General features: G+C 46.3%; 1 protein-coding gene across 1 annotated transcript; it reads left to right on the top strand.

Annotated features, from left to right (window-relative positions):
* The first annotated feature begins 5335 nt into the window (after nucleotides 1-5335).
* Nucleotides 5336-33778, top strand: LOC142183479 (peroxisomal N(1)-acetyl-spermine/spermidine oxidase-like). The gene is made up of 7 exons (XM_075258583.1): nucleotides 5336-5802; nucleotides 10210-10693; nucleotides 11380-11573; nucleotides 13720-13975; nucleotides 26891-27003; nucleotides 31411-31568; nucleotides 33523-33778. The coding sequence occupies exons 1-7, from the start codon at nucleotides 5562-5564 to the stop codon at nucleotides 33670-33672; spliced, it is 1596 nt and encodes a 531-aa protein (XP_075114684.1). The 5' UTR covers nucleotides 5336-5561; the 3' UTR covers nucleotides 33673-33778.
* The last annotated feature ends 18494 nt before the right edge of the window (nucleotides 33779-52272 follow it).

The following is a 52272-nucleotide window of genomic DNA, read 5'->3' as shown; positions in this document are numbered from 1 at the left end:
TAGACTAACTGGGATATTGGACTGACGGAATTCACAGGGTAAGCAATATGCACATCCAAAGACACACACACAAATACCTGACTAATAATAGCTAAAAGATTTCTGCCTGACGCGTTTCTGCTAAGTCTTTTTTTTAGCTCATCAGAGGCATAGTTTTTTTGAATATTGTACAGAAAGCGCAGTCACGGGCCTGGAGCACCCGGTCGGCTTTGATGGTAAGTAGCCGAGCTCGGAGTAGCCGAGCTCAGCAAATGGTCAGCTCTGCTTCATCTCCGATGTAGCAGTGCTGGCCGATGTAGCAGTCCGATGCAGCAGAGCTGAGTGTGTAGCAGGTCCAGCTCTGCTGCATCGGACTGCTACATCGGACACGGCTACATCGGCCAGCACTTAGGATTGAGCCGATCTTGACATTTCAGGATCGTTTTTAAAATCTGATTTCCGATCATTCGGACTGGTATTGTACAGATGCAGGGAACAGGCGGGGCTTGGTGTGGCTGGAGAGTGTGGGCGGGGAGACGTGAGTGCATCACTCACGTCTCCCCTCCCAGTACCCGCCCACACTCTCCTAAGCCCCGCCTTCTCTATAACACTAGTTGGGGGAGAGGGGGGCAGGGCGCTCTGAAGACCGGACAGAGGACCGGATCAAGAAGAACAGGGATCTGCAGGTAAGTAGACACCGGTGGGGGGAGGGGGTTAATCACTACACAGCGTGGGGTCCAAAAATGGAAACAATTTTTGGACTACATACTGTGTAGTGAATAGGATCGTCTTTAAAATCCCAGCTCTGCTTCATCTCCCACGTAGTAGTATCCGATACTGCACACTCAGCTCAACTACTCCGGAGTAGTTGAGCTGAGTGCACGGCCCGATGTAGGAGAGCTGGCAGATGTAGCATCCAAGCAGAGATGCAGCCAAGCAGAGTTCACACCCAGCTCTGCTTCATCTCCGATGTACAGTACTGTGTCAGCACTGCTACATCTGAGATCGGACCACAATGGAAACTGCTGTGGACGGATCTTAGACTCCGCCTCCTCCAGCAGAACCAGCGCTGATTGACCGAATGCTGCACACTGGCCAATCAACGTTCGTTATTCGTTTCGAATAGCCGCTCAATATTCGACTAACGAATATCGAACCCCATTATAGTCTATGGGAGAAAATGCTTAGTTTCAGGGGATCCCACCATTCGACTCAGGAGGGTCACCAAGTCCACTATCACACCTCAGCAAATGATGCCAACACCTCTGCAATGCAACTGGGACAGCAGGGGAAGCATGGCTGGGGGCATCTAACAAGCCCAAGAAACTGTTTTACCCCACCATCACAGCCTATCAACTACACACTTTCCACACTCAAAAAAACCTCTATCAAAGTGGGAAAATACCTCGAAACCTTCTTTACTCCCCAAATGGATGGACACAAACCCAAATTTAAGCTCAACAAACATTAACAACCACCCCTTTAAATCACGTTCCCCATGACAACCACAGATGGAATAGACAATGGGAAATCTATCAGTACCCACCCTGAACTGTCATTGTGGATGTGTGTGTGTGATGTGGTAAGACCTTCCAAAATTCACTTTTCTAGCCCTTAACAGGAGCCCTTCCAAATTAAGTTACAGGTCCTTAAGCTGAGCTACCAGCAGAGATTGAGGCCCTTCAGGTGACTTCAGCCTTCTACCTGCAGAGTTTTTGGCCCTTTAACTTAGTTCAGCCTTGCACCAGCAGAGATTTGTTGTCCCTTTGGGTGAGTTGAGCCTTTAAACAGCAGAGATTTAGTTTTTGTCCCTTAGAGTGAGCAGAGCCTTCAAAAAGCAATGTTTTTGGCCCTTGGCGTGAGTAGAGCCTTTAAAAAGCAGTGTTTTTGGCCCTTGGAGTGAGTAGAGCCTTTATAAAGCAGTGGTTTTGGCCCTTGGCGTGAGTAGAGCCTTTAAAAAGCAGTGTCTTTGGCCCTTGGAGTGAGTAGAGCCTTTATAAAGCAGTGGTTTTGGCCCTTGGCGTGAGTAGAGCCTTTATAAAGCAGTGGTTTTGGCCCTTGGCGTGAGTAGAGCCTTTAAAAAGCAGTGTTTTTGACCCTTGGAGTGAGTAGAGCCTTTAAAAAGCAGTGTTTTTGGCCCTTGGAGTGAGTAGAGCCTTTATAAAGCAGTGTTTTTGGCCCTTGGAGTGAGTAGAGCCTTTATAAAGCAGTGGTTTTGGCCCTTGGGGTGACTAGAGCCTTGTAGCAGCAGTGTTTTATTTTTTGGCCCTTGGGGTGACTAGAGCCTTGTAGCAGCAGTGTTTTCGGCCATTGGCGTGAGAAGAGCCTTTAAAAAGCAGTGTTTTTGGCCCTTGGAGTGAGTAGAGCCTTTAAAAAGCAGGATATATATATCCTCCTACTAGTGAAAGTTTGTGTGTTTGGATGTTTGTTCCTCAGTCACGCTAAAACGCCTGGACGGATTTGCGTGCAAGTTTCCACAAACATAGTTTTCCCTTGGGATTGAAACATAGGCTACTTTTGCTGCCGCTAAACAACATGGCTTCCTAGCAGGAGACTCCCAAAAGCAGGACTCCTAACCCCAGCTATAGAATCACACACACTTCCTCGCATTTCTAGCCCCAAACTGCCTGCACACTCCTTATTGTCGCTTCAACGGTAGCCCTCACCCCACTCAATGACATTTACATGTATTTGGTCATCTCATACAGTCCGGTAATATACCTCAGCAGCCTGCCAAAGGCCACGCTCCGGGACCGCCATGTTTGCTGAACACCAGCACGACACCGCTTGGGCAGTGACACGAACTACACTGCACTGAGGAGGCCACACGCACACTTCCTGCCTACACGTCACTACAGCGCACACAAAGCCTGTGCTGCGGCGCCACAAGTCTACACTGGCATTCCACAGTCATCCCCGACCCTGGAACTTACCTTCACTGGCTTGCTTTTCCCGCGATCCTCCTGCTTTCCACGCTCAGCAGTAAGTTCGTACCACACATTCTTTTACGGACAGCTGCTCCATATATCACCTGCCCTGCTCTTCCTCCTGCCCAGCGTTTCAACACAGCTGGCGTACAGCAGCACCATCGCAACCTTCCTACCGCGGCAGGAATGGAGCGATGTTGCGGCCCGGCCCTCCACGACATCCGCCGGGAATTGTAAAAGTAAAGGCGACCGCTTTGTTGCCCAGCGGTCACCATAACAACTAGCTCTCCACTACACACGGAGGCCCGTTACTGATGCCTGCAATCAAAAAAGAGCTTTGATTACAGGAATTAACACTTAACCCCCCTCACCCCCCCACACTATATAGGGCCTCAGATGACATCATTTTAGGTCCTTTAGCCCAGCCTGAACATGAATTCGGCCACTCCGGTAGCGAGGTAGATAAAAAAAAAAAAAATCCACCGAAAATAACAACAAATTGTCTATTACTACATACACAATTTAACATATCACATTTGCTATCCCACCAACATTTTTACAGAACTCTCGCAGTTTCACATGTCTGTGTCCGCCGAATTCTCAAATCAACGCAGATGAAGTCAAAGCTAGAACATACATATACACACACACACACACATACAATGTCTCTCTTGGACAGTTACGGATCCTCCCTATAGACACTCCACACTAGTCGAATTAAATCAAATAGGCTTTATTTCCACGTCCGAATAGATATTTGGCATTGCCAAAGCTAGTAAAGTGTGTGTGTGTGTGGGAGTTGGAGTCGGGGGGGGGGGGGGAGTGGTGGGTATGGGGTGGGTGGGTTGATTTGGGGTATAATAGTCCGTGGAGTCTCATCTTCCTCTTAGTTGGTGGCCGCTATATGGGTAGGTGGTTTGGGGTATAGTTGGTCCTGTAGTGAGGTGACTAGATTGGAGTTTCTGGCGGTAACTCCTGTAAGCATCTCCATTCTAGTCACCTCAGTACTGAACAGTCTACATTGGAGTTGATTCTAGCAGGTCCTCCCTCCAGCAACTCCAATCTAGTCACCTCAGTAATGAATTGTCTAGAATGGAGTTGCTCCTGGTAGATTCTCCTTTCAGCAACTCCATTCTAGCCCGTGCACTAGTGAGGTGACTAGATTGGAGTTTCTGGCGGCAGCTCCTCTAAGCATCTCCATTCTAGTCACCTTAGTACTGAACAGTCCATATTGGAGTTGATTCTAGTAGGTCCTCCCTCCAGCAACTCCAATCTAATCACCTCAGCAATGAATTGTCTAGAATGGAGTTGCTCTTGGTAGATTCTCCTTCCAGCAACTCCATTGTGTAATAGGCCCAATTTTCCTAACAAAAACCTAGCTAACTCAAAACCCTTAATGCATAAAAAAATAAATACTCCACAACGACTTTATGTGGCTAAAAATAGGCCGCGATGTTTATTTGTTAAGGGTTACATCACAATTAGTTAGAATGTAATACCAAAAACCATCAATTCATGAACCAATAAATAAATAAATAACCAATAAAACCAACTCAATCAATCAAATATATAACCAATAAGCATAAAAAGCAAATAATCTAGTCCACCCAGCATTAGCTGGGTGACCATTTCCCTCTAACCAAAACATCGCGACAAGGAACAGTTCATCCCATTAAAAGTGGAGGATGGGTGGGCGGGAGCTCAGGTTCCAATAGCTTCCCTGACAGAACTGCTTGATCACGGCGTCCGTTCCCTTATTTATGTTCAAATTTCCCGCTCTTTTTACAGCCTTGACCAATCAACAGCTGCCCTGAAGAATCTGCCCAGTGATGAAGAAACATCTGCCCGGAGATAGAAGCTTCTGGATCTTTCGGTGACGACCACTGCGACCAACTTCAGAGGGGGACCCTCTTGGTAAGTACCACTGTAATACTGAGGAGAAAAGAGGGGGAGAAAAGGGGAAAGAAAATACCAACAAAAACTCTAGATTAAAATGTATCTAACTCTCTAAAATTTAATGGGCCATTACACCATGTGTCCCCCATGCGAAGTTCCTGGGGGGCCCCTTTTCATTCTAGCCTGTGCACTAGTGAGGTGACTAGATTGGAGTTTCTGGCGGCAGCTCCTCTAAGCAACTCCATTCTAGTCACCTCAGTACTGAACAGTCCATATTGGAGTTGATTCTAGCAGGTCCTCCCTCCAGCAACTCCAATCTAGTCACCTCAGTAATGAATTGTCTAGAATGGAGTTGGTAGATTCTCCTTCCAGCAACTCCATTCTAGCCCGTGCACTAGTGAGGTGACTAGATTGGAGTCTTCTTCATTTGGAAGGACCTTCTTACAAATAAGGACACGCCTACCCTGTGAAGTGGCCTTAAGACGTCAGAAGGTCCTTACCGAGTCTAGTATTCGCCGTTACCATTTCTGTACACCACATAGCTACAGCCCACAGTGTATGAATCTTCATTGTCTAATATTAAACATGTGGCTGCAGCTGCAGAACTCTACAGGGATCTGGGGAGGTTTGCAGACACTGCAGCTGTGGAGACAGAACTGCTTCTAGAAGGCTGTACGGACTGTGAGGAGGAGAGGGGACACTACACACGGCTCGTACTTTGGTCGCCTCTTTCTAGAAGGAACTAGCCGCCTTATAAAGATGGGCATGTTGCTCCTCCTCCTTGTCCTCCTGCCACTAGCTGCATTTCCACACACCCGCGGCAGATTGGACTCTGAGCAGCAGGAAGCCATGGGTCCTCGGGCTCCAGTCATACTGATCATCGGCGCCGGGATCTCTGGCCTCGGAGCAGCAGAGAAGTTGCACAAACATGGCTTCCACAATATAAAGGTTCTAGAAGCCACTGCGAGAACCGGAGGCCGGATTCGTACGCAGAGTTTCGGTAATTGTTTGCAGATAGGGCCTCTCAGGTGCAGCAATGGCGGAGTATAAGTCCTGAGGGCCGGGGGTGAACGAGGCTTACGAGAACCTTGGCGATGAGGAAATTATTTTCCCTGTCACCTCCTGTCAAGACAGACGTGTATTACACTGGTTTGACACGAGGTGGCGCACTGTATATTGCAGCGTGGAGAGGAAGAGGTTGTCTTGTCCGTACAGCCACCACAATGAGGCCTTCAATGTGTTACATTCGCACAAGATTAGAAGTAGTTTCTGTACTTTGTATTCTTTATGATCCACATTTTATTATGGCTTGAAAAACTCATGATAAACGTGACCAAAACCTGTACATGTGAATTTTTGTTTAGAAAACTGCTTATATAATTATTACATGTAGCGGTATTTTCTTAATATTAGGGTCTATTCACATTATAAATAGCTATCATACATTTGCATTCAAGATCACCCCCCCCTTTCCCACTGGAGTTTTATAAAGGGAAGGAAGTTTTTAGAAACAATGTGATGTAAAAAATAAATTCACATTCTGCATCATTTTATTAATACGGTGCTCATTCCGAAGACCATAGGGCTAATTTATTAACACTGGTGTATAGTATGCCAGTCTTCATAAGCAACTATTTGGGCCCCTTAACACGGCTTAAGCGCACGTATACACATGTCCGAGCGCGGCGCTTCAAAACAGAGCCCATTGTTTTCAATGGGAAGTGCGCGTATATCGGCATATACGCTTACGCCGTGTGATTAAGAGGCTTACAGCCCTTATTTCAGGCACATCTCAGTTGATTTGTGCACCAGAAATTGAAATTTAGTTGTCATAGCTTTCAGCCTTTAAGGCTAAGGCCCCATATTTGCAGAAAATCAACTTTTTTTTTGTTGCATGTTTGTTTTTGTTTTTTTTTAACTAAAGCCAAGAGTGGATTGCACAGAAGGAAGAAGTATAACAACTTCCTTGTAGCCACTCCTGGTTTTGCTCATAAAACCACAGCAAAATTTGCAAGAAAAAAATGCTGCTTTTCTGCAACGCGGGGCCTTAGCCTAATGGTGTTTTCTGGCCTCAAATCAAACTCTCATTTTCTTGAGCTTTCCACAAATGCACTTCAGTTTTAAAAAAAATAAAATAAAAATAGGAGCATGGCTTCACCAAAAGTCAAAATTTATCAGAGAGGAGATAAGTGCTCTAGTGAGGAGCACACAACTTCATAATAAACCTCCTGGTACGTTATTCTGTAATATTATACCACACACAACCTAACTTTTGAACATGGGGATGTGCAGTTTTCTACCGGAGTGCTTCTTTAAGGCCTAAACTAGGCTACGTTCTTAAAGGGGTATTCCCCTTTTTAACAGGTTGTCCCATATCCATAGCTGTAGGACCCATGAATCAGGAGAATAGGGAAGGTTATTTCCCCCATTCTCCTGATTGTCGGCTGCCACATTCACACTCCTCGCTATGGATAGGGGATAACTTATGAAAATTGGAATAGTACTTTAAGTGAAGTGGTTAGAGAGCACCCATATTTAGGTTTGATGCTGCTATGTCACCAGTGCAACTTTTTATGTAGCTGAGGTTTCTAAAGATGCCCATTGCCCATGTATAAATGAGTTTTTTTTTTGATGTTATGTTGTTAAAGAAAAAAAATAAATAAAAATATATATTATAAAATCAGGTAGATGAATCTAGGAGTGGACTCCAGGAAGCTGAACCGCAGCTTTATAATGTCATACTGGTGGTTTAGTGATCCCAAACTTGGCAACAGATTCCCTCAGTATGTGAGAGCCCGGGACTGTGTGTCTGACACTGTGATCTGTAGTACGGGGGCACCACAAGGTTCAGTTCTTGCCCCATTTCTCTTCACACTGTACACTGCTGACTTTAGGCACAACTCATCCAGCTGTTACTTACAGAAGTACTCCGATGACTCTGCTATAGTAGGCCTTATCACTGATGGCGACGATAGGGAATACAGAGACTTAAACCGGGATTTTGTTGAATGGTCCCAGCAGAACCACCTCAGGATTAATGCTGGGAGGATCAAGGAGATGGTGGTGGACTTTAGTAAATGGAGAAGTGCTCCGACCCCGGTGGAGATCCAAGGGACATGCATTGAGATAGTCAGGACCTATAAGTATCTGGGTGTGCTCCTCAATAATAAACTAGACTGGGCTGATCACCTGGAGGCGCTGCACAGAAAGGGCCACAGCAGACTCTACCTGCTCAGGAGGCTGAGGGCCTTTGAAGTCCAGGGGCCACTTCTTAAGGCCTTTTTCAACTCTGTGGTTGCTTCAGCCATCTTTTTCGGTGTAGCCTGCTGGGGGAGCAGTATGTCAACCAGGGACAGAAATAGACTTGACAGGCTGATAGGAGGGCCAGCTCTGTCCTGGGGAGCCCCTTGGACCCAGTACAGGTGGTGGGTGACAGAAGGATACTGTCTGTGGTGACCACCATGCGGGAGAATAAATCCCACCCCATGTATGGGACCTTGATGGCACTTGGCAGCACTGTAAGTGACCGTCTGCTTCACCCCAAGTGTGAGAAGGAGCCATCGCAGGTCCTTCCTTCCAACCGCGATCAGGCGGTATAATCTACATCTGACCAAGAGAAGATCACTCCGCACAGAGAACTAAGTGACCCTGAAGTCTTCCTTCTTTATTCACTTAGCTGCTACAGACTCCTAATATATCTTCTTTTTCTCTGTATAAGTGGGGACCCAAAAGTTTCCAGAATGAGGCTGCTGCGCGCGCAGTTTTCGTAGTACGCGATTCTGCAGCTAGTTATTTGTTCAACCACGCCTTCTCAGTCAGTGTGCCAAGCGGAATTTTGTACAAAAAAATACCGTATTTTTCGGACTATAAGACGCACTTTTTTTCCCCCAAATTTGGGGGGAAAAGAAGGGTGCGTCTTATAGGCCGAATGTGGCGCCTGGCATCCGCTGTAATAGAGAGGCGGAAGCCGGCAAGTGATAGACGCCATTACAGGTGCCGGGGCCTGCGACATCGCTGCGCTCCTGTGCCCTGCATGAAGCCAGCAGCGGGAGGAGTGATGCTATTCTGCTCCTCCGTCCCCCCGCCGCTGGCTTCATGCAGGGCAGGGCAGCGATGTCTCAGGCCCCGGCGTCTATCCCTCCCCGGCCTCTCTAGTACAGCGGAAGCCGGGTCAGTATCAGCGGCCCCTTCTCCCCCGTCCCCACCGGCCCCGTACCTGTAAAGTTGCAGGCCGGCTCCTGCGCGGCGATATCGCAGGAGCCGACCTGTTCGGGTGACAGCCGGGAGCCTAATGAGGCTCCCAGGCCTGTCACTGCTATATATTAGTATTGCGGCTGGGTCTATGTCCAGCCGTAATACTAATACACAGAATGTCCCATAGACGGCAATACAGTTGTATTGCTGTCTATGGGACTTGCAATCAAGTGACCGCAGGTTCAAGCCCCGGGGGGGGAATAAAATAGTTTAAAAAAAAAAAAAAAAAAAAAAAAAGCTTTAAAAATATATAATAAAAATATGAAATAAATAAAAGTTCTAAATCACCTCCTGTCCCTAGAATATATATATCTAAAAGTAGAAAATCATATATCATAAACCACCGGGTTTTTTTTCAATAAAAGGTGATCTAAGCAGTAGATATTCCCCAAAATGGTATAACTAAAAAGTACTTCTGGCCCCGCAAAAAAAAAACACTCTATGCATCCCCGTACAGCTGCAGGGTCACCTGTCAATGTGGCCTTGCAGCTGTTGCAAAACTACAACTCCCATATATTAAATATTTTACCAGTTTTTGCTTCAAAATTTTTTTTTCCCTATTTTCCTCCTCTAAAACCTAGGTGCGTCTTATAGTCCAGTGCGTCTTATAGTCCGAAAAATACGGTAAATACACGCTTCAAAAACAACTTTTCTGGAAACTTTTGGGTACCCCCTGGTATATGTGTGCCTACGTCTGTAATATATTACTGTGTATTATCCTGTATCTGTATTACTATGCTACTGTAACCTACTGAAATTTCCCCACTGTGGGACTATTAAAGGATATCTTATCTTTAAAGCAGTTTGTACTGTTGGTAGAAAGTGTCAGGTGATTTGTAGACAAACCACCTGACACTTTCAACAAAAATGAATTGACCTAAAGAGTATCTGTAAAAAAAAAAAAAAAAAAAAAGCACTGGGATTTCATAGTGTCATGTCAAAGTTGTGACCTATTACTGGAATGAAGAGGCCGGAGCACTAAATTATCACTGTGGCTTACTTACTTTGCAGTGTAAAGACTTGCAGAAAGTCTATGGCCATTCCACCACTATCTGTCTCAATCTTTATCACTATGACACAGGGCAGTTACACTTGTAAAGAATTTTTGTGAAATAATAATGAGATTTAATAAACCGTGTATTTTCTCTTGCAGCAAAAGGTCTGGTTGAGATCGGTGCACAATGGATTCATGGACCATCTCCAGGCAACCCAGTTTTCCGATTGGCATCTCAATTTGCCCTTTTAAGCCCAGATGCCTTGCTTGAGGAGAACCAAAAAATTAATGTGGGTGGCCATCCCTCTGACATCCCAGTTATCTACAGTAGTTCTGGAAAAAAGATCAACCCTGAAGTATTTGCCAACATTACAGAGTTGTATAACACCTGGCTAGAGGAAACCCGGAATTTTACTGATGGTGAATGTGAACCTGGGGCCAGTGTGGGAAGTTTTTTGCGACAAAAGATTGTTGAGAACTCAAAGGGGTGGGATAAAGAATTGGTGGAAATAAACTTGGCTTTCCTGACGGGGTTGCTGAATATAGAATGCTGTATAAGTGGAACCCATAGTATGGACGATGTGGCATTGTGCCCTTTCAGAGAATACACAATGTTTCCTGGACTTGACTGCACCTTTCCTAAGTAAGTATGGTAAGGAAACAACACAATCATATGATAAAGGGGTATTTTAGTGATTTTTAGCTAGTTTGGTGAGGTTCAAATGCTGGGACTCCTACCAGTTGCCTGCAGGTCTCCTGCCTCACCTTTCAAAATTTATGGCACTGGCAAAGATAGCTGAGCATGACATATCCTTGTCACGTCCCGTAGAAATTGAATGGCACAGATCCTTTGACAACTACTCCTGGCAGCTGCTTTGGGCCTGGGGAAGAATGTGAAGTGGAGTCAAGCATGTGCCCTGCTGCTTCATTCAGTACTGTGGATGTAAGGATCCAGTACCGCCACCCCCCCCCCCTTTTGTGATCTAGCCGTTATCATCTAAACATTGGATGCTACTATAAAGATGCCTTCAAACCATCAAATATATCTAACTTAACAATAACTAAACGTCCCAAATATTATGATATATTACTAGATGTACGGAATTGCTTGTTTTACTTAATTAGATCATAGATGGTTCCTTGATGGCGACTTGTCTTATAAGGCGGAGCAGTTAAGCAGCCCGTGACTTGTAGTAATTCTGCTGCTGCTGGTCATGTGGGCACAAGATAAATCACATGAACTATCCCTTTAACCAATGACAATAAATCTGAATAATTTTGCAGCGTTTATCTTTTGTAGAGTATTTATAGTTGTCTTTCTTTTGGTAGAGGTTATGAAAGTCTTGTGAACCACATTAAGGCACCATTACCAGATGGCACAGTGATATTAAACAAACCAGTAAAGAACATTCACTGGAATGGAGCTTTTCGTGACAACAACTCTGATGTGTATCCTGTGAAGGTGCAGTGTGAAGATGGCGACAGCTTTGTGGCGGATCATGTCATTGTCACTGTTCCACTAGGTAAATAAATACAGATTTTTCTTTGAACCTTTTATATTGGTACTCAATGGAGTTATCACATGAAAGTATATGATTAAGGCCCCATGTAGTGAGCTGCAGTCAAAAAGCGCTTTGGGGAAAAAAAAACTGTTGCAACGCATCGCAGTTTTTCCCACAGCACTTTTCACAAAAAGTCCGCAGAGTTTTACTCTTTGGACTTTCTGCTTTTATATTCCTACTAGCTGGTACCCTCGACTTTGTCTGCGATGATTGTAGAAGTGGGTATATACAGGCGCGGGTAAGGTTTTCGTAGTGTGTATAAGCTATGGGATATGAAATGTAAGTTTGTATCTTGTTTTTGCTGTAATTCAGAGAATACATGAGACTTTTGTATTGAAGTTAATTTGTATTAGAGCCGCTATACGGTGTTGTGAGAAACTTTACATAGTGACTTTGGGACAGAAGTATTTGAAGTTAACCCTTTCTTGCCGATGGCCTTTTTTTGATTTTCGTTTTTCTTTTTTGACTCCCCTCCTTCTAAACCCCATTATTTTTTTTATTTCACCGCTCCCAGAGCCATATGAGGTCTTAATTTTTCCTGGGACAAATTTTTCTTCATGATGCCACCATTATTTATTCTATATAATGTACTGGGAAGCAGGGAAAAAATTCAGAATGGGGTGGATTTGAAGAAAAAATGCATTTCTGCGAGTTTCTTACGGGCTTTGGTTTTACGGCGTTCACTGTGCAACCAAAATGACATGTCCCCTGTATTCTGTGTTTCGTTACGATTCCGGGGATACCAAATTTATATGGTTTTATTTACATTTTGACCCCTTAAAAAAAATCCAAAACTGTGTAAAAAATTTTTTTTTTGAAAAGTCGCCATATTCTGACAGTCGTAACTTTTTTTTATACGTGCGTGTACGGGGATGTATAGGATGTCTTTTTTTGCGAGACCGGGTGTACTTTGTAGTTCTACCATTTTCAGGAAATGTTATTGCTTTGATCACTTTTTATTCAAATTTTTATCAGAATCAAAAGAGTGAAAAAACGGCGGTTTGACCATTTTTCCCGCTACGGCGTTTACCGAACAGGAAAAATATTTGTATGGCTTTGTAGAGCGGGCGATTTCGGACGCGGGGATACCTAACATGTATGTGTTTCACAGTTTTTAACTACTTTTATATGTGTTCTAGGGAAAGGGGGGGTGATTTGAATTTTTAATCCTTTTTATTTTTTTTAATTTTTTTAAACTTTTTTTAAACTTTATTTTTTGCATTTATTAGACCGCCTAGGGGTATTGACATGGGTGGGCGGTGTCGCGGATTGTCAGAGCGGTGGGGGTCTGCAAACATGGCTGCTCCGGAGCGTTATAGAGCGCCTCCTGGAGTATCGTTAAGGTGAGGGGCAAAGTCGTAAAGTATATGTATATGTGATTGTGTGGGGTTAGCGGCTAGGCTGTAGAGGGCAATATGAATTTTGTGGCTTGCTATGGTCCAAAGTGTGTGAGATTGCAGAGATGGTGGTGTGAGTTTGGGTTTTGTGGGGGTCCTGGCACAAACGTATGTGCGCTATTGTGACGAAAAGTAGCCTATTGCGCAATCGGGTGTATTAACTATGTTTGTGGAAACTTTCAGCCAAATCGGTCGAGCGGGTTTTGCGTGATTGAGGAACAAACATCCGAACATCCAAACACACAAACCCACAAACTCACAAACTTTAATATTAATAGGATCTAGAAAATGCAATAGTTCCCATAGGCATAATTGACATGCTGCACTCTACACAAATGTGCGTATTTTTAAAATCGCAACATTTCCACTGCAACATTTTTTTTTTTTTTTTTCTACAATGTGTGGATGGGTTTAACCAGAACTGTGGCTCCAGCCCCATTGACAATGAGGCCATATTCGCCTCAAAATCCTGACCAAAAACCTCCGTGTGAACTTACCCCTAGTGGTCAGACCCCCTGGGGTTCAAGATCCTTTTTTTTTTTTAATGATAGAATGCCTTTAAATGACTGCCATGTTATACTACATTTTTCTTATGTTTTCAGAGTATTCCACAGTACTCAGGTTTTTGCAGGAAAGGCTTCATCTCAAAAAGTGGTTGTTACAATTTTTTTTTCTGTGTATGATTTTCAGATGGTTTCATTTGTTTTCAGGGTTTCTCAAGAAACGATATCTAGATTTCTTTAACCCTCCTCTTCCACAAATCAAGATTCAGGCTATTAAAAATTTGGGATTTGGAACCAATAATAAAATTTTACTTGAATTTGAAAAACCCTTTTGGGACCCGAACACTACTTATATCCAGACTGTGTGGGAAGGTGATTCTCCTCTTACTGAACCAAACAAAGACTTGAAGCAAAACTGGGTGAGAAAATTGTCTGGTTGTGTGGTTCTGGAACCACCAGGACAGTAAGTAAGAAACATTATTTTGAAGCTTTAATCCTGTTTGTTATGGAAGGCTATCATGCTGTATCATGTATATTTATGTAATGGGGATCATATGGATGCAATTAAACTTAAAACAATTTTTTTTTTTTTATTTTATTTAGCAAAAGTAGTAAAACTTAAGAAAGCTATATATATTGCTATGTGTTAACCCTTTCCTTAATAGCATTGTGGTTGTCAGGTATTAAATTATTATTTAAATTATATATGCCACATCGGGAGCCCTTTAAAAAACGATAAGTAGAAAGCAAGATCACAAAAATTTCAAATATTTTACATATACCCCAATAGAAAAAAATAAAGCTAGTCAGCAAAGTACAGTTAATCCTGCAAAAAACAAGACCTCATACAGCTACATTGACAGAAAACTAACAAAAGTTTTGGTTTCTAGAGTAAAAACTAATCAGGTCCTTAAAGAGGACCTTTCATCAAATCGGGCACTTGCAGCTCTATATACTGCTGGAAAGCAGACAGTGTGCTGAATTCAGCGCACTGTCGGCTTTCCCGATCCGTTTCCGGTGTAAAGCGCTATTGGTCCCGGGACCGTAGCGCTTTAGTGTCAGAAGGACGTTTCTGACTGTTAGCCAGGAACGTCCTTCTGCCTCGCGGCGCCTATCGTGCTGTACTGTGGAGCGGGGAGGAACGCCCCCTTCCTCTCCTTTATAATACTCGTCTATGGACGAGCTGTGTGAGCAGAGGGAGGGGGCGCTCCTCCCCGCTCCACAGTACAGCGCGACAGGCGCCGCGAGGCAGAAGGACGTTCCTGGCTAACAGTCAAAAACGCCCTTCTGACACTAAAGCGCTACGGTCCCAGGACCGATAGCGCTTTACACCGGGCACGGATCGGGAAAGCCGACAGTGCGCTGAATTCGGCGCACTGTCAGCTTTCCAGCAGTATATAAAACTGCATGTGCCCGATTTGATGAAAGGTCCTCTTTAGGGCCAAAATAGACAGGTTCTCAAGGAATTAAAAACTCTGGTTGACATTATCTTCCGATCTGTTATTAGAGAGGTTGGAACTATCACTGAATCCTGCAGCAAAACTTCAAATTTACTTCTAAGCCACTTATATGCTTAAAGTAAATTTGAGGGCTGATTAATAGCACAATGAGTTTCTTGTATCAAAGTGCATTTTTGCTGTTTAGAAATTCAACATTATGCAATAGGGCAGGGGACAGCAATTCCGGCAGGCTTGACAAGAGTGGCTTGCAAGGCTTATTTCCCTGGCACGGGCAGCCCAAGTCCTCGCTGAATCGAAACAGCGACCCCAGAGTATAATAAGCAGAGCCCCGGGGGAGGTTATGAAACATAAAAAAATGTTACATACCACCTCTGCGCTCCAGAGCCTTTCTGTTCTCTTTGGCGCCTTTGCCCGATGTAAGAGACTGTTGATAGGGCCGCAGTGGTCACGTCAGTGTCATTATGCATATGTGACCCCTGAGACCCAATCATTGGCCGCTGACTTTAGGTAGAAGTCCCGAAGAGAATGGAGCAGCTCCGGAGCGCAGTTTTTTATGTTTTGTCACCTCTCCTAAGGCTCAGCTTATTGTACTCCACAATATAATAGCTAGTGCATGTCAAAAATTTTAATATGATTAAAGTTGGATTATTTTACCATGTGGTGGGGCCACTATGGGGCATAATAGTGTGTGCAGGGGCCATTATGGGACATAATACTGTGTGTAGGGGCCGCTGTGAGACCTAATACCGTGTGCAGGGGCTACTATGGGACATTATTCGGTACTATTCCGTTATCGGGCCAGCAGCAGCGCAGTTCAGCAGCAGCTTTCGGGACAGCAGTTCAGCAGCGGGAATTACAATGACATCCGAGGACTGCTGGCCCGATGCTTGTGCCCAGTAACCAGTACATCGATGACCCCCCTCCCCCATCCTTCTCCTCCTGCCAGTGCTGCCCCCCAGCTCTCCTTACATCTTCCCCGTACCCTCTCCCCGCCACACGACTAGGCCTCACCTCAGCGCTAGTACCGAGACCGAAAGGAAAGACACCGGGGCTCAATCCAGGCCCTGACAAGAAACACGCCGACTATAGGAACGGTGAGCTACAGCGAGCCGGAGGGACAAACTTTCTGCAGCGTCCGGCGGCTATCTAGTAGCATTCATTGCTCAAGATTTACGGTGAGGCCTATTACAGGGAGAGGGTACGGGGCAGATGTAAGAAGAGCTGGGGGGCAGCACTGGAAGGAAGAGGAGGATGAGGGCATCGATCGATGTACTGCCTACTACACACAAGCACGGCCTCTATCATCGGGCCAGCATCGGCTTAGTCATGTGGCGGGGAGAGGGTACGGGGTAGATGTAAGGAGAGCTGGGGGGCAGCACTGGAAGGAGGAGGAGATGGAGGGGGGGTCATTGATGTACTGGCTACTGGGCACAAGCATCGGGCCAGCAGTCCTCGGATGTCATTGTAATTCCCGCTGCTGAACTGAACTGCTGTCCCGAAAGCTGGTGCTGAAATGCGCTGCTGCTGGCCCGATAACGGAATAGTACCCATTATTCTGTATAAAGGTGTGTTTTTGCATGCATATATTGTTGGCCAAAAGTATTGGCACCCCTGCAATTCTGTCAGATAATACTCATTTTCTTCCAGAAAATGATTGCAATCACAAATTATTTGGTATTATTATCTTCATTTAATTTGTCTTCAATGGAAAACCACAAAAATAACTGTCAAAAAGCCAAATTGGATATAATTCCACACCAAACATAAAAAAGGTGGGTGGACAAAAGTATTGGCACTATTTGAAAAATCATGTGATGCTTCTCTAATTTGTGTAATTAACAGCACCTGTTACTTACCTGAGGCACCTAACAGATGGTGGCAATAACTAAATCACACTTGCAGCCAGTTGAAACGGATTAAAGTGGACTCAACCTCTGCCCTGTGTCCTTGTGTGTACCACATTGAGCATGGAGAAAAGAATGAAGACCAAAGAACTGTCTGAGGACTTGAGAAGCAAAATTGTGAGGAAGCATGAGCAATCTCAAGGCTACAAGTCCATCTCCAAAGACCTGAATGTTCCTGTGTCTACCGTGCGCAGTGTCATCAAGAAGTTTAGAGCCTATGGCACTGTGGCTAACCTCCCTAGATGTGGACGGAAAAGAAAAATTGACGAGAGATTTCAACGCAAGATCGTGTGGTTGGTGAATAAAGAACCTTGACTAACATCCAAACAAGTTCAAGCTGCCCTGCAGTCCGAGAGTACAACAGTGTCAACCCGTACTATCCGTCGGCGTCTGAATGAAAAGGGACTGTATGGTAGGATACCCAGGAAGACCCCACTTCTTACCCAGAGACATAAAAAAGCCAGGCTGGAGTTTGCCAAAACTTACCTGAGAAAGCCAAAAACGTTTTGGAAGAATGTTCTCTGGTCAGATGAGACAAAAGTAGAGATTTTTGGGGAAAGGCATCAACATAGAGTTTATAGGAAAAAAAACAGAGGCCTTCAAAGAAAAGAACACGGTCCCTACAGTCAAACATGGTGGAGGTTCCCTGATGTTTTGGGGTTGCTTTGCTGCCTCTGGCACTGGACTGCTTGACCGTGTGCATGGCATTATGAAGTCTGAAGACTACCAACAAATTGTGCAGCATAATGTAGGGCCCAGTGTGAGAAAGCTGGATCTCCCTCAGAGCTCATGGGTCTTCCAGCAGGACAATGACCCAAAACACACTTCAAAAAGCACTAGAAAATGGTTTGAGAGAAAGCACTGGAGACTTGTAAAGTGGCAGCAATGAGTCCAGACCTGAATCCCATAGAACACCTGTGGAGAGGTCTCAAAATGGCAGTTTGGAGAAGGCCCCCTTCAAATCTCAGGGACCTGGAGCAGTTTGCCAAAGAAGAATGGTCTAAAATTCCAGCATTGTAAGAAACTCATTGATGGTTATCGGAAGCGGTTGTTCACAGTATTTTGTCTAAAGGTTGTGCTACCAAGTATTAGGCTGAGGGTGCCAATACTTTTGTCTGGCCCATTTTTTGAGTTTTGTGTAAAATAATCAATGATTTGACTTTTTTTTTTTCATCCTCTTTTGTGTTTTTTCATTGCAAGCAAAATAAATGAAGACATTACCGTATTTTTCGGACTATAAGACGCACTTTTTCCCCGCCAAATTTAGGGGGAAAAGAAGGGTGCGTCTTATAGTCTGAATGTGGCCGCCCGGCATCCGCTGTAATAGAGAGGCAGATGCCGGCGAGGGCTAGATGCCGGCACAGGTGCCGGGGCCTGAGACATCGCTACGCTCCTCTGCCCTGCATGAAGCCAGCAGCGGGAGGAGTGATGCTATTCCGCTCCTCCGTCCCCCCACCACGCTGGGAATATCAGCATCGTTCCAGCTGGCTTCATGCAGGGCAGAGGAGCGCAGCGATGTCTCAGGCCCCGGCACCTGTACCAGCATCTATCCCTCACCGGCATCCGCCTCTCTATTACAGCGGATGCCGGGTCTTTATTGGCGGCCCCTTCTTCCCCCCGGGGCCGGTCCCCACCGGCCCCATACCTGTAAAGTTGCAGGCCGGCTCCTGCGTGGCGATATCGCAGGAGCCGACCTGTTCGGGTGACAGCCGGGAGCCTAATGAAGGCTCCCAGGCCTGTCACTGCTATATTAGTATTGCGGCTGGGTCTATGACCAGCCGTAATACTAATATACAGAATGTCCCATAGACGGCAATACAGTTGTATTGCTGTCTGTGGGACTTGCAATCAAGTGACTGCAGGTTCAAGCCCCCGGGGGGAATAAAATAGTAAAAAAAACAAACAAAAAAAAAAAACGCTTTAAAAATATATAATAAAAAAATGAAATAATTAAAAGTTCTAAATCACCTCCTTTCCCTAGAATATATATAAAAGTAGAAAATCATATGTCAAACACATACACATTAGGTATTCCTGTATCCGAAAATGCCCGGTCTACTAATAGTTTTCCTGTATGGTGAACGTCAAAATCACAAGTGCTAAACCGCCGGGTTTTTTTTTTCAATAAAAGGTGATCTAAGCAATAGACATTCCCCAAAATGGTATAACTAAAAAGTACATCTGGCCCCGCAAAAAAAAAAAACACTCTATGAGTCCCCTTACAGCTGCAGGGTCACCTGTCAATGTGGCCTTGCAGCTGTTGCAAAACTACAACTCCCATATATTTTACAGTTTTTTGCTTCAAAATTTTTTTTCCCTATTTTCCTCCTCTAAAACCTGGTGCGTCTTATAGTCCGAAAAATACGGTAATACCAAAGAGTTTGTGCTTGCAATCATTTTCTGGAAAAAAAATGAGTATTATCTGACAGAATTGCCGGGGTGCCGATACTTTTAACCAACACTGTACATAGTGTGTTTCCACAATAAGACTGCTGCCATACAGTGCTCCTGGACACATACATTTACCACTAATTTGGGGGCTGCACATGGACTTTCATTGCTTCTACTGGAAAAGTACAGATCCGTTCCAGGAAATAGAAGTAAACACATTTGTCTTGTTGCATCTGGTAGCTTTTTTAAAAATTATTATTATTTAAATTGGCATGCCGAACAAAAAAGGTTGCCTACCCCTGCTTTAGTAGATAGAAAACCCTTATTAGCTTGAGGCCCCATGTTGTGGAAATAAAGCTTTTGTGCTTATTTTAATTGGGGACATAGCACTATGTGTATAGACTTGGCCAATAAGAGTCTGACACTAGGAATAACAAAGATGTCAGCTCTGCTCTATACCCTTTGCTTAGGACTATGCTAACCAGTTTTAGCTCAGTACCATATGCGACACAACCTGATTACCCCCCCTCATTCCCCCGGAGCCCCCAGCTATTGTCTGCACCAGGTGCTCCCGGGTCTTACTCAAGCCCCCGGTTTCACTGAGGACTAGGTCACACATATAGGCCTGCCCTTTTCGCAGTCCCCTAGCGCCCCTTATTGGTCAAGGAGAGGACCTAGCTCCTCTGTCCTATTAGGGAACCACAGGAATTTCTCTGGGCGGGGTGAAGTTCTTATTTTTTTTCTCTTATCCTGTGCTCTTTTTTTTTTTTTTTTTCCTCAGCATCACCTGCTTCCTGCAGCTTCTACACGACCTTATCCAGCCTAGCCTGAGGGACACAGCACCTGGGATAACCCTCTGTGCAGCAGTCAGCGACAGGACCTCTGCCTGCAGTCTGGTTGGATAACCCCCTGGGTTACCCCCTTCTTTTTTTTTGCTTGGGCCCTATCCACCATGTCCTCCCGCGATGAGCTACTTCCTCTGCGCACTCCCCGGATAGGGCCACAGCTCACAACTTCTCTCCGACATGTGCAACCTTGTCTATTGGGTACGCCTCTGACTCCAACTCGGAGCATCAGCTAGGCACACCTATATCTGCTGCTACGCAGGAGCTCATCCGTGCATCAGAGATACTTTACAGATTTCAGAGGACCCCTTTCTACCATAGTTGCTGACCTGCTCTTGTCTTCCCCAGCCTTGGGGTGTTTGACCATACGTTTGATGATAAGGAACAATGGCTTCACCCAGACTGTCCCCTACACTTTTCCTTCTCCAAACAAGTGTGTCTCCAAGTGGTCAGAGTCTTCTGCAATGCACAACGTGATAACTAGGCTCTCCCTGGCTACTATTCTACCTTTAGATGACTCTGCTTCACTCAGGAATCCCTTGGACAAGAGGGTGGACTCTTTTGCCAAGGCCGTCTTTATAGCAGCTGGCTCCTCCCTGTGGCCTTCCTTCGCTGCTTCTTGGGTCAGCAAGGCCTGTATTTCCTGGGCCAAACCGCTTCAAAGGGGTTTCTCCAATGAATCCTCCCTATCCTACCTGTTCATCTGTCACATCCTGAACGCTTAATTACCTGTGTGATGCTTCCCTGGAAGCAGCTCACTGTTTACCAAGGTGGCTGCCAATGCAGTGGTACTCTATTGTAATGTTTAGATCTGTTTGTAGAATGCTAAATCCACTTCTAAGAACACTGTCATGGCCCTTTCCTTCTACTGGCACTGTCAGGGCTGACTTTTTGGCAGCGGCCTAGAAAAGTTCATCTCCTAAGCCACAGGGGAAGAAAAGCTCTCTCCTCCCCTAAGCATCAGCCAGCCTCTTCCAATCGTTCTAAGCATTTTCGTTCCTTTCGTGGCTCCACCTCTCACTCTGGTGTATAGTCTTCCCATGACTCTTGCTCAGAAAAGCCCTCTTTCCAGCCCAGACCTCAGGTGGGAGGATAGCTACTCTGCTTTTGGGAAATCGGACTTGCCAGCGTCAATGACATCTGGGTCCGAGAGGTGGTGTCGACCGGCTACTCTATCAAGTTCTCCCTTCCAAATGGAACATTTTTCTGTTTACTTTGCCTTCTCTCCCAGTTGAGTGGACAGTTTTGTTCTTGCTATCTACACTGTCCAGTGGCAGGAGGCCATTGTCCCTGTTCCCACTTCAGATCGTTTCTGGGGTTTTCATTCTAGCCTGTTCATCATTACCAAGGACAGCTGTCTTTGACCTATCCTGGATCTGAAGGGGCTCAACGGGGTTGTCTGCGTCCACAGGTTCTGCATGGAATACGTGCGCTCGTTGGTAGCGTCCCTGGAGACCGGCAAATTCCTGTAACCTATTGAGATCTGCGACACTTACCTCTAGAGATGAGCAAACAGCGAAATATTCGTTTCGAATAGCCCCTCAATATTCGACTATTCAAATGAATATCGAACCCCATTATAGTCTATGGGGAAAAACCGTTCGTTTCAGGGGAAACCACTATTCGACTCAGGTGGGTCACCAAGTCCACTATGACACCTCAGTAAATGATGACAACACCTCTGGAATGCAACTGGGACAGCAGGGGAAGCATGCCTCGGGGCATCTAAGAAGCCCAAGTCACAGTTTTACCCCACCATCACAGCCTATCAACTACACACTTTCCACACTCAAAAAAAACCTCTATGAAAGTGGGAAAATACCTGGAAACCTTCTTCCTCCCCAATTGGATGGACAGAATCCCAAATTTTACGCTAATGAAACCTTAACAATGACAACCACAGATGGAATAGACAATGGGAAATCCAACAGTACCCACCCTTAACTGTCATTGTGGATATGTGTGTGATGTGGTAAGACCTTCAAAAATTCATTTTTCGAGCCCTTCCAAATGAGTAGAGCCATGCACCAGCAGTGTTTTTGGCCCTTGGGGTGACTTGAACCTCTAACTAGCAGAATTTGGGAAAATCAGGGTGGATTGAGCCTAGTAGGAGCAGAATTGTGCAACGCTGAAGGTGGAGGAGGAGGAGGAATTGTAGAGGTTGAGAACACACATGAAACTTCATGTCGGGGTGCTTGACACCGGTGGACATGAAAATGATAGGTCTATCCAATGGCTGTTCATTTTGATGAAAGTCAGCTGGTCAGCACTGACAGCCGGCAGCGCTTGTCTGTGATTATGTCACCGGCTGCGCTGAAGACCCTTTCCAATAGCACGCTGGCGGCAGGGCAGGAAAGGACCTCTAATGCATACAGCGAAAGTTCAAGCCACAAATCCAACTTGGAGTCCCAATAAGTGTAGGGTGCAGAGGGATTGGAGAGGACAGGGCTGTGTACGACCAGGTACTCCCGCAACATGCGCCTATAATTCTCCCTCCTGGTGACACTAGGCCCCTCAGTGGTGGCAGTAGTGGTGCCACTAACGTCTCCCAGATCTTGGAGAATGTGCCCCTAGTGGGTGTGGACCGAATGGCAGTTGCCTGTTGGAGGAACTCTCCTCTCTGCTGCCAACGAGAGTTGATGGAAACATCTCCATCATATTCTGCACCAGTTGCTTGTGGCAATCATTAATGTGACTGGCCCTCCCCTCTACGGAATAAAAGTCAAGATATTATTTTTATACTAGGGGGTCGAAGATTGCAAAATTCCAGTACTGGTTGCTGTCCAGGATTTTGACAATGCGTTTGTCACTTGAAAAGCACTCCAACATGTATTCAGCCATGTGTGCCAGAGTGTTACTTGTCATGACTTCACTGCTCCCACTGGAATGGTCACTCTCCATTTCCTCCTCTTCCTCCTCCTCCATTTCGCCTCATCCACGCTGCAGCAATGGAATGCAATGAACTTCCCCACTAGCCTCCTGTGTGACAATGAGATCATCTGCCACTTCATCTTCCTCCTCCTCTTCCTCCGTCAATATACACTGTGAAGCGGACAGGAGTATGCACTGACTATCCTCCTGGGATGGTTCTGCTCCTATGCCCGACTCCTCAGAGTACAATGCGTTATCCCTGATGGCGATGAGGGATTCTCGCATCACACACAGGAGCGGAATTGTAACACTCAAGGGTGCGTCGTCACAGCTGACCCTCTTGGTGGACTCCTCAAAAACACGCAAGATCTCGCATAAGTCTGCCATCCATGGCCACTCATGGTGCAGAAACTTCAGGAGTTGACTCTGAGGAACCCATGGATTTTGGAGATGGTACTCCATCAAGGGTCTCTGCTGCTCACACACTCTGCTCAACATGCGGTATGTCAAATTTCAGCGTGTTGGGACGTCGCACAACAGCCGGTGTTCTGGCAGATGGAGGAGTTGCTGGAGTGATTTGAGGCTAGCAGCGGCTACTGTAGACTTCCGAAAGTGGGCGCACAAGCGCCGCACTTTCACCAGTAGCTCGGGTAAATTGGGGTACGTTTTTAAAAAACGTTGCACCACTAAATTGAAAACGTGGGCCAGCCATGGAACGTGTTGGAGGTTGGCAAGCTCCAGAGCCGCTACCAGGTTCCGGCTGTTATCACACACGACCATGCCTGGGCCCAGGTACAGCGGCAAAAACCATGTTGACGTCTCATCGAGGAGGGCATCCCTCACCTCGGAGGCAGTGTGCTGTCTGTCCCCCAAGCAGATGAGCTTCAGCACGGCCTGCTGACTTCTCCCCACGCCAGTGCTGCAGCGTTTCCAGCAGGTAGCTGGGGTTGATGTGATGGCGGTGGAGGAGGAGGGTGGTGGTTCAGCCCCCCTGCCAGGAATGTTGGGCAGGGAAATGAGGTAGACCGCCCTAGTTTGTGACCCGGTCCCAGCCTCAACTACATTCACCCAGTGTGCTGTCAATGAAATGTAGCGTCCCTGTCCGCATGCACTTGTCCACGCGTCGATGGTCTAGTGGAGCTTTGTACAAAGCGAGGAACTTAGGGCCCGCCTGATGTTGCGTGACACATGCTGGCGCAAGGCAGGGACGGCACTGCGGGAGTAGTGATGGCTTGGGACGGCATAGTGAGGTGCCGCACTTGCCATCAGGTCACGGAAGGGCTGAGTTTCCACAAGCCGGAACGGCAACATCTCCTGGGCCAGGAGTTTGGAGATGTGCCCGTTTAAGGCTTGTGCATGTGGTTGGATAGCGCTGTATTTTTGCCTGCGCTCAAACGTCTGGGAGATGGTGGGTTGCTGGGAAGAGGCGCATGATGGTGCAGGAGAAGGAATTGAGGCAGGAAGAGGGGAGGATGAGGGAGAAGTCCCCAAAGTGGTGGAGGCAGATGTGGAGGTTACTTGGCTGGTGGTCTGGACTGCAGCGCAAAGTTTTGAGTTGCAAAGTGTGCAAGCCACACTATATTTGTCCTCCGCACATACATTGAAAAATCTCCAGACCACCGAAGACAGTGGCCTCGATGGGGGAGTTTTTCTAGGCTGGCTAGAATAGGGAACATTTTGGGCCTTGTTGGCTGTGGCTTGGCTTTGGTGAAACAGATGTCTTCTGCCTCTGGACATGCCTCTGTCCAATTCTTCTCTCGGCTCCTCCTCCTGCACACCGCCCATGGCAACAGGCTGCCCTGATGGTAACTGTGTCTCATCATCGTCACTGAGGGCAGGTTGCTGGTCAACAACAACAACAGGAGATGTCGGATGCTTCAGTGTTTGGGTATCAGGACACAGAAACTCATCTGGTAGCTCCTGTGATTCGGGAAGTGGTGGGACAGAGAGAGGGACAGTGAATGGACCCGAAAGTAGCTCCTGGGAAGTGGGAAAGGTGGGATTACTTTGCTGGGAAGATTGGGCATGTTTTGAGGAAGGAGGACCAGACTGTTGGGTAGGAGGAGAAGTTGAGGTAGAGGCTGACTGGCTGGTGGAGAATGTGCTGGAAGCATTATCCGCTAGCCATTGTAACACCTGTTCCTGGTGCTCGGGCTTGGTTAGGGTTGTACCCTCTACCCTTCTTAATGTGGCCATCAAGCCGGCGACTGTGGGGAAGCGCAATGCTTGCTGCCGCAGAGGAGTAGGCACAGGATACGCTGTTGGTTGACCGTAACCTTGCTCCCCAGCTACATTTCCACGCCCTCGTCCCCATCCTCGTCCCCTACCCTTTGCGCTATCCTTCCGCATTTTTAGATATATAGTAATGCAATTTTTATGGTCTATACACCAAGGAAAGCTGGGTTGAGCATATATATCCGGACTTAATTGCTGTGTATCCCTGTTAGGTTTTGAGGGTACACACAGTGGAAAGCTGGGTTGAGCGTATATAGCCGGACTTAATTGCTGTGTATCCCTGTTAGGTTTTGAGGGTACGCACAGTGGAAAGCTGGGTTGAGCGTATATAGCTTGACGTGCTGTGTATCCCACTTTGGCGTTTGGGGAGGACACACCGCGCAAAGCTGGATTGAGCGTCTATCGACTCCTCTCCCTGCAGTAAAAGAGCTATTGTTCTTCAGTTTTTTCCCTGCCTAGCAGAAGCTAATCCCTATCTAGCCCTTAGCAGATCTCTCTCCCTATCTCTCACCGCAAGTATGACGAAGATGGCGACCAATATTCTTATAAATCCGAGGTCACATGTTTTCGGCAGCCAATGGGTTTTTTCAATGCCTACGTTGTCATAGTTCCTGTCCCACCTCCCCTGTACAGTTATTGGTACAAAAAACGCGCCAGGGAGGTAGGAGGGGATCCAAATTTTTACTGCGTTTGCCGCGTGGTATTTGATTGGAATCGAATACCTCAAACAGCCTGATATTCGATCAAATACCAATACGATCGAACGGCGTTCGCTCATCTCTACTTGCCTCCACATTCCCATCGCGCTGTGCTGTCAGTGCTTTTTTAGTTTCATGGCGGGTTTGTGTCATTTTCAGTTCATCACTCTCCCTTTCAGGGTGGCTTCCACTCCCTTGAGTATTTACCTAGGCAATAGCATCTCTCATGGCCATCCTCCATTAAAGAGGAGTTGCTGGGACTTCATAGTTGAACAACCTGGTGAAAGCTCCCTCCAAGATGGACAATCTGACCAGTGCACGGATTAACTTGGACCTCCTTCTATATTTCCCTCTCTCCATTAGGACATTCTATGGTGCCGTGTCCCCCAGTGAAATAAGAGAGAAATGTATTTTTGTACTCACAGTAAAATCCTTTCCTCATTGTATTCAATAAGGGACACAGATCCCACCTTTGTTTTTTGTTTTTCCTCCCCCAAGCTGTTTTGGTTCATTTTTAGGTTCAGGACATGTTGGTTCAGCTTTTTTGTTTGTTTGTTTCTTTCTTTCTTTCTTTCTCCTACTGCTGAGTTACATACCGGTTAGAATAGTATCTGTGGAAAGGGTATAGTCCAGAGGCAGGGCTGACATCTATTGCTATTCCTAGTGGTCAGATCTATGCTTATTGGAGCGGTCTCCCTTCAATGAATACAGCTAGAAAATAAGTTGAAAATATATAGGAAGGACTGCAAAATCTAGAGCAAAAAAGCTGCGTTTCCGCAATGTGGAGCCTCAATACAACTAACTCTTTTGGCCTTTATATGCTCCTAAAATGAAAAAATCCTTCTGGAATGAGATCCTTCTTTTCTCCACCAAGTAGCATAAAATTTCTTGTGTACGGTTAGGGAAAATCTACTGAGAAAAGTGAAGATATGCTTCCTGATGGTGTAGGACTGTCTGATATTTTGTTTTGCCAGGCTAGGGCATGTGCTTTGTTGTTTCATTGCTGGAAAGGAATCTGAATTTATGGAAACCTTAACAGATGAAGAAATTCTCTCTTCAATGACTGATCTTTTCAGAAAAATGACAGGTAAATGAAAATATATACTATACACAACCCTAGTGTTCATTCCGAGCCGAGAGCTTACGCCATGTGCATGGGAGCGCTCGTAGAGAAAAAAGCAGCCCATTCATTTCAATGGGGAGCGCTCGTATGCCGGCTCCCATTGAAATGAATGGGATCTGCTTTATACGCGCTGATTGTGAACGTGTTTTAATGTTTAGAATCAGTAGCGTATACTCAGTGTGAATGCACCCTAAGGCCCCATGTTGCTGCTTTTTTTTTTTTTTTGCACCTAAGCCATTAGTAGTTACAAAGGAATCAGAAAAACATAGGAAGCTCTCACTTATACATCTACCTTTTGCTCAGTCTACTTCTGGCTTTGGCTTACGCTAGGTTCACACTAGCGCCCAGAGTCCAGAAGACGGAAAGTCTTCTGCATGCAGAAGACGGAAAGCTGTCAGACCGGGTCCGGCCGTGTGCGCCGGTGAGCGTTTTATGCTCTCCGCCGCAAAACCGGGTTTTTTAAACCAGACACAGAGTACTGCATGTCCGACTCTGTGTCCGATTTTAAAAAAACTGTTTTGCGGCGGAGAGCATAAAATGCTCACTGGCGCTCACGGCCGGACATCTTTCAAACCTATTCAAATGAATGGGTTTGAAAGAGTCCTGCAGGGTTCCGTCTCCTGCTCAGTTTTGTGCACAACAACGGAAACCTGCATGAACGGAGACCGGGCGCAGATGTGAACAAGGTCTTAAAAAAACCACAACAGAATCTGCAAGAAAAAAAGCTGCCTGTCAGCAACAGGGGCTTTAGCCTTACTCTGTTATTGAATGGTTGTCTGGAAGGTACAGCTTCTCTGGGTAGTTTTATTTTATTTATTTATTTATTTATTTTTCAATACCTTATTTTAAAAATTGTTTTGCCCACAAAGGCAACTTATCCTTGGGGCAACACAATGGCTCAGTGCTTAGCACTGCAGCCTTGCAGCACCGGAGTCCTGGATTCGATTTCCTGCCAAGGACAATATCTGCAAGGAGTTTGTATGTTCTCCCCGTTTTTGCCTGGATTTCCTCCCATACTCCAAAGACAACTTATCCTTTACCCATTTACTTTGTAAATTGGTGGGGTTTAAATGCTGGAAAATTCTGAATATAGGAGATGCTTTAACACCATAGGAACATTAAAATAGAGCTGTGGTTGCAGAGTCTAACCTGCTGCAGTTACCTTCTGTGTGGCCTGTATGTCATTTTGATCTAGTTTTTGAAGTCAGTGCTAGAAGTTGGTTTTTAAAGCGTAACTAAACTTTCAGACAACTTTTGATTTTCTGGCAGTATTTGTGTCATTAATCATTTTTTTTAATATACTTTGATCAAATTTTGGCTCCTTGCAGGCGCAAGTGTGAACACCCCCTTTTTGTTATGTTTTAATTAGAGATGAGCGAACACTGTTCGGATCAGCCGTTCCGAACAGCACGCTCCCATAGAAATGAATGGAAGCACCTGGCATGTACACTTTGCCGGCGGCCGGTTGCCGTGCCAGGTGCTTCCATTCATTTCTATGGGAGCGTGCTGTTCCGAACGGCTGATCCGAACAGTGTTCGCTCATCTCTAGTTTTAATATCTTTAAAAAAAAATGTTAAAGGGATCCTATCATTAAAACTCAATTTTTTTCTCACTAACGCGTCAAAATAGCCTTAAGAAAGGCTATTCTTCTCCTACCTTTCGCTGTCTTCTCCATGCCGCCGTTCACCTGTAAACCGTGTTTTTTTCGGCATGCAAATGAGTTCTCTTGCAGCACTGGTGGCGGACTCCAGCTCTCAAACAGCACTGGGGGCGCCCCCAATGCTGTGAGAGAACTCTCTAGCGACGCCTCCATCATCTTCAGGAACCCACCTCTCTGCGCGTCCTCTTCCGTCCTGGGTTTTCAATTTTCTAGGCCTCGGGCCATAAGAAAATGGCTGCTTACACTGTAAGCTGTATAAGCGGCCCTTTTCTTGTGGCCCAGGCATGCGCAGTTGGCTCTGCCCGAGGCCTAGAAAATTGAAGACCCATAACGGAAGAAGACTCGCAGAGAGGCGGGTTCCTGAAGAAGATGGAGGCGTTGCTGGAGAGTTCTCTCACAGCATTGGGGGCGCCCCCAGTGCTGCGAGAGAACTCATTTGCATACTGACAAAAACCAGGATTACAGGCGAACGGTGGCGCGGAGAAGACAACGAAAGGTAGGAGAAGAATACCTTTTCTTAAGGCTATTCCGACTTGGTACCTAGAAAAAAATTGCATTTAAATGATAGGATCCCTTTAAGCTTTACTATGGCTATATCAGTAAAAGAAAAATTAATTGTATGAGCTTTGGAAAGTGGAGAGAAAAATTCAAAAACAAGAAACCAAAATTGACTTGTCCTAAAAGGGTTAAATGGAAGAAAAGCATACATAGATTTATAAAAAAATGAAAACAGGGAGAAACACATAGGGAATTTTCTGTATTTTTCTTTTTTAGACTATACTCCTAGTTTAGGCTTCAAAGATTGCATCAATATGGGACATGTGTAAGCCGTATACACTGGGTATGGTAGTATCAGAAGCAATAATTTATCAAAAAGGGTACCCCCGAAAAAAGAAAAATAACCCTAAAACATAACTTTTATTAATACCAATAAAAGAACCAAGTCCCTATTAAAATGCGAGAGGAGGCTTCCTGAATTGTATAAGACCTCACTATTCATACATCTATAAGAGGTAGGGCAAGGATAAAGTCCAGACACTCAGACCTGTCTATCTGATGTAGCACTAGTTGCATAGGTCAGACCTGTGCAAATACTAGGACCTACCATAAAGGTCCCAGGAACTGTGGTTTTTACCGCACTTTCTCCATCATCTCTCCTTATATACATCGTCAATACTGTCCTGAGGAGCGAGACACGTCGACAGAATATATATCGCTTAATAGCGAGACACGTCGACAGAATATATACCGCTTAGTTAGCTAATATTTGTTTATTCCCACATGTCTAATATCAGCTGGCCTCATGCTGAACTTGTTTCAGAAGCTATAGCAGTTTGTTCTTAGGGATAGACACATTACAGAACATAGCTGCTAGTCTGACCAGCTGAACAAGCTGCAGGAAGTGTCTTTCCCTCCTGCTATATCTGTACCCCACGGATGTGGCTATCTGCAGTTGTACTAGTGGAATTAGTCTATGTATGCCTGAACAACACTATCTTTACTTATATTTTGGAGTTATCGATAGTTTGTCTATGGGGGGGGGGGCTTATGTATATGTAGTCCTTTAACAATATATTCTCAGTACCTAGCAATCAGATAGACATTTCTGAGTGTCTCAACTTTATCCTTGCCCTACCTCCTATGGATGTATGAATGGTGAGGTCTTCTACAATTCAAGAGGCCTCCTCTCGCATTTTAATAGGGACTTGGTTCTTTTATTGGTATTAATAAAAGTTACATGTGAAAGCACCCTTAGATTAAAGGGATTCTACCACTAAATATGTATTTTTTGTGTTTTAGATGTCAGAATAGCCTTTAGAAAGGCTATTTGTCTCTTACCTTTAGACGTGGTCTCTGTGCCGCCGTTCCTTAGAAATACCGGTTTTTAACGATATGCAAATGAGTTCTCTTGCAGCAATGGGGGCAGGCCCCAGCGCTCAAACAGCGATGGGGGCGTCCCCACTGCTGCCAGAGAACTCTCTCCAGCGACGCCTCCATCTTCAGCTGCATCCTCCCCTTCTCTTGTCATCTTCCGTCTGGGTCAGCTCCAACGCCTGCGCAGTTGGCTCTGCCAGTGAAACACTAGTAGAGCTGACTGCGCATGCCGGGCGGTGGCCATTTTTTTAGAGGAGAGTACTGTGCGTGCACGCAATTGCGGCCTCGAAAAAATGACCGCCGGCCGACATGTGCAGTCAGCTCTACTAGTATCTCACTGGCAGAGCCGACTGCGCAGGTTTCGGAGTTGACCCAGACGGAAGACGACGAGAGGATGGGAGGATGCAGCTGAAGATAGAGGTGTTGCTGGAGAGAGTTCTCTGGCAGCAGTGGGGACACCCCCAACGCCCTTTGAGCGCTGGGGCCCTGCCATTGCTGCGAGAGAACTCATTTGCATACCAGTAAAAACCGGTATTTCTAAGGAACGACGGCGCAGAGACCACGTCTAAAGGTAAGAGAGGAATATATTCAGTGGTAGAATCCCTTTAAGGCTGAGTAACCATTTGAATATCGATTTTAATAGTGTAGTAGATTAGTAGCTAATCTACATGTCAGCTTTGTTTTTTACCATGTCACATAAGCAGTGTGGCTTCAACATGTGGACTTTTTATCCATGTTACCGTGACTCTGTTTTAATACAATGTAATAATTATTTTGTACATTCAGCATTGTTTCAGAAACACATAAGTAAGATGATTGTTTCTCACTTAATCTAGGGAATCCCGAGCTGCCTCCACCAATAAGCATTCTGCGTTCTCAGTGGCATAGTCAGCCATATACTGGTGGCTCCTACAGCTATGTAGCAGTGGGCAGCTCTGGTATAGATGTGAACAACCTAGCAGAGCCACTGCCTACAGACAAAGAAGCTCTAAAGGTAACGTATGTTGTATCACTGCTAATTTATTTGAGTCTGCAATATACTGTACTTATGTAAAAAAAATATTTTATTCCAACAAAACTATATTTAAAATAAATAAAAACTAGCAAAAGCCTGACAAAGCCCATTAAAAGCTGCCAATTATCGTCATGATTTGCCAGTGACTTTTTCATGTGCAGTGACAGACGCAGGTAACATTCATGGTCCACCATTAATTGCTGAGCTGTAACTGGTCTTGCACATCCAAGCAATGGCAAGTGCAGGTGCAGCCCAACAAATAGCAGAAAAGCATAAGCATTACCCATGGTCACTAATGCCCATGTACTGGCGCCATAATGAAGAAGATAAGCAATCCTATTGTTTATTATTGGACATTAGTTTTAGTGCCGTAAAAGTAATCTAGGTCCTGGTGTTCAGTGGTGTGGACTGGTCTGTTGGGAATTGCAGGGCACACGATGCAATACCAGAAACTGGAATGTGTATGTGAAATAGTGATTGAATAATACTGCCATATTGTGACAGGATAACACTGCCACACTGTAAACTGAAAAACACCAATGCACTGTGACTACTGTGTACTACCATTACTGTAACTGAATATCATATTGTAACTCAATACCAGCACTCTAGTTAAGGGGGTTTTCCAGGCAAAAAAACATTTCTAAAAAATATCTGTTAGTGTTACCAGTGGTTTAATAAATGCACCCAAATACCTTAAGCAGTGTTTTGAGTGGGTTCTGGGTTTGTCTTGGCGCTCCTGGTATTCTCTGCATTAGTTTACATGGGTAGCTTCCTACTGCGTTCTTAGCCTACAACTCCCATGATGCATTGCAGTTCACTCAAATCCTCCCTCTCACTCTCTCCCTTACATTTCACTAGCTAGCCTGTGGACTACTAGCCCTACCTACCTAACTAACTAAATCAGCCCCCCAAACCCCTCCATCATGCTTACCTATCTTCTTGTCCTGGAGATCACTTTTGTCGGTGCTGCTGTCTCCTCTTCTGCCCACGCCTGCACAGTAGGGCCGTTCTATTGCACATTCATGGGAGGCCCGCTGCTTGTGTTTTCTTCTGCTGGCGATCTAATGCGCAAGGCGCCAGCTCCCTTGCAAGGGAAGTGACACCTAGTAGAAGAGGACATGAACACTTGTGAGTATGGTGGTGGTGGTGGGGTTCTGGTGTAAATTATGATTTCTCAATCCACTGGCTGTTTTGGGACAGACTGTCTTCATGATTATAGCAGGCTCATAAGGCCATGTTCACACTTGTGTGGAGTCTTCAAGTGACTTCTATTTCAGCAGTCTACTTATCTACTGTTCTGCTCCACTGACTGACAAGAACAATGGATAGGCCAGCGCTGATGTGAATTTCGCTCGAGCTATGTGTTTAGATATATACCTTTAATGCTCTTAGTAGTCAAACTACACAATATTTCACATCCGACATATTAGATAAAAAAAAAAAATACATGGACCGCGCATTCCAATGTTATACACTGATCTATACCTATCACACTATTTATCCAGCCATAATATGAAAAATAATATTCAAAAATACATGTCATGAGTACATCCACACATACCAATGTACCAATTTTTAACAATTTGCAAACTCTTCAATAGAAATGCCACAAAATATATTTTTTAATATTGAAATCACTACTAGGATAGAGCTGATGGTTCTTTCTTTTTTCCTCCTAGCTCCCCTTCTTTGGTATCTTTCCTGATGTTTCTCTGTTTTTGTTTTTTTGTTATGTCCCTTGTGGTATCATATGCATGTAAGAACAATATTGTGCCTTTGGGCTATTATACCTCATTATCATACAAATATATCTTGGTATTTGTAAAATGTTAATGTTATGGACCATGTGTATTGTATTTTCAGTATCGTATAAGTAGCACATATATGTTACATATGCTTAGTCTTAATTCTATGTTTTGGTTTTTTTTAGCCAATGCAGGTTCTATTTGCTGGAGAAGCCACAGAAAGAAACTACTATTCGACAACACATGGAGCCCTCATGACCGGTTGGAGGGAAGCACAGCGTCTGATTGATAGATATCCAGAGCTAAGAGCCACTGTTAGCAAAGCTAAACTCTAAAGAGCTACGGTCATTGATAAAAGTGCACCAATGTTTTTTAATATCTTACAACAGTATTTTTTTAAACAATAAATATATTGGTATGGTAATACAAGAGAAAAATAAAGGGGAGAATTTATTAAGCTGCTTATTTTTTTGCAGTAGCCAGATTTGTACAAAAATGTGTGTAAATGGATACATTTTTACCAATCTTGGCACTTTAAAAAAAAAAAAAAAAAAAAAGTGTTTGAGAGGGTTGCAGCAAGGCTTATCTAATATATATACTGCAATTCATGGTAGAAATTTATAGCACAAATCTACACCATCTTATAGCTGGCATGGATTTTACTTACAGGTTTGCTACTGTCAAAAGATGTGCCACATTTTAATTAAATATTATTTAATAAATACTAGAGATGAGCGAACAGTGTTCTATCGAATACATGTTCGATCGGATATCACACTGTTCGCCATGTTCGAATCGAATCGAACACCGCGTGGTAAACTGACTAAAAACTCGATTCCCCTCCCACCTTCCCTGGCGCTTTTTTTGCACCAATAACAGCGCAGGGGAGGTGGGACAGGAAGTACAACAACAGGGACATTGAAAAAAAATACTAAAAACCCATTGGCTGCCGAAAACATGTGACCTCTGAACAGCGGCGGCCATTTTCGAGTCAGTCAGAGCTTGCACTTTGTCAGGGACGGAGTTCTCCGTCAATTTAGATAGGGATTAGATTCTGCTAGGCAGGGATAGGATAGGAGAGGAGAAGAAAACCAACAGCTCTTTTAAGAGCTACATTGAAGGGAGAATTAAAAAAAAGAATGTCACAGGGTCTACCCAGTAACGCTAACGTGGGATTCACAGGCTGCATCAGCGCTACACAGCTTTCCGCGGTGGTGATAATACTAAGTGGGATACACTGAAAGTGTATTCCCACATACTCTATATACCCTTAATCCACGTTCTAACAGTGTACCCCCCGGAACTAACTGGCATAAACTGAAATGCTCAGCCCGTATACTCTCAATACACGTTCTAACAGTGTGCCCAGCCTCAGCCCATAGAATGTGGATTAAGGGTATATAGGGTATGAAAGTGTGCCCCCACACCTAACTTGTATACACTGGAATATTCACGTGGGTTGTCAGTGTTAAATCCCCAAATTATTTGGGGATACATTCACCCTACATCTCAGGCTATTGCTATATTCACCCAGGTTGTCAGTGCTAATTCCCCAAATAATTTGGGGATACATACACCCTACATCTCAGGCTCTTGCCATATTCACCCAGGTTGTCAGTGCTAATTCCCCAAATAATTTGGGGATACATACACCCTACATCTCAGGCTCCTGCCATATTCACCCAGGTTGTCATTGTCAATTCCCTAAAGAAATTGGGGCCTTCATACCACCCTCATTTATTGTTATTGGCATATAGTGCCAGGTTCTGACTGTTAATTCCCCAAATAATTTGGAAATACATTCACCCTACATCTCAGGCTCTTGCCATATTCACCCAGGTTGTCAGTGCTAATTCCCCAAATAATTTGGGGATACATACATCATAAATCTCAGGCTATTGCTATATTCAACCAGGTTGTCAGTACTAATTCCTATAGAAAGATCCTACTCCAGACAAAGTCAAAGAAACTGTTCCTGTGAAAGCCCCTGAACCACCTAAACCAGTTGCATCCATTATACTTGACAGTGATGATGAGGCCCCAGTAAAACCATCAGTGCCCACTGTCACTGCTCCAGCAGCCACCAAGAAAAAAACTACACTCTGCCCCAGTGAAAGTGGGTGCAGAAAAACCTGCTCCTAAAAAAACGTGCCAGGAAGACAGAGTCCGTTGCTGCAAAGAAAGACAAGCAGCCATCCATCATTGATGCACTGTCTAAGCCAAAGTCTTCTAAATCTGCTGCATCCAAGCATATAGAAGATTCTGACGATGATATTGCTCCTCCCAAGAAGGCTGCAAAGCCACGCAAGAGAAAGAATTCCGATTCTGACTCTGATTCAGATTTTGGAATAAAACTAGAGATGAGCGAGTAGTGTTCGATCGAGTAGGTGTTCGATCGAATACTACGGTATTTGAAATACTCGTACTCGATCGAACACTACTAGCTGTTCGAAGTTTAAGGTTCGATGCAGAACCAGCGTTGATTGGCAGAATGCTATACATTCTGCCAATCAACACTGGTTCTTCTCTTACCTTTCTGAAGTCTTCTCCGCGCTGCATCCCCGCGTCTTCTTCCGGGTGGAATTCACTCTGCCTAGGCATCCGGCCTAGGCAGAGCCGACTGCGCATGCGATGACTTTGATGTCAACTTGTCCGATTCAGAACTCATTGTCAGTGCTGCACCAGCTCGTTCCCAGACAGCTCGGGCAAAAAAACCCATTACCTATATAGAGGATTCTGACAATGAAGACGACATGTTCTAAACTGTCTGCACCTTGTTCTTAACTAAAATGAAGGCAGCTATTAACTTTCAAATATCACTGGACAAAGGAAGATCTTATCAGCTTGTCTCATGACATGCTCCTAAAAAGTGACATTTGTGTATCTTAATCTAAATATAGTTTTAAGCTTTTTGGGTTTTAGGCACTGCCAAGTTATTTATTACCACCCGCTCCCTTACAATGACGCCAAAGTCACTGCGGATGTTCAGAGCTCACAGCTTTTGTTGACATTTGTCTTGCTCTCTGTCGGTACCAGCTCTCTTTTTGGATACTATAAAGTTAAGTAAACTTTATTAACAGCTATAGAAGCTTTAGCCAGGTTGTGACAGTGTGTATCCCCACCAACACTAAGTGGGATACACATTAATTGTCAGACTATGTACGCTAAACCAATCATTTTAGCAATTTTTTTTTTCATCTCCCCTAATATAACAAAGGAACAAACATTAGACCTATACTGGGGTTCGAGACTTGCAAAAATCCAGTATTATTTGCTCTACATGATGTGAAGTATGCGTTTGACTCTTGAAAAGCAACCAGACATCAAGTCAGCCATGTGTGCCAGTGTGTTACTTGGCATGACTTTGCTGCCCCCAACTGTAAGGGTCACTCTCCATTTCCTGCATTTTCCACTCCCCTTCACACCATCTGTTGTGAAGCAATGGGATGCACTGAAGTGCACCCTCAAGCCTCGTGTGGGACAGGGACATCAGATGCCACTCCATCCCCCTCGTCTTCCTCCGCCAGCCAACGGTGCGAAGATGAGAGGAGTGTGCTCTGAATGTTTTCTGCCTAGCAGAGGCTACTTCTCACTTACGAAATGGCCACACTTTGACCAGTATATCAGGCACAATGGTGTAGGTTTCAAAGAAGCATTGCACCAACAAGTTGAAAACGTGGGCCATGTGTGGACCGTGTTTGAGTCTGGCAAGCTCCAGATCTGCTACCAGGTTCCGGCCATTATCACAGGTGCAAAAATGCCAGGCCCCAGGTGTAGCAGGGAAAAAAAACATTGCCATCTCAGCCAGGATGGCATCCGTGACCTCGGAGGCAGTGTGCTCTCTGTACCCCAAGCTGATGAGCTTCAGCACGTCCTTCTGATATCTCCCTACGCCAGTGTTACAGTGTTTGCCGCTAGTAGCTGGGGTGGAGGTTGCAGCGTAGTAGGCTTTCAGTGAACTCCTGCCATGAATTTTGGGCTCGGAGAGGAGATAGGCCACCCCAGTTTGCACCCCGGGACCAGACTCCACTACATTCACCCTGCCTGTCATTAAAGATAAGCAGCATCCCTGACCACAGGCACTTGTCCATGTGTCGGTGGTCAAGTGGACCTTGCAGCAAAGCGCAGAGCTCTGGGCCCGACTGATGTTATGGGACACATGCAGGTGCAAGGCAGGGACAGCACACCAAGAGAAGTAGTAACGGCTAGGCCCAGCATAGGGAGGTGCCATCTGGTGATAGAAGACCTGGGTATCCAGAAGCCTAAACGCCAACATCTCCAGGGCCAGCAGTTTTGAGATGAGGCCATTAAAGGCTTGGGCATGTGGGTGGTTTGCGCTGCAATGAAATGCCAGGGAGATGGGGAGTGGCTGGGAAGAGGCTCATGATGGTGCAGGCCAAAAGGGCGGATGGGGGTGAACTCCCCAATGTGTCAGACAGATATGTAGGTGTCCTTGCATCATATCCTTGCACCATACTTGGCTGGATTGCACTTTCATTTTGTGCCAAAAAGTGGTCAAGACAGCGATCCACCAGCTAATCCCGTTACACTGTCCATTGACAACTCCAGCACTGAAGTTACCATCTGTGGAAGTGGTCCAACTTATTTCTCTGCATTTAGCCATGCTCTATGCTAGCTCACTACATTTGGTTGTTCCAGGGTTCTCTTAATGCATATTGCCAAGGGGACTCAGATGTGTTTCTCAGCACTGAGGTCACTTCCTCTGAGATCCCAAAGGAACTTCACAAATGGTGTGTATTGCAGAAAAAAAGGTGAGAAAATAAGTGTAGGCTGTAGAGCACAGAGGTATCAGAGAAGACAGAGCTTGGGTCGGCCAGGTATTCCCACAACATGCGCCTATACTTGTCCCTCCGGTGACACTAGGCCCCTGAGTGGCGGTAATTTGTCCAGGGGGGCCATTAACGTGTCCCAGACCTAGGAATAAGTCTTCCAACAGGGTAGAGTTTTGCATGCCTTTGCCTCTACCCACTGTTTTTGCTGCTTAGCTTCCCTACACATCTACACTGCTTTCGCCCTTAAACATCACCCCAGTCCATGCCTCAGCTTGTATCCCCAGTTTTTGCTGCTTAGCTTGCCTCCACATCCACACTGCTTTTGCCCCTAGACATCACCCCTATCCATGCCTCTGCCTCTAGCCATAACTCTGCCACCCATGGAAACTCATGGTGCAGAAACTGAGGGAGCTGACTTTCAGGAACCCTTGGGTTTTGTAGATGGAACTCCATCAAAGGTCTGTGCAGCTCACACACTCTGGTCAAGATATGGTATGTAGGGTTTCAGCGTGTGTGGACGACAGACAACAGCCGGTGTTGGCAGATGTAGGCCTTTCTGGAGTGTTTTGAGGCTAGCAGCGGCTAGTGTAGACTTGCCAAAGTGGGTATCCAAGTGCCGCACTTTCACCCTTACCTCCGCTAATTTGGGGTATGATTTTAAAAACTGTTGCACCACTACATTGAACACGTGGGCCAGGCATGGAACGTGTTGGAGGCTGGCAAGCTCCAGAGCCCTCCAACAAGACAAAAAAGCCTGGCCCCAGGGGCAGCAGGGAAAAACAAATTGCCATCTCATCCAGGATGGCATCCCTGACCTCAGAGGCAGTGTGCTGTCTGTCCCCCAAGCTCATGAGCTTCAGCACGGCCTGCTGACTTCTCCTCACACCAATGTTGCAGCGTTTCCAGCTCGTAGCTGGGGTCCACTTAACGGCGGAGGAGGAAGAGGGTGGTGTTTCAGCACTCCTGCCAGGAATAATGGGCGGGGAGAGAAGGCAGGCCGCCACAGTTTGCGACCCGGTCCCAGCCTCAACTACATTCAGCCAGTATGCCGTGATTGAGATGTAGCATCCCTGGCCACATGCACTTGTCCATTCGTCGGTGGTCAAGTGAAACTTTTGTGCAAAGCGCAGAACTTAGGGCCCGCCTGATGTTACGGGACACACGCTGGTGCAAGGCTCAACTCACCCTAAGGGCCAAAAACACTGCTGGTGAATTTTGTTCACTTCAAAAGGACTATGTGTTTACAGTTGGCTCAGTCGCAGCTCCAGGACATGCCTTTGAAGGCAAGATTTCCTTTTGTGGCTCCATCTCAGCAGCATGATGATGGTGAAGCTTGGTTAAACTTGGTGTCGGAAGGGAAAGTGTTTCTGATCTACATGTAAAGTACTGGAACATGTTGTTTGAACAATTAACACCTGATCAGAACCCTGTAAAGGTAATGTAGAGTCCGATATTAGAGGACCATTACCAGTAGTAGTGGTTTCAGCCAATTCTCCCCCTTTGTGGTCCTCTAAATAAAAGTTACCCCTAGGACTTGATGCCAAAATGTTATCAATTTGACAGTCAAAATGAAGGTCAATGTCTGGGTCCTCAGTCCAATCCACTGCATCAATCCAACGCAATGAGAGTGATGGTTCTGAAACCACTGTTTTAGGGGCAAAGAGTTTTAAAGGGGCTAAAACTCTGCTGGTGCAAGGCTTTACTCACTCCAAGGGCCAAAAACACTGCTGGTGCAAGGCTCTACTCACTCCAAGGGCCAAAAGCATTTTATTTTGAAGGCTCTACTCACTCCAAGGGCCAAAAACACTGCTGGTGCAAGGCTCTACTCATGCCAAGGGCCTCAATCTCTGCTGGTAGCTCAACTTAAGGTCCTGTAACTTTGTTTTGAAGGGCTCACGTTAAGGACCATAAAAGTGAATTTTGGAAGGTCTTACCACTACACACACACACACACACACACACACACACCCACAATGACAGTTGAGGGTGAGGACTGAAGGATTTCCCATTGCCTGTTCCATCCGTGGTTGTCATGGGGAACGTGGTTTAAAGGGGTGGTTGTTACTGTTTGTTGAGCTTAAATTGGGGTTTGTGTCCATCCATTTGGGGAGTAAAGAAGGTTTCCAGGTATTTTCCCACTTTGATAGAGGTTTTTTTTTGAATGTGTAAAGTGTGTAGTTGTTAGGCTGTGATGTTGGGGTAATAGAGGGTCTTTGGTGTGTTAGATGCCCCCAGACATGCTTCCCCTGCTGTCCCAGTGTCATTCCAGAGGTGTTGGTATCATTTCCTGTGGTGTCATAGTGGACTTGGTGACCCTCAAGACACGGATTTGGGTTTCCCCCTTAATGAGTATATGTTCCCCATAGACTATAATGGGATTCGAAACCCGTTCAAACAGTCGAACAGTGAGCGGCTGTTCGAATTGGATTTCGAACCTCGAACATTTTAGTGTTCACTCATCTCTAATAAATTCCATGGTAACAATAGTAGCAGCTGCCACAGGGCCCGACACCTGAGGCCCGGGCCCCCTCACTAGTTAATATGCCCAAAAAAGAAATAAACAATAAATTTTACTTATTGAGGCCTGAGGCCATCAATGGTGTCAGGTTCCGGGCAGGGGAGGGCCTCAGTGTGCGTCCTGACAATGGGGGAGGGGCGGAGACATCGTGCAGGAAGAAGATGAACCTGTGCATGAGATCATTTTATGGAGTGAGCAGAGCAGCGCTGAGGACTTCTGGAGAGTTAGTGGAGACTGGTGAGGTTAACCCACGTGTTCAGGGCAGGCTGTCAGCACACAGTACTGTTCTGAGAGCTGCCTGCAGCTCTTTCTGCTGCCTGGGGAAGAAGAGGTTACAAGTGCGACATTCAATGTCTGTGAAGACTGTTTTAAGTGAGAACTGTGAGAACAATCTTCATTGACACTGAATGTGGCATTGTAATCCCTTCTTCCCCAGGCATCAAACTTATTACAGTATTATGTAGTACATAATAGTGTGTGCCGGGGTCCACTGTAGGGTATAATACTGTGTGCAGGGGCTTCTATGTGGTATAATACTGTGTACAGGGGCATTTATACGGTATAATACTGTGTACAGGGGCCACTATGGGGCATAATAGTGTGTGCAGGAATGTAGGAGAAAGGGGGGCAGTCAGTCGGAGTCTTTGGGGGGGGCCATGTCAAAAGTTCACCACGGGGCCCCACCATTCCTTGTTACGCCACTAGTCAGGACAGTGGTGTCAGATAGGAGTAGGCATGGTTGTGATTCTGATCTAGTTGCCTCTGAGTGGAGCTCTTAATTACACCCTTTGCCTAACACTGCACTTCTGACGTAGCTGAGGCTAAATATTACATCAGACAATGATGGGAGGATAAAACACACAGGCAAATGTGCTCTCCTTGAGTATATTAAATATACAATGTGGTATACCAATTGGTATACCACACATCGGGAATGGTGGAGGCTAGAGAGAAAATTCCAACTGCGCTGGAACCAGTGAAGCGGTGCCTTATAATATAGATGCTAAGAACTTGATTTGGTGGAAAACCTGAAAAAAAATTTAAAATCCAAAACTTTGCGAAAAATTTAAATAACTTTTGCGGAGATATTTAGACACATAGGGCGTCTTTTTTTGCTGTTTCTTTTTTTGCTTTTTATCCAAAATTTTATGGGAGGCAAAACAGAAAAAAAAGCAGCAGTTTGGCTCTACTTTATGAGGCTTTCTTGTAGAGATCTTCTATTTTCTTTATTATGTCTGTAGTATTTCATTTCACCAGGTGGTGTCAGCAGGGAACCTCTGTATTATCATCAAAAATATTCCCAACAAAAGTTTCCTGTTATCTACAAACAATTTTCTCATAAAACTCGGTGGTATAATTACAAGATTCAGGCCAGGGCCCCACGTGGCGCAGACGTCACAGCAAATCTGCTGAGTCCCATTCACGCATTGTGGAAAAATATATGCTGCGGAAAAGCTTTGATTTCTAAAACCGTTGCAATAGGTATAATGGAAGCAGAGAGTCTGAAGAGGAAACCTCTGCAGACTTACTGTGAAAAGAGCGAAGGGAAAAAATGCAATGTATTGCCACTGCAGTTTTCCCGCATTGCTTTTTTGCTGTGGCCTGCTACGTGTGACCTTAGCCTTAGCCTAAATGATTCTGAGGGGTCCATCCTACATCTACATAGAATATTATGATTGCAGGACACATTGGGGTAGATTTAAGACTGGCATTTCCCCCTACGCCCAACAGCAGCACAACTGGGGTATTCCTGCCCCTAATGAGCTGTTAGGACAGGTGGAATTTTTAATTACCTAACAGCTTTTGACCCCTATAAGAGGCCGGAAGACATGCTCCTCCCTTGTGTTTTTTTCTGTCCTGTGGGACAGGACAGGTGGTCAGGGGGGGAGCAGGTGTTCTGACCTCCTATAGGGGTCCACTACACTCCCCCATCCGTACCTGACAGCGGAAGATCTTTATCTTGGACATCCTCTTCTTTTTTCAGCAGGGGTCCTCTTCTCCCGGCGGGGACCCTGCCGGCTCGTGCGCGCTCCTGTCTGCCTGGCGCGCCGGTTCGGGGCTTTCCCCGGGTATAGGAACGCTAGACCTAGGAACCTTTCTCAGGTTCCTCGGGTCCGCCGTCTAGCAGGGTCCGCCGCGCATGCGCAGTGCGCGGGTCTCGCAGCGGACGGAAAGAGAATAACCCCTAGACACGAGCATTGCCGGATCCCCCCCTCCCCCCTGTCCTCCCCCCTCCCCTTTTCTCATGGAGATTCTGGCTCCGTTGTAGCCCCTGCCCCCTGGGCGGGGCTCCGGGAAAAACCCCGCCCCCTGGCCTATTTAAGTCCCCCTAGAGCTTCAGTTAGTGCTTGTCGCTCCGGTTGCAAGCACATCAGTTGGTGAAGCTCCCTGGTCATTTCATTGCTGGAGAGCTGTCTTCACTGACTAAGGTTTGGTGGACATGGCCGGGGGGGGAGGGAGGTTGGGGCAGTAAGTAGTTAGTGTATCCTTTTCTTCCTCCTCAGAATGTCTTCTTCTTCTCCGCCTGATGGAGGGCGAATGGAGGCACCCGGAGAGATCCTTTGCGCCATCCACACGCTTCAAGGCACTTTTTCCCGTCTCTGAAAGTCAACTAAAGGCGTGGGGTCCCCCACCAAAGGTGGACGTCGCCATGGCCAAGTTATCAAGGCGCTCCATCCTTCCATCAGAGGACGGCTCGGGCCTCAGGGACCCCATGGATCGCCGAGTCGAAGGATCTTTGAGGCGTGTATATTCGTCCGCCTCTGCCCAGGCCTCTTTGGGCATGGTCGCGAATGAGGTAGCAACTGGCTTACGCGCAGAACTGTCATCCCTGGCCAAGGACATCGATTCCGGCGTGGATCGTGATGATCTCCTCGCAGCAGTGTCCGACATCACGCTGTTGGTGGATCACCTGACAGAGGCTACCCATTTTCAGACCCGTCTGGCGGCTAGATCCATGGCACTGTGGCTCGCCGACCCCTATGGCTGAAGCCCTGGAAGGCTGACCTTACTTCCAAAAATAGCCTCTGTGGTCTCCCCTTTGAGCCCGGACGGCTGTTCGGAAGGGAGCTCGACCACATCATGGAAGGTTGGGCCGACTCCAAGGGCAAGAACCTGCCACAGCCCCTTGAAGGTCGGAGTACCTCCTTTCGAGGAAGAGGCACGCGGAGAGGCACCAGAGGCCAGCGGCGATCCGGGAGAGGAAGAGGTCGGGGCTCATCTTGTGGCCGTAAGAATGCCCCCTTCTAATTCCCTCTCAGTACACCCCCCCCTTCCTACCCCCCCCCTCCCCTGGGGTGGGCGGTCGTCTTTCCCACTATGTGGAGGCCTGGCGGCAGAATATTCGGGACCCCTGGGTCATCCAGACGATCCAGGAAGGCTATAAAATTAATTTTGTTTCCCAGCCGCCAGAGAAGATGGTAAGAACCCGCCCTCTTCAGGGCCCCAAACAACTTCATCTGGAGAGATTGATTCAGGAGTACGTGGACAAGGCCGCGCTAGAGATGGTTCCTCGCGCAGAGCAAGGCACAGGCGTCTACTCTCCAGTCTTCTTGGTCCCCAAGCCATCAGGCGAGTGGCGTATGATCATCGATCTCAGGTATCTGAATCACTTCATCCGCAGGCTGCGGTTTCGCATGGAAACCATAAGGTCAGTACTACCTTTCATGCACCCTGGAGATCACTTCGTCACTCTGGACCTGAAGGACGCCTACCTCCACGTACCCATCTTTCTGGCACACCGAAAGTTCCTAAGGATTGCCGTAGACATACAAGGGAAAGAGGTGCACTTCCAGTTCGCAGCCCTCCCGTTCGGCATATCCTCCGCCCCCCACACCTTCACAAAGGTTATAGCTCCGGTCGCTGCCGCCCTGCGCCTTCAAGGCATATTCATAGTCCCGTACCTGGATGACTGGCTTCTGAAGGCTCATTCAAAGGAGGTTCTTACCATGCAGGTGCAGACTGTCGTAGCTCTGCTAGACAAGCTGGGGTGGCTGGTAAACTGGCAGAAGTCAGTGATGGTGCCATCAACACGAGTTCAGTTCCTGGGACTTATTCTAGACTCTCTCAACATGACGGTCTCTCTACCCTCTCCTCGCAAAAGGAAAATTGCTCGGGCAGCACATCATTTGTCTTCCACACGGAAGGTCACCATCAGGACGGCTATGAAGGTCCTTGGATTGATGTCCGCTGCCCTAGATGCAGTTCCTTGGGCCCTATGGCATATGCGTCCTCTACAGAATGAGATCTTGAGATTCTGGAATCACAGTCCTTCAGGTTTACAGAAGCCAATCCAGTTAACCATCAGCACCCGTCAAACCTTGCCCTGGTGGACCCATCTGCGAGATGGGAAGTCCTCGGTCCAGCCCACCTGGACCCTGTTGACTACAGATGCCTCCCTCACAGGCTGGGGAGCTCATCTGGGGGAGACCCTGGTTCAAGGTACATGGAATCAGCGGGAGAGGATGCACTCATCCAACTGGCGTGAGCTTACCGCAGTTCATTGAGCCCTTCTGTCATTTGCACCACTTCTACGAGGGAAAGCGGTCAAAGTAAGATCAGACAATCTGACGACAGTCCACTATATCAACAAGCAGGGAGGAACCAGGTCCCCCTCGCTCATGCAAATCACCAACCTGATCTTCTCCTGGGCAGAACGAAACCTCTCCCAGCTGGCCGCGGTACATATCCAGGGCCGCCTGAACATCCTAGCGGATCAACTCAGCAGAGGCCGGCCGACCGCAGGCGAATGGTCCCTGAATCAGGACATCTTCCACTACCTGACCAGGAGGTGGGGTCTCCCCGAGGTGGATCTGATGGCCACCCAACACAATGCCAAAGTAGAAAGGTTTTGCTCCCTGTACCGGGAAGACAACCCTTTGGCTGTGGATGCCCTGTCAATACCATGGAGGTTCGAACTGGCATACGTGTTCCCTCCCATCCCGATGATACCGAAGGTATTGGCGAAACTCAGGCAGGACCAGACTTCGGCGATAGTGATCATGCCGTTCTGGCCAAAAAGGGCATGGTTCACCGACCTTATCCTTATGAGTCGGGGGAACTACTGGAGGCTTCCACCAGTCAGGAACCTGGTGTCACTGAACAGTCGGCCGTGCCTGGGCCTAGACAAATTCAACCTCACTGCCTGGAGGCTAACCGCGCCATACGCGCAGACAGAGGATTGTCCCAGGGAGTGCTAAGTACCTTAGCCCATTCAAGAGCAGAGGCAACCAATCAGAGCTACCAAAGGATCGCCCGGATATTCCGAGATTGGTGTACAGGCAGCCACCGCGATCCAGACAGAGATGCAGTCCTAGAGTTCTTACAGAACGGCCTGGAGAGAGGACTAGCACCTGCCACCCTCAAGGTTCAAGTGTCAGCTCTATCTGCTCTCCTGGAGACGCGGTTATCACAAGATCCTCTTGTCAAACAGTTCCTTAGGGGGGCTGCCAGGCTCCGCCCCCAGATACGGCCCCCTGTCCCCAGGTGGGACCTGGCCGCGGTTCTACAAGGGCTATGTGCGCCCCCCTTCGAACCATTATCTGAAGTGGACTGGAAGTACCTGTCATTTAAAGTGACCTTTCTGTTGGCAATAACCTCCGCCAAGAGGGTTGGCGAATTGCAGGCTCTAGCAGCCTCCGAACCTTTCATAACTTTCTTTCCTGACAGAGTACAGCTAAGGTTCGTCCCAGGATTCTTGCCGAAGGTACCCACACTTCAGAACACCAATCAAGTGATCACCCTACCGGGTTTCTTTCCCTCCCCTGCCACTGAGCAGGAGGAGAAGCTACACACACTGGATCTGGTAAGAGCACTACGTATCTACCTGGACCGTACAGCACCGTTCCGAAGATCAGAGAATCTTCTGGTTAATGTGTTTGGCCACAATAGAGGCGCTAAAGCATCAAAGGTAACCCTGTCTAGATGGATCAGAGAAGCTATCAGCTGTTCCCTACGGGCTCAGAATCTTCCTGTTCCAGATTTCCTACGAGCCCATGCCACCCGATCAGTGGCGACATCATGGGCAGAAACACGGTTCCTCTCTCTAGAGCAGATATGTGCTGCAGCCTCTTGGAGCTCACAGCTGACTTTTGCCAAACACTACAGATTGGACTGGCGTACGGCCGATGCTACAGCATTTGGGCACTCCGTCTTGGCATCAGCCTGCCAGGAGGTCCCGCCCTAGGGGAGATAATACTTGCTAAATCTCCAGTTGTGCTGCTGTTGGGCGTAGGGGGAAAGAAAGATTATGAATGATAATCTGTTTTCCCTTAGCCCAAACAGCAGCACAAGGCTCCTTCCCTAAGAGGTGCTATTGTACAGATTTTGTGTATGTGTGTGTAGCTCTTGGCATAAATTGCTCTCTGTATATCATACTTGTTACTAACACAAGGGAGGAGCATGTCTTCCGGCCTCTTATAGGGGTCAAAAGCTGTTACGTAATTAAAAATTCCACCTATCCTAACAGCTCATTAGGGGCAGGAATACCCCAGTTGTGCTGCTGTTTGGGCTAAGGGAAAACAGATTATCATTCATAATCTTTCTTTCATACGTTAGTCTTAATAAAGACCCCAACAGGCGCAGGGCACGGCAGATTTATGGAGCGGCCCACAAAACAAATCTAAGGTGTTCTTGGCCCGCCTCACTCCACCTACATTTACACAATGTGGCAAGCAAAGCAAATAATGGGGGTGGTTGGTGGCCCACATTTGGTGCAAGGAAGGGTTTTGTGTCAAATGTGCCCCACAATTTTTATTGTGTGTGGGCCACATGTGGATTGTTATTACAGTTTTGGGGGGTAGAAAGAGGTATTATTAAATGTCTATTTTTATTGATCTGATTTTTACTAGGATAGAAGAATGTGGACACTTAACGCTTTGAGCACATAAGGTAGCACTTTTACTTTGTAGTACACTACTATTGTCTTTGTGTCACTATGTAGTGGTAATGGGTAATAGGTACTATGTTATCTGAGCCTTGTATCAATGTACAAGGCCCAGATAGCATACTATCATTGGTATTATTGGTACCAGTGATCTTTGTATAATGTATTTACTTCTTTTATTATCTGTATAGTCGTAATAATTCTCCCTGGTACTGGGATATATATGTTTATCTGTCACGGGATGGTTAGAGTCTATACTATAGGCAATGTGTAATATATATTTCATGTGGAATGTATTCTCTAACCTGTTATATACATCAATGTGTAGTTGGCTGATTAGGGTCTAGTGTGTTAGCACATTGTATGCAAATACCTCTAACTAGTGAGGACAATGGGTGGAGATAATCTGATCAGTGTCTCCAAGAAGATGTTGGATGGTGCATTGTCCATAGTAGACAGGGAGTCTGCTCTCCTTGGTATAGGTGAGGGGGGAAGGATCTGTGACTCAGCCCTTCCCACCCACAGATATAGGTGTAACAGTCTTAGTATATAGTTGTAGCTTGCAGTTAGTATGGGTTAGCCGGCCTGTGCACAGCTCTGCAGAGAGCCAGGATTTAGTTACAGGACCAAGGAACCAAAGCTATCATTGGATTGTGACTTCTGTGGACTTATTGTTATTACGGTTGATGTGACCGCCGCCGGCTACTAACTTTGTGGATTACAATAAATTGCTGTTATTTCCCGACCTCTTGCGTCCGTGTTGATTCAAGATATCCTCCGGAGGAAGGACGTATACCTTTGCTCCGTGACAACTGGTTGACAGCGGTGGGATCAACAGCGGACAGCGAGATGGACTACAGCAGCTCAGCGATTAATGGAGCCACAACCTCAGAATACAGGAACTGGACTATGGCAAGTCTACAAGTAAGGGCCCGGGAACTAAACCTGAGTTACCAGGGAAGAACGAAAGATCAACTGATCGAGGCACTGGAGGAGATGACCCTGCAAAGCGACCATGAGGAGGGCTACCCCCAGGAGACAGTAGAGATACAGGAGTGGCAGGTACAGACCCAAAAGAGCAGATGGGTTGTTTTGTATGAGGAGGAATTGGCAGTGCTGGGGCTAGGAGCAACTGCAGAGCAAAGGAGTAGAGCATTACAGAGGGCTCAGGAAACGGAGAAGGAGGAACAGAGAATGGCGCATGAAAAGGAAAGAATGGCGCATGAAATGCGAATGGCTGAGATAACTACGTGGAATTATAATCAAACGTCGACCCCCAGCCCAACAGTGAGAGAACCACCATATGTCTCCCATAAACACTTCAAGACATTTGATGAAGCGGCTGGGGATGTTGATGGATATTTTCAGGACTTCGAACACCAGTGCCACCTGATGGAAGTCCCAGAGAAGGATTGGGTCTGGTATCTGGTGGGGCACCTACGAGATGGGGCTGCGGAAGCTCTCAGAGCCACGGACCCTAGTGATCAGCGGGACTATGAGGCCATTAAAAGAGCGGTGCAGAAGTATTATGCAGTCACTCCAGAGACCTACCGAGTTCAGTTCCGCTCTTTGTCTTACAATGGGGGAAGTTCCTTCCACATGTTCGCCCACAAGTTGAAGCAAGCATGCAAGCGCTGGCTAGAAGGAGAGGAGGCTGTCACAGTCGATAAGATCCTCCAAGTCATACTTAAGGAACAGTTCTTTTCCCAGTGCCCCGCTGAGATTCGTGAGTGGGTGCTGGAACGGAACCCAGCCACAGTTGAGCAAGCTGCTTCCCTTGCAGATGAGGGCCTGACCATCAAGCCGCAGTGGAAGAGGTTGTTTGCAGAGGAGCAGAAAACTACCACAATCCGCCAGACACCCTTCATCCAGCCACCCACCTTTCGTGCCCGGCCTCAGGATTACAATTCCCCCTCTACCCCTGCCCCAGCCCATCGGCCTCCAGCTATGAACAACCCTGTCCCTAGACAACGACCTACTGGAAGAATGCTAGAGCGCAGATGTTTTGGGTGCGGGCGGCCTGGACATTTGCAAGCTAGTTGCCCTGTTAACATGGGGGCACGGGCCACCGTGGCATCCCGGCCTATTCACTACCTGGGAACCACCCCTAGGACAGAAAGTTTGGCCCCATTTCCAGATGACTCCATGAATGACCCATCTGTTCCACCTCCAGGGGTCTATGGGATTCAGCCTTCCACCACACATCCCGCAAACCTTCAGCGGAAGCACTTGCAGGAGGTCCTACTGGATGGCCGAACAGTTGTTGGATTCCGGGACTCGGGAGCTTTCCTAACGGTAGCGGACCCCCGAGTGGTTCGACCCGAGGCCCTAGAGGAGGGCCCTGGCCTTTCTATCGAGTTGGCAGGAGGTACTCGGAAACGTATTCCTAAAGCTACCGTGGAACTCGACTATGGTTATGGACCAAAACGATGCACAATTGGTGTGATGAGCGGGCTGCCGGCCGATGTTCTGTTAGGCAACGATGTTGGAAATCTACAGTGCCACTTTGTGGGAGCAGTGACCCGAAGCCAAGCTCAGAGAGACGCCAACATGGATCGACCGGATTTTCTGCCAGATGCCAGCCCTTCAACCCTACAACTTTACCATTCAGTACCGCCGAGGGAACCAACACCAGAACGCGGATGGGTTAACCCGGCAGGAGGACATATGAGCTATAGAGACTGATGTGCATTCCCCAATTTACCTGTGTAGGCCAATTGTGTCATGCACATGTTTTGAGAGGGGGAGGGGTTGTCACGGGATGGTTAGAGTCTATACTATAGGCAATGTGTAATATATATTTCATGTGGAATGTATTCTCTAACCTGTTATATACATCAATGTGTAGTTGGCTGATTAGGGTCTAGTGTGTTAGCACATTGTATGCAAATACCTCTAACTAGTGAGGACAATGGGTGGAGATAATCTGATCAGTGTCTCCAAGAAGATGTTGGATGGTGCATTGTCCATAGTAGACAGGGAGTCTGCTCTCCTTGGTATAGGTGAGGGGGGAAGGATCTGTGACTCAGCCCTTCCCACCCACAGATATAGGTGTAACAGTCTTAGTATATAGTTGTAGCTTGCAGTTAGTATGGGTTAGCCGGCCTGTGCACAGCTCTGCAGAGAGCCAGGATTTAGTTACAGGACCAAGGAACCAAAGCTATCATTGGATTGTGACTTCTGTGGACTTATTGTTATTACGGTTGATGTGACCGCCGCCGGCTACTAACTTTGTGGATTACAATAAATTGCTGTTATTTCCCGACCTCTTGCGTCCGTGTTGATTCAAGATATCCTCCGGAGGAAGGACGTATACCTTTGCTCCGTGACATTATCTTTTTTTTTTTTGTTCCCTAGCAAAGCAACTGGAAGTGATGCACAACCTTCTTAATTGATTGAATATGACTGTGTTGTTAATATATTGCCCAGGGTGGGGCATTTGGGGCCCCTCTTCTAATTTTTTCCGGGGCCAAATTTTATCTAAAACCAGCCCTGAGTGCACCACATCATTTACTTGCACCAGTGCAACAGTCTTTTTCTTGGTTACTTGATAAAAATAATTAATGATAACAATAATAATAATCTGGCACATGCTGAGAGGTATTTCAAAGACCCACCAGCAAGAGTGTGTTTAAGTAGTACTGTGCACTATGCAAGGGCATAAAAATAGTATGGCATTCTAGTGAACCCACTAGACAATTTGGGGCACATTTACTAATTCTGTCTAATAGTTAGATTGCACAAACTTAGACTAAACAGTCTTAGGGAGCCTTCACATGGAGTAAACGCACGTGTATTTTTGAAAAATACACGTGTAAAAATAATACTCCCATTGACTTCAATGACATTTTACAGGCATATTTTTACAGGTGTAAAAAATATCATTGACGTCAATGGGAGTCTTATTTTTACACGTGTATTTTGCAAAAATACACGCGCGTTTACTCCGTGTGAAGGCTCCCCTTAAATGCATCGGATTTATCACAGTAGCTGATGCTGAATTATAAATAAGGCACATCTTTAGACTATCTAATCTAATTTTACACCACAATACTAGCTTCATTTCCAACAAAACATGTTTTTTGGCATGTGGTATTGCATCTCAAACCCGCTTTCCAAAAGGACCTGCCCTCTTTTCAGATGAAGCACAGAAAGTGGCTAATAAATGTGCCCTATAGTTTATGCAACATGAATTCATGGGGATATAATGCCAACAGCTGCTAAGTCTTGCCTCTCTCTGCATGGACAGTTGGAGTAGGCACTTAATGTTAGTAGTATTTCCAGGTCACACCAGTGTGACCTCCCCAATTCTTAAAGGGCTTGTAGGGTCTCTGGACTTAGTTATATAAGACACCTTCCCCCATTGAGACAATAGATACTACAGTGTTCACCTTAGTTTTTTCTGTATTACCCATGTCTCACATTTACTTCTATTCCTGACTTTTAGCCTGTTCTGCTGTCTTGACCTGATTACCATGTTGACTCTACACTGTCAGCCCTGTCCTCTGCATGTATTACCATTATGTCAAATTCTTCCAGTCCTGACCTCTGCCTGCCCCCTGACCAAATCTCTTCTTGTTTCATTGGTGCCAAGTGCTGGCATTTCTTGACACAGCTGGGTCAGAGCCCTGTACAAGTGTTTAAGAATGAATACAAAGGGAACACTTAGGGTTGGTTCACATCTGCATATGTATCCGTCCGGGGAGAGTCTGCATGGAGAACCCTGAACAGAATATACAAA

The sequence above is a fragment of the Leptodactylus fuscus genome, chromosome 10 (assembly GCF_031893055.1).
Source record: "Leptodactylus fuscus isolate aLepFus1 chromosome 10, aLepFus1.hap2, whole genome shotgun sequence".
NCBI lineage: Eukaryota > Metazoa > Chordata > Amphibia > Anura > Leptodactylidae > Leptodactylus > Leptodactylus fuscus.
The sequence above is the reverse complement of the archived record's forward strand: the minus strand, read 5'-3'. Positions and strand labels throughout refer to the sequence as shown.

What these genes read in the sequence shown, in the direction of transcription:
- LOC142183479 (XM_075258583.1), top strand. Translation starts at nt 5,562, where the DNA reads ATGGGCATGTTGCTCCTCCTCCTTGTCCTCCTGCCACTAGCTGCATTT. An exon ending in GTTCTGGAACCACCAGGACA is followed by an intron (nt 13,976 to 26,890) that starts GTAAGTAAGAAA and finishes TTGTTTTGCCAG; the next exon opens with GCTAGGGCATGTGCTTTGTT. An exon ending in TCTTTTCAGAAAAATGACAG is followed by an intron (nt 27,004 to 31,410) that starts GTAAATGAAAAT and finishes CACTTAATCTAG; the next exon opens with GGAATCCCGAGCTGCCTCCA.